We start from the raw sequence: 59,255 nt of genomic DNA, 5'->3' as shown, positions 1-59,255 counted from the left end.
ACCTCGCGTTACGCAAAACTCAAGATAGGCAGGTTTCCAGCCCAAATCCCAGGTGTTTATAAGCATGTTTGAGAGGTATTTTCGGTTAATTATTCTGAAATTTTAGTAATATATAAGATTAGAGGCGTAGTATTGAAATTTATATTTTAGTTACAGTCAATATCGACGCATACGAGATATTGTAACCAGATTAAAATTAGTATTGAAAATGATTCTAAAGTTTGTTTTGTGCATGAAGAAAATGCTAAAATGGTTTGATAGGAATATCCAAGGGTTTTTTTTCGGGTAGTTCATCTAAATTTTTTTGTAATTTATAAGATTAGATGTGTAGTATTGTAACTTATCTTTCAATTTAGGGTAATATTGGTACATACGAGACATTTTAAGCAGGGTAAAAATTACATTCAAAATACTTCTAAAGTTTGGTTTTCTACATGGAGAAGAAGCTAAAATGACTTGATATGCATGCTCAGTGGGGTATTTTTTAGTAGTTAATCTAAAAATTTTCGTAATTTGTAAGATTAGAAGCTAAAGTTTTCATAATATTGTGCAAGTTCGGTGGGGTATATTAAGGCTAGTATCGATACATACGAAACAGTCTAAGCGGTGTAAAAATCGCGTTCAAAATGGTAATATCGACACATACGATAACATACAATATAATACCAGAAATTAAAAAATAACATAAATTTCAATACCAAAAAATACAATTACATAATTATTGTACATAAATTACAAACAAAACAATGTTTTCCGTTATGCTTGATAGTACATAAATAGTCATACTGTAAATTGAGTTGGAGGGAAACCCTCTGTACTTTATGCACGACAAAAATATGCATAAAATGAGTGGATGTGTGTCATTTGTCATATCATTATCACAAGTGAGAAGAAAAGAATCACACCAAAAGACGAGTGGAAGTGTGTCATTTGTCATGTAGAAGGCAGGTTTGATGGCAGAAGAATCGGGAGTAAAAATAGTATTCTAAACCAAGCCCATGATTGTTATTTTTGTTTGCATTAACTACCATGATTAATGCCACCAGAAAATGATACATTTTTACAAACGATAAGTTTCTAGAGAAGGTCAGGTTACTCGTGTTAAAGAATGTTTATGAGAAAGACAGTTTTGATAGAACAATAAGTTTCTCGAGAATACCATGTTTGACGGAACAAATGTGAATAACAGTTTAGAATGCCACCATCAGACTAGGGGCAAGGGTCTCTTGCTCAGCAAAATGTGTTTTCTATCGAGATTTCTGACTTGGCAAGGACCTTGCGTTTTGTAGAACGCAAGGTCCACAGAGATTTCTGACGTGGCAGTATCATGCGTGGTTTTTTTTTGTTATGTTTATAAATTAGTATTAAAATAATTTTCATAAAATATGATGGTTCTTAAAGTATTTATACATCAAACCAAACTAATTATCATATTATTGAATAATAAATTTAAAAACCATATTTAAAACAAATTAATTGATACGAGGGTGTGATCGATTAGGACATTTGTTCATGTGTCCGGGATTCCTACAAATACTGCATAGCTTTGATTATTTGGTTTTTCCTTGATGTTCGACCAAATACTCGTCACAGTAAATCCTCATTGATCGTGGACGACCTTTTTTCGCGTTGTAATGAAAAATCTAATAGTATTGTAGGTTCATCATCAACTTTATTCGGATCCATTTCATTTCTAATGAGAGGAAACTCATATTGATAAACATTGAATATGGTTTCAAGTGAGTATAAGGGATTAACAAATTGCATATAGTTAATCCGTACAGAAGAACAAGCAACAATAACATGCCCACATGGGTATTTGAATGTTTGGAATATTCCGCAATCGCTGGTTTTTTCATGTTGATTAATGACATATGCGTTGTGTTGTATGTCTTCCAATGGCCTCGAATATTCTGAAATATGAAATTTATTTTGTTCGTGTGAGATTTATATCGTATTCATCATGTTTAAGTGATGCACAAAGGTTTGTAATTTTATGTGGAGGTATAGGTGGATTGCGTGGCCATCTGCAATCCAGTCAACTACTTGCTTTTCCAAGGTTGCAAATAGGGTCACAACTGATAATATGTCGCTTTGACAATGGATGCGATAGGTAAATGTCTCGCTTCCTTCAATGATGAATTGATCGCCTCAACTAAGTTCGTTTTCATGTGACCATATCATATACCCCATCAAATTATCGAAGTCATTTCTCCCTTGGGATTTTAGTAAGGTAATTATAGCCTTGTTCATTAATGTTTCTCAATTCTTTAAATAACTCATCAACCTCATGTACGGAATGTGAATAGCCCATCCATTAAAAATGCAACAGGTAATTAGAAATAATAAATGAAAAAAACATCTTAAACCTAAAAAAAATTAAAGATGTACCCATTCAAAGCACCATTACATGTTCATCTTCGTTCCTGAACCTTTGTAAATAATTCGTAGCAATATGACGTAAATAGTACCGGTGATAAATATAGGGAGGTTGCGAAGATAGTACCATAAGCTTGATTGCATATCTGATCCCTACGCTGCTTTCAAAAATAAGACATATCTCACCATCTCTATCACGCAAAACATATGATAAAATATGTTTGCACAAGTACTTAAAGAATAATTCTCAAGAGTCTATGTCTTCATTTTCGACTATTATGAATGTGATGAGAATAGTTTTCCTATTGCATTCTTATGCAACCGTTAACATTAGTATTTATGTGTATCAGTCGTACAACCAAGTGTCATCGATCTGAACCATCGATTTGTAGTGGCAGAATATATTAACACGCTGCGGATATGTCTAAAATAGCATGTGGAATTGGCACATACCTTGTACGACAAGATCATTTTTTGTAGGCCCGTACAATTTCAAGTTTTACAATCATTCTTGGTATGTGATTCTTCATCAATTTCATCTATTGATACAACTCTTTGAATGATTCTTCCCATTGGCCATATAGTTTTTGTTAAGCCTGATACCTAGCATACCATGTTTTATGGTAGTTAACTGTATAGTCGTATTGAGATGTAATTGTAGCAATACAACTAGCAACTGTTATATATGGATTTTCATTGACTAGTAGTATGAAGGAATCACAAAGCACGTGAGTATTTAAGATTTGATGATCCTAATCAAGCCTGGTGGCAATGCATGTATAAGATTGATCGTATTTTTCAGCTTCCATATGTTGTTCATCCTCTTCAAGCGTGATACACGAACCCTCCAATTACATACCTAATTCTTGTGGACACATTCAGCCATGTACTTGTCCGCGTCTATTTTTTTTTTACAGTCCACGTAACTGAGTGGCATATATTATAGTTCTTAATTGAAGCCACAACGAGTTCTTTTGATCTGAACGTCATTCCAATATAAAGCTCACCATTACCATGTTGGTTGTATTGATCAAGTTATGAGAGTTGCAAAAATTTTGGATAGTTAAAAGGTTCCATTTCAACCATTGTGAAGTTGGATGGTGTTTGGTAATAAGAAACATGAGGAGCAACATGTGGAATGTCATCATCATTCGTTCCCACCAACATGTTAAGTTCATATGATTCTTCATTGAAGGACCTACCTCGTCACCATCGAGGTCGATCTCCCTCACCGGTTCTTTGTAAAAATATTTTCATCAAATCAGAATAGATTTGCATTGTCAACTATGGAATAATAGGAGTAGAAGTTGTGAATCGATCACAAGACCGCTAAAGAGAATGCTCATAATTCGTACTACCAAGATCAAAGTCGACATCACCAGCATAAGAATGTCTCTCTATAAATACTAAGAAATCGTCAAATGGGTTAAACACTTCATGTTCTTGCAACCTCATGTCATGTTAAAAATATGACACAGCCACACCAATATTATATGGATTGTATTGAATGTTGTGTTGGTGGTAGATTCAAGTCAAAGTCGAAGCTAGCTACACAAGAATGCCTTGACATCGAAGACAATGATGTACCTAAGTCATTGTGTCTACTTTGTGTACTTAACAAGTTAAAGTCATTACGTAAATTAACTGTCGAACTAGGAATAATAGGATCAAAGTCAAAATATGTCTGTCTCCAATTTAGGACATTAATAGCATCATTATCATAAAAAAATTACATATAACTTAAGGGGTCCTTCTAATGAATATTACATGTGGTAATCAAGTATCATGTCCACATCACCTTCGTCCTCAATATTGTATATTGAGTAAGTTAGTGGTTTCAACGACGTATGTATTTGATACTTCAATGGTTAAAGTTTTTCCTACGACTATGTGGAACATTGTTCTTGACTTCTTTCATCAACTTCTTATACTTTAATTTCTTCGAAAAAGTTATCATCACAATATGTATAGGCTGAAAGAAGATGCTGAGAGATGCAGCACACATCATTTTGCCATCATAGTATATCAAAGTTGTAACACTTTCTCTTCTCGATATGTTTTGAAAATATGTACGATCATACAAAACATGGCATATCCATTAGAGAAATTGTAATGACTTCAAACTATGTAATAATCGAGAAGCGTCAAATAAACTTATGATTAAAAAAATTATTGATTACCTCCACTTGCTTAAATAAGGATTCGAATGAAAGTCATGTTTTTTCAAAAAAGAGATTATTAACGTGATATGGAAGGGACATGGGTCTGCAAAGATTCTTGAGGGGACGTGGCAAGCAACTCGTGTTTTTCAGAACATGAGTTATTCAGAGATTCATAACGTTCATTTCAGTTCTGTATGGTTTGCTTGTTTACCTTCACTTTTTTAAAATAAGTATTCGAATGAAAGTCTCATTTTTTTTAAAAAAAAAGAAAGAGATTCTTAACGTGATATGAAAGGGACATGGGCCTACAAAGATTCTTGAGGTGACGTGGCAAGCAACTTGCTTTTTGCATAACATGAGTTCTTCAGAGATTCCTAACGTTCATTTCAGTTTTGTATGGTTTGCTTGTTTACCTTCACTTGCTTGAAATAAGGATTCGAATGAAAGTCTCATTTTTTTTTTCAAAAAATAGATTTTTAACATGATATGGAAGAGATATGGGCCTGCAAAGATTCTTGAGGTGATGTGGCAAACTCGTGTTTTGCAGAACATGAGTTCTTTAGAGATTCTTTACGTGGCAACAACTGACTTGATGTGCCAGTTTGACATGAAATTAAAGTGACCTCACGTTTTGCAAGACGTGAGTTCACTACCACGTCATGTTTGCACGATCGAGGTTCTTGCCTATTAAATTTCTTTTGTTCCACCGAACCTAACCATCTTTGTAAAACCTTATTCTTCATTCATAAATGATTTATCCTTTCTAAAAACTTCTAGTTTAAAAAAGGCATCCTCTACTGGTGGCATTGTTTCTTTATCCGCGCTAAGATAGGCACCATAAGTACCTCTACAACAACGGATATAACCGATATTATTCTTCGTGGTCAAGATAAATCTGTACAACGTGAGGTTCTTGCTACTTCTCGAAAAACTTCTAATCTTGTTTTAGGTTTTCATATCACTTTGTATAAGGCATTCTCTTCTAGTGGCATCTAAATTTCCGTTTGGGCCTCTCGAGAAACTTTTTACTCCATCAATTAGGTCCAAGCAAACATCATTTGAGAAATGTTGTTGAGCTTTTTCCTTTGCTTTTTGTACCGACATGTTTCCTTTGGGTTTCTTTGGCGTGTTGGTATTTGTTTATCATAGAATGCATCCTCTTCTGGTGGGAACATCCACTTGTCCAGTGTCCTAAGATATGTAACATACATAAACAACTTAAGATCATTTTTGGAATTATTTACGCCACTACAAGTTATTTACAAAAATATGTTTATTAGTTTTCATTTTATTTTCATTTTAAAGCATTTTGAACTCGATTATTACCTCGCTTATAATTTCTTGTATGTGTTTATATCAATTTCAATTGAAAGATAAGTTGCAATACTACGCCTCTAAGCTCAAACATTACATATTTGTTTTTATTAACTTCCCGGAAATACTCAACGAACATGTCTATCAAGTCATTTTAGCTTGTTCTTCATGCACAAACCAAGCTTTGGTACCATTTTGAACGTAATTTTTTACCCTGCTTATAATGTCTCGTATGTGCTGATATTAGACTAAACTGAAAGACAAGTTTAAATACTACGCACTAATCTTATAAATTAATAAAATTTTATAATTTACGACCCGAGAGAATGCCTGAAACATGGATATGAAGAGAAGACATGTATGTTGGATTTTACAATTTATGACCTCGATTTTTGCGATCAGCGAGGTTATTTTTGACACGTTGGATTTTATTTGAATCAAAAGTCACAATTTTTCAATGTATCTCGCGTCTAGTGTAATGTGAGCTTCTTCCTAACATGTTGGATATTATTCGAATTAAAGGTCGTGCCTTTTCAACAGACCTCGTGTCCTACCAAATGCAAGGCCTATCAATTTCTCACTTTGGGTGGGTGCAAGGACTGTTATAAATAGAGGCCCGTTTGGAAGATTTCCTAAACATGTTTCAAAAAAATGGCAAAGAAAATATATATTAATATTGTGGAGTTATTCTCAAGAGAAATATTATAAAAAATTTGTGCATGTGGCGTCTAATTCTATAATTGATTTAGTCAACAAGCAATTGAGTTGCAAGACTTTTCATGAAGTTGCGGATCATAATTACATTTTTTCAAAATGTTTCAATGAAAATTTTCGACGTCATGTCGTGAAATCAAGCTGAGAAAACTTTTCACGAAAGATGTCTTGCTGGTAATAATCATGAAGCTTTATATAGAGACGTCATGTATAATTATTTTAGTGGAAGAATTTTGGAGTGCAGTCTGCATTGTTTGAAAAAAGGAGCTGATAAAGGTAATATCAACGTCATATATGTCTACGGCCTTATTATAATTTTTTGGAGTGAATTAAGAGACGTCGGACTTCGAATCGTGAAAGCTCTCGATCTCGTCAATTCTAAGAAAATAAATTTAGAAGTTATTCATTCAGATATGAATCTGATTTTAGGCTTAATGTCGTGGAGTCATCACAACATTGATTTCCCAGAACAAATCGAAGCCTGCAATTATCCTAACAATTGTCTGTGAAATTCATGCGAACAAGTTTGGCAATCAAGGAACAACTTATGTACTTGTTATGATTCTTGTTTCTAGAACCATGAAGCAATTTTGTTTTGTAACATTTTACATTTGATTTCAATTTTAATTTTAATAAGTAATTTCAATTTATTTACAATGATAGAGTTTTTTATTATTTATATAATAAAAGTAGAATGATTAAAATAAATTTGATAGACCTCGCGTTGTGCAAACCACAAGATCTTTTTAAAAGACGTGATAATTCAAATTCTTAGGAAGATTTCAGTATGTTGTGGACTTCAAATTAAGCATAACGAGATATCATTAATAATAATATTAAATTATATTTTCTGAAAAATATATCTACATTAGAGGCGACTTGAGCCTCATAGCATAGAGACCTTTACTCGCTTTTCATGAGACGCGAGGTGTATTGTTTGAGGATTTTTCTAAAATAATTGTATGAAGCACTCTTCCAAAAAAAAAAATTGATTTTTTTTGGATTATAAAACTAATATCGCCCGTTTATCCTCCAACTAACCTTAAATCATTAGCTGACAGTAATTTGACGTCAAATTCTTCGTTTTAGACCTCAGTACTACTGATGTCCCTGACATGATCATCTAACCATGATTTTAAATTTTTATTCATTTTCATTCTTTCTCAGAAGGGATAAATTTTGTCATTAAAAACTGCAGTTTCGCCCGACCCGAAATATACTATTTCCACAATTTTCATTTAAATTTAGAATAGAGTATATTTCTTTCATTTAAAATAAAATTGAAGATTAAATTATATTTTTTAAATGTAGTTTTTAAAACTTAAACCGCCGTATTTTTTAATAACTAGTTTAAAAGATTGACAAAATGGTGTATGAGTCCTATGTACTCCAAAAAAAAATGTTAATGTGATTCTCGAATTTTTTTGAATTTAATGTGACATTCGAACTTAGAAAAAGAATTTTATGTGATTCTTTTATCAAATTTTTTATCCTTGATCGTTACGATCTAATGTGACACTTTATGGTACTAATGTCATAGTCACGGTGCTGATCAATTTATGGTGATTGGTGACGTGACTGATGGGTTAAATTATTTTTTCAAGTCCAAAGGCCAAATAATATTTTTTTAAAAATTCAAGGGATTATTTGATTTTTAAAAAAATATATAAATATTTAATATTTAAAATAATACAAATATATGTTAAATATTTTAATCTTTTGATTTTTATTTTTCAGCAAAATTTGATTCTTTCACTTGCATTTTGTTTTCATTTACGTTGTATTACTGTCATTATTCTGGTACGCATAACAATGTTAGGAAGTATGATATAACGTAGATATTTTAATGTTAATTGCAAATTTTGGTATATGTAAAGAAATGGTATTGGCCTATTATGATATCAAAAAGATATTTATGAATTAATAAATTTGTGATTAAAATAATATAAATTTGATTGGATGAGAATTATTTGTAGTGCAATATAAATAATTATTAAGAACTCATTTTATTGGTATTAGTATGAAGATTTTACTCTTATTTTTAAATAATATATTATGTATTCTCGTATATTTGATTTAATTTTTTTCACTTTTTACCTATGTTAAGTTTATAGTAAATATTTATTAATTTTAATATTTATATTTTAATGTTTTATTTAATAAATAATACTAATAATTGATAAACTTTTTATATATAATTTTTTAATATTTTTATATTTTAAATTTAAAATAATTATATTTTAAATAATCAAATAAGCCATTAAACTTTTAAAAAATCATTTTGTTCCTCGAACTTGAAAAAATAATTTAGCTCATATGTCACGTCATTAGCCATATCACCGACCACAGTTAACTGCCACGTCAGCATATGAATGACCACGTCAGTATCATAACAATCAACGGTGAAAATTATTGGTCAAAGAGTCACGTTGATTTCTTTTTCTAAGTTCAAGGGCCACATTAAACGTAAGAATAATTCGATGAAGAAAATGATTTTTTTTGAAAATGTACATTACCCTTTGGTTATAATAAGTGTAAAAATTATTATTGATAGGTTTGTTCTTTTGAAGAAGGAAAAAATAACAGAGAATATTTGAGTTAAAAATGAAAGAAAATAATTTTTAAAAAAAAAGATTCTTCTCTCCATCATAGATGAAAAGTATTTGTAATGACTTTAGTTGGGGTAAGATATAAAATTATTATTCATTTTACATATTAACGAGCTAAAATAGATGTAATTATTAGATTTTTGAATTAATTTTGTTTTAATAAATCACGTGAATTTCGTAAAAATTAGTTTGTACATTATAAAAATTGACTTGAAGAATATAAATTCTTAGAAGATTTAGATAAATAAAGGAATGTATCTGAAAACTGAAATTCAATAATTGTTTCTACCGATGACTGCCCCAATTTCCGATGACTGCCCGCGGTCAGCTATTTTAACGGGCAACTTATAGAAGTAGTTGTTTCCGCCGTCGGTCTTTCTAATTTTTTAACTTTAATTTTTTTAAATTGGATAGAAGTGGGTGGTGTATTTTTTGAAAAATTATCGGTGATCGGTATATTTATCGATCTAACATCGGTCATATTATATTTCTAGATCTAACACCCGTAGCAGTAAAGTGTGTCCCCTGAACCGCGTTATATGTTGATTTGGCACCACTTGAGGTATAGCACGCCCCCTGTACCGCGTTATACCCTGACATGAGTTACACGTGTGTATAGCGCGCCCCCCTGATCCGTGCTATACGCCACGTAGGGGTATAGCGCGGATCAGGGGCCGCGCTATACGTCACGTAGGACTGAATTATATTTAACGCGGTCTCTGGTCCGCGCTATATCTTTTATCTGAATAATTACATATAGTGCGGTGCAGGTACCGCGTCTTATATGGTTATAAATACACTCATCCGCCGGTTAAATTTCTCACTTCTCGCATCTCTCCTCTCAACTTATAAATTAATACAACAATTCCGTCAACGAGTAATAATTCTGACAATCTTTTCATATTTGATTTAGAAGTTCGTGCGATTTTTCGTTATAAGATAATTTTGTTATAATTTTTTTAATTATACTTATTGTTTATTATCATTATTTGAAAAAATATTATACTAATTATTTTCAATTAATTTTTATGTTTGTAAAATTGAAAAGCGGGAGCATACGTCGAAATAGTTTTGCGGTGCAGGTAATAATATAAAATTATATTATTTAAATTATTTACGTTAATGTGTAAAAAATTTATTGTGTTATATTTTCGTTCATATATAATTTATTTAATCAGGTTTGTTTCAGTTATTATTTTTGCAGATATAATATTGCCGCACTTTTAAACTCAAAGAATGACGTGACTTTCATCTATTGTTTATTATGATGGTGAAATTCGAGAAGATGAAACCGGCGTTGTTTTCGTATCAAATGAGCGTGTAGAAACCCAGCTATTGTTCATTGCGATATAGATATTCGAGAAAGATCTAGACAAGACAGAAGATGTGGGCATTGTAGAAACCCAGGACACACTAGAAAAACATGTCCACTTCTGTTGTCATCAAGTAACAATTGATGAGGAAATGATGTATTTGTTTATCAAATAATAATTCTTGTATTTTAATTTGTATTTACTTTAAGTTAATGTCTTTCGATAATCGCTTATGATAATTAAAAAACGGACACAATCATTAAATTTTATCAAACTAATAATAATTTGGTATTTAAATACAACATACTTACAATAAGAATTAAATGGTAAATGATAACCAAATTACAATAAAGTAAGTATTAAATGAGAAATAATAAAAAATTACAATTAAACAAAATAAAGTAAATACAAATATAATAAAAAAAATCTATCGATGCATGCGTCGCGAATGTGTTCAGCAGGGCGGTGGCTGTCGGTCTCGAGGAGGATTTCTTCGTATCACTGGTTCTGACTCCTCGCTGTCATCATTGTCGTCGTCGTCGTCGTCATCCTGAGCAAGTACATTAGGTTGATGAGGAGCTGATGACGATGAAGCACCTCCATAGAATAAGGACATTGAAGGTGTATGACTGACTATCCCACCGGCCTACGAAACTGGGAAAACTGGGAAAATCCAGACATCGATGAGTGTGAAAACTGTACATGAGGTGTCTGTGCTGCGGCCATGGGTGATGAGGTTGAACCCGCCAAATATCCAGCATATGAACCCCAAGTCGGATCTACAAACATAGACCCATAATAGCCTCCAGGAGGGGTCATCTGTGACGGTGGCAGCGGCGGGGTCATAAAACCAGGTGAAGGCGACGACATCTGGTAATGGAAAGGCGATGGCGGCATCATAAATGGTTGCGGCATCATAAATGGCTGCGGTGGCTGCTGTGAAGGTCCTGCTGGTGCAGCTGAGGATGAATCGGAAGCACCTGCTCTCCGTCCACGAGTCGGGGGACGATGGTGTTGTGTCGGTGAATGTCTCTGTCGACGTTGTGGAAAGGTCTGCCCTCGTGCATCCTCGAGAAGTAGAAACGGTTTCCCGTTACTGTTGAACCACTCATAATAATCCTCAGCATACATCAAGAAGTCAGTAAAAATGGGCTCTCTACGTGGAAGGCGCCGATGTCGATCCTCCCATAACACGACCCACTCATGATGCCTCACCAACCAATCTGTATCTGTCTTGCCGCGTCTATCTAAGCTATGCAACTCGTCCATATTGCGAGGTGCTTCTGAAATTGGTTGAAAACAACCAAACTGTCAGAGCACGCGATCAGTGGAGTGACACTCGACGGTCGCATAACAGATCAGAGGGACCATCGCCATCCAAACATCTGATGGACCCCTCAACTCAGGTGGGATCACCGCCCTCACACATCATCAGTAGAATATGACACCCATTCAAACTAAAACAAATAATATATAATTTTTATCAAAATAATAATCTAATTATATAACTATAATCTAAAATCGATTTTTAAACATTAAAATTCATACCTGTGTGTCAGCCTTCTGATCGATTAACACCCTAATTTTTTCTAAATCATCAGGTAGCTCCTGATGATTTTTCCTATCAATAGACCACCTATTCAAAGAAAAAAATTTATTATACGCTGTATAAAATTATTAATATACAAAATCAATTTTATAATTACCTCAGAAGTAGTGTAAATATGAATGGGTTCTTCACAACGGGAAATAAAAATGGCAATCGATACCATGCCCAAGACTGCAGCAGTAGGAGACATTCGCCGATAGCATTACGCCTGTAGTCAGTGGCTCCACACATCTCTCTGTATAACAAAGCCAAAACTATCGAGCCCCACTTGAATGATCCAGCGAGACGAAAGTCGCTAAGATGTCGCAACCACATGCAGTGAACTAGGTTGCGCGATTTGTCCGGCATCAGCAACCCTCCTATCAACTGCAATATGCATGCCCGTGCATACATCTTAACCTCATCCTCAGAGGCGTCTACGCTCAACTCCCGAAAATTGGCATCTAACCAATTTAACGGTATCCTACCTCTGATAAAACTTTCCGGGACACGTCTTAGATTATCCCGACACAAAGTAGTCCAAGAACCGGAAGTTATCCCTGATATCACATCTCCATCCACCAGAAGCCCCAGGTGCATAGCAACATCCTCAAGCGTGATCGTGCACTCTCCGCACGGAAGATGGAATGTGTGGGTCTCCGGCCTCCACCGCTCTACTAAGGCAGAAATAAGGTCTGGTTCTATCTTACAATGACCCTGATATCTACCTATGTAACCAAATCCAGCCTCTACTAAATACGGCAAGACACGGCTAGGTATCACTAACTTAAGATTCCTAATAAAAGGATCTAATACACGGTCCTTCTTCTAAAAATAAATAAAATATAAAAATTAATTCTTAATCTAATAATCATGCATTAAATAAATCAACTAATTATTACTAATAATTTAAATTAAATTAAAACATTAAAATATTACCGTATCAGCAAATTGTTGAGATATATAATTTCCATCCAAGCGAAGTAGACTGCCTTCCATTATATATCTGCAAAAGAATTATATTAGTAAAATATTAAATAAAGTAAAATACTTAAATAAATTAAATACATAATATTAAAAATATTATAAAATATACCTTAAATAGAGAGATTATTTGAGAGAATTTGGTGTAATGAAAGTGATTGAGAATGAGAGTATTTATAGGGAGGATTGGGGTGTGAACGAGTGGGTATTTAAAGGTATAGCGTGTCCCCTGTACCGTGCTATATCTCACGTGTCAGATAATCAGGTATAGCGCGACCCTTGATCCGCGCTATATCCCTACGTGGCGTATAGCGCAGATCAGGGGCCGCGTTATACCCACGTGTAACCCATGTCAGCGTATAGCGTGGGGCAGAGGGTGCGCTATACCCCACGTGGCGCCAAATCAGCATATAGCGCGGGGCAAGGGGCGCGCTTTACTGCAACGAAAGTTAGATCGGGAAATATAATCTAACCGGTGTTAGAACGATAAAAATACCGATCACCGATGATTTTTCGAGAAAAACGCCGAAGTGGGTTTGCTTACGTCATTTCACGAGTTTCCTCGGGTTCCTTCTCTCTCTCTCTCTGATCGGTATAAACACAACATTCAACCTTCCCTCCCCCATTAATTATTTCCTCTTTTTTTTATTTGTTTATTTAAACTCTGATGTTCTTGATTCTTCCCTTTCATTTCCTTTCCATGACTTTCCTTCTCCTTTCCTACTGATTCCCTCCCCGCCGGGGAAAATAGAGAGCAAAAACTCCATCTTTATTCTTTCTTCTTTGATTCCTTCCAAAGGGATATGGGGGTTTCAGGGAAGCCTCAAGTGGTGGACGGAGGAGGAGGCTTGGAATCCGACGGCAAAAAATGGGTCATTGCCGGCATCTCATTACGAGCTCCGTTGAACCCTATTTACACAAATCCAGCGGACGATCACAAAGATAAAGAAGAAGACGAAGAATCGTGTTCGACCACTCCAACTGGACGGGAAGCGAGAATTCCGGCGCTCTTGACATGTCCGCCCGCTCCCATGAAGAAGAAGCCTTCCTTGAAGTGTAATTACGCAAGAGTTAGAGAGTTCTTTACTCCACCGGATTTGGAGACTGTCTTCATACGCCATGTTTAAAAAAGCTCTACCTCATCTATTGTAACATGTTCATCATTTATTGTTCTATTTTAGGGTATTTTAATGGTTGCTAACGATCACTAGCAGTTTACGTACAGATTAATTCTTAAATACATAACATGTTGAAATTTAACTCCTTTTCGATTTCCTTTTTTACCTTTGAAGTTTCCATATCTGTACTAGTAACTATTCTTTCTTGCTTGTGTCAAATCTATTTAGCACTCACTAAGTTTAATTTTTATTTCCAGTTTTTTAATCGTTTGCTGCTGCTGTTTTTGTTTTGAAACTATTCATGTTCATGGGGGGAGCCACATGCAAGTCAGAATCTACCAAGGATCATACAACTTACGCCAAAAGTTGGTAAAAAAGGTGTCCAATAGATTCAAAGCTTTAAAAATTTTCAAAATATTTGCAATCGTCATGAGTTTGTATTAATAAGAAAAATGGCAAGTCCCTTTTCAAAGGGTAAAGAAGATGCTGCACGGATGTTTCAATATACTAGCTGATTGACTGGGACAAATCGCTTAGCAAACAAGACCCACTTTGGGGAGTCGTCTCTGCCATTATCCCTTCTTTAGACTTTAAGCTTGGCTTTTCAGGGATCAAATCTTACCTACTCTTTATAATGCTGTGTATGAAGACCTGTGATAGTAGGTAATTATCATTTTTTTCAATATTCAAAATGAGTATAAATTGTATTCGATCTCAAATCTTTTAAAGAGAATAATTTACTTTTACTATTAAAATTAAAATTAAAATCCTTAAATATGTTGGATAATTATCATTTCTAAGAGTTATGATAGTGGGAAGATTCTTAATCTCCCACCCCCAAGAAAATGACAAAACACATGTGGTTAGACCTGTATTAGAATCTTATGCAACCTTGTTTAATCTCTTTCAACTCAAGTTCTGCAACGCCAATAATTGACAATGTCACTTGCATTTCTATTTCTCCAATACCAACTATCAATATTCTTTTGAATTAGGATAATCAAAGTGGAATGTTTATATAAAAAGAAGGGGTTAATCCATTTTTTAAAACATAACAATGGTGTACAGGAATAGTTTTAAAAGTGACGAGGGGGGACTTAACCTAATCTGGGGTTTTCATTTTATATAAACTTAAACAAAGCTTTATCGGGTTCAGAGCTTTGAGATTGAAGCAATAATGATTCAACACGTTTCAACAAAGACTGACATTCTCTTGTATCATTAAACAACCCTAATAGGTCAAATATTTGGAGGTATTATTGGAGACCCACATGGGATGTTCTAATCTGTCATTGTTAAAAAAATGCTTTTCTTTTTAAGTGATACATTCTTCTCGAGACTGTTTTCATTTGTACCATTGGTGGAGACAAGGGAACAATGGGATAAATCATGTAGTAAGAATATGCTGAGAATTAAGATGGTTAAATGATTTACTATATGATAAAAAAACAAATGAATCATTAATACAATTATTCTATATCTAATCCTTTCTGATAATCAATTTTTTATTAGTTTAAGGTAAATATAAAATAACATTTATTTGGAATATTTTCAATCATTTAATAATAATCTCTTATATATCTCTATAGATATTATACTCAAATCCAAGAGAGAATAATAATCCCTTACCTGCTTGTATCTTTAGGATTGTGCTTTTGATGACCATTTTTGAATATGGCACATGCCACCTAGTTAGAGCTATACGCAGCAGTAGGGCCACTGAAATCTTCAGTGTATACATCACGTGATATCCACCTAAGTTGCTGCAAATCATATCCGAATTCAATTCCTCTTTGGCACTTCAAATTGTTTACACAAGAAGCGGCCGTTTTCAAAGCCTCCATAAATACTGAAAAAAAAAGGGATTAAAAAAAACCTGCTATCTTTCAAATTGTTGTCAGAAGGGTTCTGGGGGTCTGAATTTGGTTACCACTCGATAGGGAAGAGATTGTAAGATTATAACTCTGTCGTTTTCCCAAGGCAAAACCAGTGTGGTCTGTTTAGGTTTGTGGGGGCATGCAACGTCGACGTCGTGGTGCCTCTATGTATTGGTATTAGTGTATAACTAAAAGCTGATTTTTCATTGTATGTTTTATGCTGGTTTTACATTTCTGTTTAAAATTTGTGACTGATTTTTTTATTAATTTAGGATTATAAGTAGTAGTTCTGGTTTCATTCCAAAACCATCTAGCATCAACCTTACCCCAGTCAGTAATCCCTGAAAACAAAGGCTGCACCTCATTCCTCATTTTCAAAATTTTCCTCAGACTCCAACTAAACCAAGGGTTGCCCTCCACCGGCCAGAAATCAACACCTTTGAAAGCATAAGTTTTAATCCAGGCTACTCACAGTGACCCTTCCACAACAAACAGGTTTTTCACTAAAATCATTACACCGACTCTATTCCAACACTTCAAATTCTTAATTCCCAACCCCCTCCCCCCTCAAAATTAGGAACACAAATACTCCCCCAGCTTACCTTAGCACCCTTAGCAGGGACATCACCCTCTTTCCAAAAGCATCTAACACAAAGTTGATCAACTCTCTTAATTACAACAGTAGGAAGAATCAAATGCCTACACCAATAACTTGCTATACTGAATAAGACATGCTTTACCAATTTCAATCTTCCAGCATGGCTCAAACACTTACTAGACCAAATCCCAACTTCCCCTTAATCTTCTCTGCCAAGCTAGCACAATCTTTCTTAGTCAATTTCCTAGAAACCAAAATAACCCCAAGATATCTAACAGGCAGCCTTCCCATCTTAAAACCAATGACCTCCTGCACTAAATTCACCTGCTCAACACTCACTCCAGCAATAAAAATTTTAGACTTCAAGGCATTAAGCCTTAACCAAAAAGAACATAGAATTTCTCCAAGACACAATTGACACTTAAAATTGAGTCCAAGGATCCCTTAAAAAATCAGTAAATCATCTGTAAAGCACAGATAAGTAAGTCTAACCTTTCTGCATTTAGGATGATATTGAAACATCTTCCCCTTAACAACATCATCCAACAGTTTTGACCAGCACAAAGAGGTAAGGGGAAAGTGGATCCACTTGCCTAATCCCTTTTCTGCCTTTAAAGAAACTTACCAAGCTTCTATTTAAAGAGATAGAAAATCTAGGTTGAGTAATACAAGCTTCTATCCACTCCCTAAACTTAACAAACAATCCTAACCACTCCAAAAAAGTCAACAAAAACCCCCAATTTATATAGTGAAAGTCTTTCTGAAGATCAGCCTTTAGAGCACATCTAGGAGAAATAACCCTCTTGCAAACAAAGTATTATCCTCAATTTTTCTTTCCTTCACAAAAGCTGTCTGGTTTGGGGAAACTATGCCAGGGAAGTAGTTTGCCAACCTTGCTGCCAAGATCTTAGTGATAGTTTTGTACACAACAGAACAGGCAATGTGCCTATAATCATTAGCCATACTGGAGTTTGGAAACTTAGAGACCAAAGTAATTGCAGTTGAATTGAAGGCAAGCATTTCAGATGTAGCAAAGACATGCTTCACAACAACACACAAATACCCCTAACAATGCCCCAGACAGACTGAAAAAATCAGAAGTAAAGCCATCAGGCCTAGGAGCCTTGTCCTTCCCCTGGCTAAAAATAGCAGCTCTAATTTCTTCCTTAGAGACCTCCCTAGTCAAATCTTCACTGCTTCAACAGACAAGGAGTACCCAAGCAAGCTCAACATCACACCCTCGTACATTCTCATTAACCTTACCAATTTGCTTTATGAAAAATCTCACCATCTCATTAGCCATATAATCAAAAGTCTCTAGCTTGCACCCCTCTTCACCTATCAAGACTCTTATGGTATTTCTTTTTTTCTTGACAACAACATGAGAGTGAAAAAAAATTGTACATTGATCTCCCTCCACCAACCAACTTTCTTTAGCCTTCTACCGATAAAACATCCCTCATCCTTCTCAAGCTCATCCAACTCTACCTGAAGGATTTTTTCAGCAACCAAACAATCCAAGCTAGGCCTGACCATATTATCCACTTGCTGATTTTCTAACTGACCTTTTTTTCCAGCCACTCTAACTGAAATGTTTGAATAATGCTTCCTATTCAAATCTCTTAGAAATGGCTTACGTCTCTTCAATTTACAGAATGTAACCTTCATAGGATCCCCATGTACAGGCTCCTCCCAAGAGCTCCTTACAACAACTATGAAATCAGGATGCCCAGCCCAGAAGTTGAAATACTTCAAGAGCTTAGGCCTAGAGGTAAGGCTTTCCTAAGAATGTCAGACAACAACTAGGCAGTAGTCTGAAACCCCAAGGGCCTGAAACTCCACATGAGACTCAGAAAAAGTGTCAACCATTGACTAACACTCTATCTAGTTTCCTGGCTAAGAACCCAACCTCATGCTTATTAGACCAGGTAAAAATAGGTCCAAAATAAGGATGATCCATCAACCCTTTGTCTCTCATACAACCTTTTAAATCCTCCATCTCAGCAGTAACTTGCAAGCCCTCTGAGTCAGAACTCTCACTACCAGCAGTGACATTAAAATCCCGTATGAGCCATGCAACACCCCCAATAAGAGAATCAACATTACTAAGCTGCTGCCATAAACCTCTCCTATTCACCCCACTATTGCTGCCATAGAGTATTAATTTTGATATATCTTAAGAATTAAGAACAAGAGACAACTTGAAACGCATGAACCAAATTATGCTCGCGCTTATCTCCTTTATTCCCAAACCTTGAAATATTTTCAAAGCCTCTTCCGTTAATTCCTTATTATCACTTTTTAGCAAAATGCTATCTTTAAATCTTCGCAATTATATACGAGGTTTTACAAAAATATTCACAAAAAATATAAAAAATAAAAGAGAACATGGAAGGGTGCCCCAATTAAAAAAAAAAAAAAAACTGTTCAATAGATTTCCTTATCAAACAATGTTAGACCGCTGCTGCTCTGTCAGGAAAGTCAATGTTCCAGTCAAGATTTATTAAATAAATGGATGACGTGTCAAGCTTAAAAGTAATTAACCCCCTTTGCTACTAAATAAGATGGTCAACAATCCACGATTCTCTGTCCTTTTACAACATCATCGGGTCAACCATTAAACTTCTTTCATTCCTTCGTTCCGATTACGATAATCATATTAAATTTTGAACAATAAATAATAATGTCAATTACATGTTTAGTCATCTATTTATTTTTATAGTTTCATTTCGATTACTCAATTATTTTTTTAAAAATTATACCTTTTATGTTTTTATTTTACTTTAGTCCCTCGCTATATTAAAAAATAAATATGATTGTTGACGTGATAATATTTAATTATGATGTGATATTATCTTATAATGATATATTAATGGTATATAACGACGAATGTAAGTGAATGACTAAATATAACGACGAATGTAAGTGAATGACTAAATACATAACTTTTCCTGAATAATAATGTTATGACTAGGGTTGTAAATGAGTCGAGACGAGCTCAAGTATTGCGGAGCTCGAATCGACTTAAAAACTTTAAAATAAAACTTGACTCTACTTAAGAGCTGGTGAGTTAAAAATTTTAAACTCGACTCGAACTTTAAATCATGTATTGAGGCTCGAAAAGGTTTGAAATAATAAAAAATTCTTAAACTTAACTCGGTTGAAGCTCAAATTCAAACTTGAACATGGACCTTAAATATATGAGAACCTTAAATATTTGAAAACTTTATACTACATCTTCTAAAAAATCAACATGTAAATGTTAATATTATTAATAATTTAATTTTTTAAATAAATTTTTTCAATATATATTGTTTTTTTCAAGTTACTCGCAAGTTTTTTAAGTTAAGTATCAATTAGTTCTTTTTGGTTCCTTAAGAATTCGAATTAAGTTTAAATTTGAGTCGAATTTATTCAATTCGAGTATTTATCAAACTTTAAATGAATCAAACTTAAATAATTCACAATCTACTTCGTATCATTTACCACCCTAATTACTATGGACAAGCAGATGATGGTTCCCTTGAAGGCTTCAAGCAACTGCTTTTCACCTTCTAATCTCTCAATTATGTCCAAGTCAACGGTTAGTTTAGAAGGAAAAGTAAAAAATTTGGTGATAAATTGACTCGTCGTCTCTTTACTTGTTTCATTTTAATTTGTTGTTGTTTTAAACATTTATTTATTTATTATCGTGAATTCATCATAAATTCCTCTTCACGCGCTGCGTCGAAAGTGGGATACCAGTACTAAAATATCGTAAAGCAGCACCATTACCTAGAAGGCTAGAGGACTTACTAAAGAAACGTCTGTTGCAGCTCAGTTCATTGATATGCCTACTTCTTGACTCGCGCGTCGCTCGCCATGGACTCACCAAGCTAACTTGTTATTGACTTCTTTTTTCTAATCTGGTTGAGTTGATAATGGGATCGGCGGAAGAGAAGAGAATCGAGGATGAGCTGTCATATCCGATTTTGCTAGCCGAACGGGTTCGCGCTGCGGCGGAGGAGGCCGAGTCGTTTAAAGTCGATTGTGCGGAGGTCGGGAAGCAAGTAGATCGACTTTCCCAAATGCTTCGATCCCTAGTCCGGTCCACCACCTCGGTTCAATCCCTCTACGAACGCCCGATTCGCCGGGTAGTCTCCGAGGTTTCGAAGAATCTTGAGCGAGCCCTCACGTTAGTCCGAAAGTGCAAGCGTCAGAGCATCTTGCGCCGGGTCGTGAGGATCACGAGCGCCACCGATTTCCGTAAAGTGTCGAACCTTCTAGACGCTTCAATCGGCGACATGAAGTGGCTCATGGGAGTCCTCGACACCGAGAACAACGGGACTGCCAGCGGAATCTTCCTTTCCCTCCCTCCAATCGCCAGCAACGACCCGATTATTTCATGGGTTTGGTCTTACATCGCCACCGTTCAAATGGGCCAATTGACCGATCGAATCGAAGCCGCTAATAACCTGTCTTCCCTCGCTCGAGACAACGACCGAAACAAAAAGATAACCGTCGAAGAAGGCGGCATCCCTCCTTTGTTAAAGCTTCTTAAAGAAAGCTCCTCACCCGAAGCCCAAATCGCAGCGGCTAATGCGCTTTTTGTTTTAGGGAACGAGCAGGAGAGAGTTAGGAGTATTGTTGATGCAATGGGGGTTCCAATTGTGGTTCAAGTGTTAGGAGGTTCTCCGATGAAGGTTCAAATTCCGGTAGCAAAACTGGTGGCAACAATGGCGGAGCATGATCCGCTGGCTCAGGAGGATTTCGCCAGAGAAAATGTAATTAGGCCGTTGGTGACTCTGTTGTCGTTCGAGACGTTTGTGGAAGATTCCAAGTCACAGTTGGGTAAGCAAAGCATTCATTCTATAGTTATAAATAAAGAATTGGATAAATTTTCTTCAACTGGATCGAATTCAAGGAATTTTAGTTATAGACTGTATGCAAATTCTTACTCGAATTTACACTTGGAAGGAAGTAGTAGGGGAGGAAATCATAGGAAAGAAAGGGAAAATGAGAAGCCTGAAGTTAAAATTCAGTTGAAAATTAACTGTGCTGAAGCTTTATGGTTGCTTGCTAAAGGGAGTGTTTCGAATAGTAGGAGGATAACCGAGACGAAAGGATTGCTTTGCTTGGCTAAGTTGGTGGAGACAGAAGAAGGTGAATTGCAATATAATTGTTTGATGGCAATAATGGAGATTACAGCTGCTGCTGAATCTAATTCTGATCTTAGGCGTGCAGCTTTCAAGACTAATTCACCAGCTGCTAAGGCTGTTATCGATCAGCTTTTGAGGGTGATCAAGGAATTAGATAGCCCTACATTGCAAGTTCCTGCTATTCGATCAGTTGGTTCATTGGCAAGGACTTTCCCAGCTAGGGAGACTCGAGTGATCGGTCCTTTGGTGAAACAGCTTGATAATAAGTATCAAGAAGTGGCAGTGGAAGCTGCCATTGCATTGCAGAAGTTTGCAAGTCCAGATAATTTTCTCTGCATGGATCATTCAAAGTCGATAATCGAGTTCAATGGTGTTCCATTTTTTATGAGATTGCTTAGGTGCGGTGACAGGGCACAGCTGCACGGGGTAGTACTGCTCTGCTACCTCGCAATACACGCGGGTGATAATGAGGCTTTGGAACAAGCTAGGGTTTTAACCGCCCTCGAGGGTGCAGACCGAATGGTGGTTGCGCATCATCCTGATTTGAAAGAATTGGTGTCAAGGGCCATATATCAGCTCAACCTTTATCACACCGGAGCCCATCCGCAGCGGCAATTGTATGCACCTTGAATGTGCACCAAAATTCTAGTGATCTGCATTTCAGGTTGGAATGAAGGCAACCTGAAAGGGAAAAACACAAATATACAACATTTGGGTCAGTTAGAAAAAAGGAACAGTTTCATCAAAGTTGACAGGTTCCTGCTCAACTAATTATACACTGTTAAAAAAATACTTCGATGCTTCATTGCTTTTTTAGTGAACATAAACTTGCTTGTGAATATTTCCATTTTTGTTATATGGACATTGAATATTTCCTGTAGATGATCTAGAGAATATGGCACTGGCTTTTTGCTGACAACATTTGTGGTGGATATGGAGAAACTCCTGTCCTTAAGCTTCTCCTTAACTCATATTGTTCGTATCCTTTCTTTTCCCCTTCTTCGGTAAATGTATCCGATAAAGCTGAAACATTGCTTTTTTCTGTTTTGTTAAAATACAATAATTTTATGTATTATTATATGTTAATATATTTAATATAATTACAAGTATTTATATAGACAAGAGAATTAATCGATTGGTGAAGAGGATTCTGGATTTTCTAAAAATGAGTCCAGCTCAATCCATTTGGGCGACTGGTAAAAATTTGGGCTCCTTTTAAGTACTTTCTTTATGCTATGAAATTATTTGTTTACTATCAGTTAAATTGGCTGCCCCTTGTTTTCATATGTAATAGGGTAAGAGGGAGGTAAGATAGTAGGCTGCACCTAATACCAGGTTAAGAGCAGCTTCCGTAGAAGACCTCCAAATTATAAAATGCATTCCGTGGGACTCGATCCCACGACCTCAAAGTTAAAAATCTTATGCTCTACCAACTAAGCTAATGTTTACTATCAGTTAGGGAATGTCAATTGAAAATTGATTTTTCACTTCATAATCAATATTAAAAATTAAAAAATTGATTTAAAATTAAGTTGAAAAAATAATTTTAAGCTAATTCAAAATCTTGAATTTTTAATTTTTATCACGAAAAATCACTTTTGGAGTAAAATTATTTTTATCCTCAAATATTTAATTTAAATTGATTTTTAAATTAATACATATACGTGTATAATTATATATTAATATTCAAATTGATTGTTAGATATGAAATGATAGAATTATAAAGATTATTTATGTATAATCATCTAAGTATTTTTCGTTGAATGTAAAACTATATTTTTACAGTATTTCAAATATTATATTTTTAATTTATAATATTAATATAATATCTAAAATAGACATTTTTATATTTTTTAATAATAATCTAAAACTGTTAAATTTTAAATTGTATTTCTTAAAATTGAATCATTTTCCAAAAATAATACCAAACTAGTTTATTTTTTGGTTCACGTCAACTATTTTCCCTTTCCATAAAAAAGTGAAGTACTAAATAGGAAATGGAAGAGATTTATTTTTATTTGTTCTTTTATAAAATACTTACTCATAAAAAATTAGCTGACCCTATTCCCATATGTAATGGGATAAGGGGGAAGTAGGGTAGTAGGCTGCCCCCAACGTCAGGTTGAGAGCAGTTTCCGTGGAAAACCTTCGTTATAAATTACCCTCAGTGGGACTCGATCCCACGACCACAAAGTTAAGAGCCTTGTGCTCTACCAACTGAACTAGACGGGCAAGACATAAAATACTTACTCATAACTAAATGATTAAAATTAAAATGTAATATGATATGAGAAAACATTTACCCACTCTTAAGCAATAAAAATAGCAGTTCAATCTTGAATAAAATATATAATATTAAATAATTTTAATATATATTGATGTGAAAATATTTAATATTTATTGTATTATCACGTAAACCATTGAAAATAAACCCAAAAAAAATGTTTGGACACTTTTTCTTTCATCATTGAACATTGTTAGTCATTGCATTCAAATAAAAAAGGTTTACCAATTTCCACTGAAAATTTTAATTTGGTGTTCTTATGTCATTTTCAGCTAGGCCTTTCAATTAAATTAAACTTAATTGATATAACATAAATGTATATATATTTAAAATTTTGATATTTTATAGTCAATTATTAATGTTATTAATATAATAAACAAAAATATAAAATTAAATATATATTTTAAGGAATCATCTAATTTTATTAAAATAAAAAAATTATCCAAATTAAAATGAAAGTTTACAATAGCAAACCGTAAACTAAACACATAATAAGGACATTTTCCTAAACACAAGAAAACTAGTCACTTAAGATTACAGAAGGACCATACAAGGAAAAAGTTATAAAACCTAACCAATTAAACTCGAACAAGAAGTAGATAAGAACATATATTGTCGTAAACGAACCACAAAAAGGGATATCGATAAATCACAATTCAGAATTGAACTACGTGAAAAATACTATTCACAAACGCAAATTGCGTACCCAAATCCAATTCGATGGTCCAAAGCAGGGAAGATCAGTATGATAACAAATAAGTTATATCTTGATCAGTCGTGGTGATGTCAAATCAAATCCCGAAAAAAAAAGATAAACAAAAACAACATCCAAATAATAAAAATCGTGTCATAAAGACAGAGAAAATGTGTCATAAATCAGAAAAAAGACTTTCCATAAAGGCTAGGGGTGAGCATTTGAACGAGTCGACTATAGTCGAGTCAAAAAAATTTAAGTTGACAAGTCATATTTTACAACTCAAACTTAACTTGAAATTTTTTTAGTCGAGTTTAAGAAAGAGTCTAGTTATTCGAGTATCTATGCTAATTTTATTATAATTATTTATAGTATTATAGTAAGGATTGGTTCCAATTTTTTTGACTTTCTCTAACCATATAATATATATATATATATTTCATATTTTTTTCACATTACAATTTTATTTAATATATCAAATACTATCTAAAATTATAAAATATATTCAAAATATTATATTTTTCTTTATTTTGAGGGTAAAATATAAAAGAGTCAATGAATTGATAGGAAGAAAGAATTTGCAAACAATTGCAGTCAAAATACTAAATTGAGTAAAATGTAATGTTAAGGGTCTAAATAAAAAAGGGTACATTTTTAGTAAAACAAAATAAATAATTGAATTTACATAGGTATTCTATAGTGGTATATGAACATATGATTCAAATTTGATAAAAAACAAATTTAAAATAAAGGATGAATTGAAGAAATAAGAAAATTATGAAAAATTGAAGGACTAAATTAAAAAATAAAAAAATTGTTATCAAAAAGATGAATTGAAAGTACATATGTATTCTACGATGGTTTAGAAACCTAACCTTAGGGATATCATACTGCTGCCGCCACCTGCCATTACTGACGTCGCCGCTTTCATCTACAGTGATCGGTCGCCTGCCACAAATCACTCAAGCAAATCAAAGAAAACTCAAAATAAAAAAATATCAAAGAGAAGACAAATCACTCAAGCAAATCAAAGAAAACCCAAAATAAAAAAATATCAAAGAGAAGACAAATCACAGAAGAAAAGGAGATAAAAGAAAGAGGCTAGAGAGAGACTCGGGGAAGGAAAACCTCAGAGCAAGAAAGAAAAATCGAGAGAAAAGGGAAGGGAAAGATTCAAGGTTTTGATAGGAAAAAGAGATAAAATACAAAGGAGATTTGGGGTAACCATATTAAAAGAAAAAAATCAAAAAGAAAAAGAAAAAGAAAGGAAAAGAGCGGGAAATAAAAAGGTTTACCTTTTCTCCTCTAGATCTGCTCCGATCTAACCTCCATCTCGAAAATCCGCCCTTGGATCATTGTTGAGAAGGAATAAATGCTTCGAATAGTGCCTTTGTCGCTCTTCTCCTCCATTGGTAGACGGTGGTCGGTGCCGATCAGTGGCGACCGACACGGTGATGGCTCGTCGCCGATGAAAGCTCCAGAGAGCTTTCTCTCTTTCTCTCTCTTAAAAAAATGAGGAATGAAAGAAATGAGAAAGGTGGGTCGGTTTGGACCTATTTTTTAGCTTATATATATAGTTCGGAACGGCGTCGTTTCATGGAGGACCCAGAAAGCAATTTAGTGCATGGGTTATTTGCAATATAGGTCCTCTACTGTTTGTAACCTTTTTATTCTTATCATCAATGAAACTTTTAATATTTTATGTTTTGGTCACCAATGTTGTCTATATTGTATCTTCGTCCCTATTTACATTTAAGTGTTTTGTGATTTTATTTAAGCATGGGCCATCGCTCCTTATTTTATTTATAATTAAGTTGTATGTTTTCATGTTAGATCGTTTTAGTCCTTATTTGGTTGACTATTGCACTTTTATTAATGTTCGACTTTGGCTATGGTATTTATAATATTTATGTTTTAGCCACTGATTCCATGTATTGTATAATCTTTGTTGTTATTCGAATTTGGCCACCACATTTGTAAAAATTTTATTTTAGTCGTTGTGCCCTTTATGTTTCTGTTTATTACTTTTTTGTCCTTAATATTATTTATGAGTTATTTTCATTTCAAGTATCTGTACTGCTTAATATTTGTAATTTTGGCTCTGATTTATTTGTAATTACTGTTTAGCTCTTCAAATTTTTTTTTTCTATTTAAGTCCTTTAACTTTCTATTTTAGTTTTTTAGTCCTTTAACTTTCTATTTTTTCAATTTAGACCTTTAAGTTTATGTCATTTTTATTTTTGGTCCTTTAAGTTTTTGAATATGTTTATTTGGCTATTTACATTTTGATGTGCAAATATTATTATTATTTTTTAGTCCCTTTTGAATTTATACATTTCGCATATCATGTATTTATTTGTATATCATTAAGCAAATGTAATTTTTTTATTTGTTATGATTATTTTATTTTTATGTTTACGATTGTATTTATTTCCATATTATTTCCTTATTTAGTGATACAATATTTGAGAAATTTCAAGAACACGTATTTGTAGAACTAGCGTGGAAAGTATCATTTGATTGAAGTGGTACAATCCAATACGACGTTCGAACGAAATGAGACTTGAAATAAATCTATTTTATTTTATTAATTAAATATTTTTATGTGAATGATTCAATGCATTATGATTAATTTATTTTATTTCATGCAAATGTCAATATACATTTTTTTATTATTATTCAATTTGCGTTGTTATATATTCTAAGATAGAATCTTCTTTTACGAATAAGTAGTCGAAATAGCTTTCCTGACGGAGGATTGCGAATTTTTGAGATTTCTTATCAAGTCAAAGAATTTTCTTTAAATTATTAATTTGAAGTAAATTAACAACAACAACTTTAATAAAGGGTTCACACTTTAATTATCGATGCGAATTCAAAATTTTCACCATTTACAACAACGTGTACGCGATTCAGTACCAATTTTTGGGCGCCATGGGGGTGTTTATCCTTCCCCACGCATAACCGACTCCTAAACCCGTTTTAATTGAATCAAAGTAAAATAAATTGGAAAAGAAAGGTCCATTGACCAAATTCAGTACCACTAAATTCAACAAATCAGAATAAAAATAGTGACTAAATTAAAATAAAATAAAACATAATGATAAAAGTACAATAAATTGAAAAGAAAGGTCCAGTGACCAAAATGCAACAAATAATAAAACAACAGCTAAATTATAACTAATGAAATTGCAAAAATAATGACCAAATCAAAGTTAATAAAATCAATATGCATATTCGAAACAAATAATAAAGTAAATGATCAGAGTGCAAAAGAAACTAAAATATGAGGAGCTTAAAGGTAATTTTACCTTGATAGTGACCAAAGCGTAATGCATGCTGGAACTGTGAGGACCTTAACTATGATTTGACCTTAAAACTAGATGAACAAAACAACAAACTCCTAGAAATTGGGGACCTGATACGTGATTTACCCATTTTTCATACAACCAACATATTCCCACCATTTACGTAACTCTGCCAGGAAATCAACAAAGCTTCAAACGAGTTCTCGCAGGCCACAAGCCGGCCACCAAGCCTGTGACTGACCTATACCCACCGACGACCTCAACCACGACAGAGGAGGACCGACAAACCCCTGAACGGCCATAAAAAAAACCTTCCCGTCATCTTCCTCTCTCACTCTTTCTCCTCACTTTCACCTCCCTATTCGGCGGCCGAGAGGGCTCACAAAACGAGCCCCAACGTCGGCCACCACCCTTGGACACTCAACAGCGAACAACAAAACTCCGACCGACACCCAAACCGACTAAAGAAAGCCACGTCTAAGTGACCCCAAGCTATTCTCCTCTCTTCTTCCTTTCGACTACGGCTCCACCTAGGACCCCCACGAGCTCACCTCCGGCCACCTACAACTGGCGCTGATAGGCCACAAACCGGCCTCTCTCATACGTCGGCCACCGCTCAACGGTGGCTAACCCTTATGCAACCCGTGAACTCCAAAACGAGAGTTTTAAAAAACGGTCCGCGACCGCGATTTCGATTGCGATATAGCGGTTTCGTCGTCATCCCAGTTACCTGCGACGGCCGCAATAGCGCCCGCGACGGACGTAATGACGGTAAATTCTAAATAACCGAAAACGCGACCTACCAAAACAGCCAAGAAAAAAAAAAAAGAAACTAAAGAGCTAAAAAGTAGTGAAAAAGAAGGTCAAAGAAAAAACCTCTTTTCATTCCCTCTATTCGGGGAACAAATTGCTGAGTGATTTTACAAGAGTGGTTGGGGAATTAATAACCCCAACTGCTACAAGGTAATATTAATTAATTAACTTTTTTTTACAAATATAATAAAATAATGATAAAAAAAATGGTGTTTACATTAGTAAAATCTTAACTTGCGCAATACAATTCAAATTTTATTACCTAATATATGACTATTTCTTTTATCAAGAATGTATAACTAATTTTGGAGCATTGTCCATTCACATATCATACAATCTTCACACAACGCCGCCTTCTATTAAAACATATCGTCTGTATATTTAAAGGTCTGCTGCCTTAAAAATCGTAATCGATTTGTTCTTGTCGTTCACTATGGATGACGCTAAGCAATCTCTTCTTTCACCTCGACTAGACGGCGAGGACAGCCGCCATCAGGAGCGGTTACTTTCTAAACCCTCCTTCTCGTCGGCCACCTTCAACCCTGATACCGATGACATCCTACCGATCAACGGCGTCCGCGACTTCTTCAGAGAGTACATGGTTGAATCTAAGAAGCTCTGGTTCCTTGCTGGCCCCGCCATCTTCACCACCATTTGTCAATTATCACTCGGAGCCATCACTCAAGTCTTTTCCGGACAAGTTGGCACCCTGGCTCTAGCCGCCGTCTCCGTCGAGAGTTCCGTCATCGTCGGTTTCTCCTTCGGTGTCATGGTAAATCTGTAAATTGATTAATTTTCCATCGTTAAAGTTTTCTTTTAGTTACAAATAACACTTAAAATACTTGATTAAACTTGAATAGCTTGCCATGGGAAGTGCACTGGAAACTCTATGCGGTCAAGCATTTGGAGCAGGGCAGATTGACATGCTAGGTGTATACATGCAAAGATCATGGGTCATCCTCAACTCAACCGCTTTGCTCTTAAGCTTGTTGTACGTATTCGCGGCTCCGATTTTGAGGCTAATAGGCCAAACGGAGAGCATATCGAAGGCCACCGGTGTATTCTCGATATGGATGATACCGCAACTGTTTGCTTACGCGTTTAACTTCCCGATGGCCAAGTTCTTACAGGCGCAGAGCAAGATGATGGTGATGGCATTGATAGCCGGTTTGGCCTTGGTTCTGCACGTTGTATTGAGCTGGCTCTTGATGTTGAAGCTGGGATGGGGTCTAGTCGGTGCTGCCATTGTTTTGAATACGTCGTGGATTTTCACAGACATGGCCCAGTTTTTGTACATTATTAGCGGCACTTTTGGTCGGGCTTGGACCGGGTTCTCCTGGAAGGCATTTCACCATTTATGGGGATTTATTAGATTGTCTATAGCTTCAGCAATAATGCTATGGCACGTCAAGTATAACAATTTGTCATCAACTTCTTTTGAAATGAGTTTTAAATTACATATAAAGTTTTATTTAATATCTATTCTTTGAAAACATTTACATTTTTGTACAGTTTGGAGGTATGGTATTTCACGGCATTGATATTGTTTGCTGGATACCTGAAGGACGCCGAGATATCAGTGGATGCTTTGTCAATCTGGTGAGTGATCTTTTTAACCACAGCTTGTTGATTATCGTGTTTGTTGTTTTTTTCCAGTAAAGCAAGTGAGTCATGGCTACTTGAAGAAAGTTTTCAATTCAATCCTCATAATTTGCCATATGTAAACTTCATAAAAACTTTAACCAATTTACACAAGTGATTAGAGGAATTATTGTATGAATTAATAATTACAATAGATGATTGAACATTCTTAAATAATACTTTTTAATATTCTTAAATAATTAAAAACATTTAAAATAAATAATACTTTTTAATAATCTTAATTTAATAAAAAAACTCTCTAAAAATTGTTTTTAAAGACGTTTTGTCAGAGTTAGATTTGGCGATTTTCCTCAAAAATACCTTTTCGTTATATATTTACCTGTCAGACACCCTTTCAGATATATTTCTCGATCTAACACCCATTGCGGCCCATACACCGAGCCTTACGCCACGTGTCGAAAGACACGATTCATGCACCGCGATTTATGCTACGTGTAAAGATCGGGTGCTAGTTTCGTAATTTTTATTAAAATGAGTCTAATATGTAATTAATTTGTGTTAAGATGATTTGTGTGTAAAAAGGTCAATTATTTATTTATTTTTTTTGTGTGTGCAAAAAAACTTTCTACATTAAAATATTTAAATATTATTTGAAAATTATTTTATAACTCAAAAAATTTAGATTTTTACATGAAATTACTCAATACGTATAGGAGAACTTTGAGGGTAAATAATTTAAAATATAAATAATTTTATAAAAGTTTTATAACTAGTATTTCTTTTACAAAATGATGATGATGCTGATGATAATAAGAAATATTTTATAATTTAAAAAATTATAAATTTCATATATTTTTGAAAATTTTATTGACTTTTAAAATTAATTGTTTAAAATATAAAAAAATATTAAAATAAACTTTTAATTACAATTGGGGATCAAATGAATTATTATTTATTAATTATTACTTTTTAGTAACAGTTAATAATGTTTCTTCATTTTTAATAAAATTAGAATTTAATATTTTTTTAAAAATTAATATTAGAAAAAATATTTTAAATATATAGGTGATATTTTTTATCTTTACATTCTTTTTTTTATTGAATTTTGTTACAAGTTTAGAGAGTAACACAAAAGAAAGAAAAATATTTAGATTTTCATGTATGTATTTATACTTTTCTTTTAGAAACATTTTACCATAATTTTTCTTAATTAATTTGAATAATAACATAATAAATGATTAATTTGAATTATATCTCATATATTTTAAATTTAATAAAAATATAATAAAAAAGAATTAAAAGTGAATAAAATTCAATAACAAAAGAAGGTAAAACTAAAAAATATTACCTATATATTTAAAATATTTTTCTAATATTAATTTTAAAAAATATTAAATAAATATTAAATTCTAATTTTATTAAAAATGAATAAACATTATTAATTGTTGCTAAAAATAATAATTAATGAATAATAATTTATTTGATCCCTCAATTGTAATTAAAATTTTATTTTAATATTTTTTATATTTTTAGACAATTAATTTTAAAATTCAATAATTTTTTCAAAAATATATAAAATTTATAATTTTTTAAATTATAAAACATTTCTAATCATCATCATCATTTTGTAAAAGAAATATTAGTTATAAAAATTTTATAAAATTATTCGTATTTTAAATTACTTACCCTCAAAGTTTTTCTATTTTAGATTATATGTATTGTGTAATTTCATGAAAAAATAAAAAATTATCGAGTTATAAATCATTTGCAAAAGAATATTTAAAAATTTTAATGTGGAAAGTTTTGTTTGCACACAAAAATAAATAAAAAAAAGTTGACGTTTATATAGAAAAATCATCTTAATAAAAATTAATTACATATTAAGTATCATTTTAAAGAAACTACGAAACTAGCAACCGGCCACATCAGCTTAATGAGGTAAATAGAGCACAATGACAGATACACATGCACCGACATGCATGCCACGTGAGATTCTTCTAAACTTTTTCGTAAACTCCCTCAAAATTAAAAACAAGTTATTTTCAATCATCCATCAAACTTTGTTTTCCAAATTAATACAATTAATAACTCTGGAATGCTGAATTTTGCAGTATGAACATACATGGATGGACAGTCATGGTATCTATCGGGATGAATGCAGCTATAAGGTAATATCGACATCCTAAGCATATTAATCTCAATTTACCAATAATTACGGTAGACATTAACTTTAATGAATGAAAATGTGGCAGTGTTAGGGTTTCAAATGAATTAGGAGCAGGGCATCCAAGAACAGCCAAATTTTCATTGGTGGTGGCAGTGACATCTTCGTTTATGATAGGTGTCATGGTCTCCCTTATTCTCATCATCTTTAGGAATGATTATCCCTACCTGTTTTCAAATGACTCACGAGTTCAACAACTCGTTATACAACTCACTCCACTCTTAGCCATTTGCATTATCATCAACAATGTTCAACCCATCCTTTCAGGTTTGAATTAGAATTTGAATTTTAACACTTATAATTCATTTTTATTCATCATAGCGTAAACAGAAATTTAAATGCATGGTTTAATTATTATTATTATTATCATTATATAGGAATGGCCATTGGTGCTGGATGGCAAACTGTCGTTGCGTACGTGAACATTGCATGTTACTATCTCTTTGGGGTTCCTTTGGGTCTCATATTAGGGTTTCTACTTCAAATGGGTGTCCAGGTATATATTCTCATGTCGAAGTTCGCTAGCGTTATGAATTTAAACAATATAATTTCATAAGTAAAAGAGAAATTAAAGTTGAAATGCTTCTTTTAATTTTATTTAACCTTTTGCTTGCAGGGAATTTGGTGTGGGATGCTATTAGGAACAGTCGTACAAACTTGTGTACTATTTGGAATGGTTTACAAAACCAACTGGAATACAGAGGTACAGAAAAAAAAATTAAAAACCACCATTCTCTACTCATATATATGTATATATATACAAGTACCAATTAAATTGTAAAAGCTGTATCAAACATTGAATCATACATAAAAATATGCATATATGTTATTTCAGGCTTCAATTGCAGAGGAGAGGATAAAGAAATGGGGAGGTGATGTTGACAATCAAGAGGAGAATCTGTTTTCCCTCAATCTTGCTGGAGGATGATATCAATGTTTCAAAGTGCTTTTGTTTGTTTGTTTGTCTTTTGAAATGAAAGATAGGCTAAAAGAAACAATTAGGTATGTCTCAATCGGACATAAGGAGCCGTTGTGGTGTCGAACACTATCCGGTTAGGATTGCCGAAACTTTCGATCTTTTCTAGGTAGTCAGCAACTATATTCGTCTCTCTATGGATGACCTTGAAATCGACAAACCAAACTCGGTTAAGGAGCATCGTAATCTCTATGACTAAAGAGTAGGGGCTGTCAGGAGAAGCATTTTTATGAGTTGAAAAGCGTCTGAGCTTGAACTTTCTCAAAATCGTACTACCAAGAAGGGGCGTGGTTGAGTCGGCGCAAACTGCGCGACGGCCCAGGCCCCAAAAATATATATCTATAGTGGTATTTTTCAATAAACGCACTATAGATGGACTTATTGCGGTATTTTTTTTTAAAAAACATCACTATTATTGCAGTTTGATTGAAAAAACGCCACTAGAGATGGACCTATTACGGCGTTTGTCAAAACCGCCACTATTATTACCCCAAAATCGAATATATCTAGAAAATAGAGGTCCCTTTATAAGAATTTATACAGGGCCTCCAAAAACCTAGCCACGACCCTACTACCAAGCGAGCTTAAGGCCCTCATAGATCCCCTAAAATTCGACAGAGATAATCATGACTGAGTCAAGATTCTCGAAAAAAAAATCAAACAGTAATAAAGAATAAGAAAATAAAAGGGTAAACTACGCCGATGATTAATTAAATATGATGAACAATCATTTTGACCACCGCTATTTCAATTTAACCAATCAGACCACCTAACTAACTAAATGCTTCAATCAAGGCATTAGCCGTTGACTTTGAATGGAAGATGTGACATAACAGTTAAAAAATATGTATGATTACAAATTTGATCATTAATATTTATACATTATATCAATTTAGTCATAATTTAATTCAATTAAAATAAATTTAATATCTAATTAGATGGTGAAATGTGTCATTATTAGATTGGATTATATTTTCTTAATTTTTTGTTTATTTAATATTTTTATTTTTCCTCCAATATGATAGTGACATGTGTCACCACATTGGTAAGAGAGAAAATGAAATGGTGAAATATGTAGAAAGTAGGATACAAACATAGGTAAATCACAATATGTGCACATAGCTGAACCACCCAGCTAAGGTCCACAATTGGTTCTATAATACAACATATTTTATTTATCTATTCCAGTTAATGGTAGAAAAAATTATATATTTTATTTTTTATTCAATTTATTAAATATATTTTTTATTTTAACTTAAAAATAGATTTTATTATTAACTTATATTCCAATAATATATTTTATTCTTTTATTAACTTAAGGTAATAATAAAATAATTTTTTTAAGTTAATAAAAGAATAAAATATATTTGAAGTTAAGATAAAATTAAAATATATTTAAAAATATAAATAAAATCAAAATATACTTAATCAGTTGGATAGAAATAAAAAATATATTTTTAAAATTATATAAAATTAAATTAATATATATAAAATGTTATAACTTTTAATTAAATTTTAAAAATTTGTATAAAAATATATACCATATGTTGTAATGTATAAACTATCTAGTACCTTTGTCTTAGTGGTTGATCATTTGCTTGGTAGCTTAACAACCCTAGTTCAATTCCCTTAAATGCCAATTTTCTTTAATTTATTTTTTTATAATCTAAGGGGTGACACGTGCCACCCTCTTATTGGAGAAAAATAAATTTAATCTCCAATTAAAGGCTTAGATGTATCGCAATTTGATTAGAGGATTAAGTTGAATTTAATTAAAATTAAGATCAAATTGACATTTTATGTAAGTAATAAGAATCAATTATATGATTATACCAAAAATATTATCTGAGACGTCATTTTATCATTTAAATTTTAATTGCTACGTCACTTCTTCTATTAAAAACTAATGGTCAGTGACTAGATTGAAATATTTATATAGTTAGGTGATCTGATTGATTAAATCAAAATATCAGTGATCAAAATGATTTTTAACCATAGTTGAGTGGTCAGTCATGTAGTTTACCCAAAAATAAAATGGGTTCTAATTTTCTGTGAGAGTAAAAGGCTATGGTGTAGAAACGTTCAAGGTGAGGGTGGCTTCACGAGGTAGTGACGAGATGATTGTTATACCGACGACCTTGCTTCGTCGATCCGTGTTGAGTGAAGAAGAATGGGAGAAGCGGCACTGCAGGGAAGCAAAAAGGAAAAGAGGAGAAAGAGAAAGAAAAGAAGGAACAGGCGATTGAGTTGTGAAATAGAGCCATTTTAACGTAAAAATCATTGGGAAAATTACACTAAAAATCCCTGTACTCTTAGGTTTTCTGAAAATAGCCAAAATCTTTTCATCCTTTGCATACTTATCACTAATATTATTGTCATTTCAATTTCATCCTTAAATCAATTTAGTGATTTGAATGGAAATTCCTAAATTCTAGGATTTTTAATTTGGGGTGTTACATGCAAAACGAGGCATTAACACTGATCGAAAAAATATATAATGAAATATATAAACAAAGAACTGATTAATCGTGTCGTGGTATTAATCACCGACTTACAAGTGAATTCGTCCTAATGTGTGTAATCACTACAATAAACAAATGAACCTCCGAGGTTAGCACGACTCTCCAAATTTTGATACACCCTAAAAATATAATGGATTCTTGTGGTACTGTTCTTTCTCTCCACTCAAAACAACACTAAAAAAAAATAAAAAGAGTGTTTCAAAAGCAAACAATTACTTAGGGATATAAAACTGAATGAAATTACTCGCTATTTATACGCTAATTAGTAAATGTAAAATCATTATTTTTAAAGCACATTTTAACTCTGTTCAAAAGAGAATTAAAAAGTATATAGAAATAAGTTACAATTTGAGTATTAAGAACATGTTAAGTTTCGTGCTACAAATGGGTGTCAAGATATCTATTTTCCCGTTTCGTCTCCTTACCATTGAAGTTTGTAATTAAATTTAGGGTAAATTACACGGGAAACTACCAAACTATGGTCAATAATCGATTTTGCTACCGAACTATTTTTTATCTCAATTCGACCACCAAACTTTTTAATTGATTCAATCATACCACTCTTTGTTTAAAAAAACGAAGAGTCCTACGTGGCTGTTAATAAATTGGCATAATTATATAATTGATCCTTAATATTTATATATTCTATCAATTTAGTCACTATTTTAATTTAATTAAATAAATTTAACTATCAAATTAGAACATGACATGTGTCAATACATGATTGAAAGATTTTATTTATGAATTTTAAATTATCATGTCATCACCTGATTGAAATGGAAAATTGAACAATAGAGTTGCACCCAAGGAGTTTCGAACGTGCGTCCAAGAGGGAGAAGAGTCCCAAGCCCCAAAACCGTTGGGCCAAAGCTCCCCAATGGTTCTAACTTACAACAATTTCTATTTGACTTGTACCGTTAAATAAATTATTTGGTTAAATAAATTTCAGTTCGATTAATGGTTATAGAAAAAATTTGGTTAATTCAATTCGGTTAATAATTTTCAAATAAATTTCGGTTCGATAAACGGTTAAGGAAAAAATAATTTATTTGAAAATTATTAACCGAACGAAATTAACCAAAATTTTTTAACATTAATCGAACCGAAATTATTTGACCGTTAATTGAACCGAAATTTATTTGAAAATTATTAACCGAACCAAATTAACCGAAATTTTTTTCTTTAACATTAATCGAACCGAAATTATTTGACCGTTAATCGAACCAAAATTTATTTGAAAATCATTAACCGATTTTTTCTTTAACCATTGATCGAACCGAAATTATTTGACTGTTAATCGCACCCAAAATTATTAACAGAATAAAATAAATTTTTTTTTCTTTAACCGTTAATCGAACGGTCAAATCGATTCAAAATTTATTTTAAAATTATTAACCGAATAAAATATATTATTTTTTCCTTAACCGTTAATCGAACCGAAATTTATTTGAAAATTATTAACCGAATCGAATTAACCGAATTTTTTCTGTAATCATTAATCGAACTGAAATTTATTTAACCAAATAATTTATTTAACGGTACAAGTCAAATAGAAATTATTGTAAGTTAGAACCATTGGAGAGCTTTGGCCCAATGGTTTTGGCGCTTGGGACTCTTCTCCACCTTGGACACGGGTTTGAAACTCCTTGGGCGCAACTCTGTTGTTTAATTTTCCATTTCAATCAGGTGGTGACATGTGTCACCACCTGATTGGTTAAAAAATTAATTAATTAAATAATTTAAAATTCATAAATAAAACATTCCAATCATATATTGACACGTGTCATGTTCTAATTGGATAGTTAAATTTATTTAATTAAATTAAAATAGTGACTAAATTGATAGTATATGTAAATATTAAGGACCAATTATATAATTATGCCAATTTATTAACGGACACGTCACCAAATTAACGGCCACGTCAGACTCTCTGTTTTTTTTAACGGAGAATGATCTGATTGAGTCAATTAAAAAGTTTGGTGGTCGAATTGAGACAAAAAGTAGTTCGGTGACAAGATCGATTCATGACCATAGTTTGGTGGTCACCCGTGTAGTTCACCCTTAAATTTAGTTATATAAATTTAAATAATATCGATTTAATAAATAAAAATTTTAATTTAAAGAAGAGGTAATTGTTTTTAACCTAATTTTTGTTGGGAAGTTTGGTGTGGCATGCTATAATTATTTTCTAAGTTTTAACTTTTAATAAATTTATAATATATATTTTAATGTATATTTAATATCTCAACATTCAACAACTATCCCTTAACAATCTATTAACAATTTTTGTATTACATCAAAAATCTATTTTAATTATTTACTGTTTAAAAAGATATTCTAATTTTAATAAGTTTTAGAAAATAAATATTTTAATTTAAAATGTTATTTTTTCTTAATGAAGCAAAAGCTAGAGAAGTGATATCAATAGTCTTAAAAATGGAGGACCATGAAGGTCTCTTCGAAGTATTGGTTCCAGGCCATCCGGGGGGAGATGGTAGAGAGACAATGAGGCATCGTTTCTTGGAGCAAGTTTTTCCAGGAAATCTACTGCGCCATTTGCTGCACCCTTGATTAGCCTGAAGTCAACATGTCAAGCCCTACAAAGGAGGTCTGCAATCATGATGATTTGTGAGAAAGGACTGTCCGACGAGGCATGCAGAAGAAGGTGGAATGCTTCGCTACCGTCAGTTTGAACCAGAACTCGTTCAAATCCTTGGGTACAGGCTAAATGAAGTCCGTGATAGATACCCCAAAGTTCCACCGAGAGAATAGAACAGGAGCCTAAGTCCTTGTTGTAAGCCAAAATAAAATGACCCGGGTGATCCCGAAAAACACCACCTGTTGCCGCTTTCCTAGTGATCCTCGAGACTGCACCATCAGTGTTTATGCAAGTTGTCCTCATATCGGGCGGCTGCCATTAAATCGAGTCATTTGATCATCGTGAGCATACTGGTGGATTAGCTTGGGATAGACTGAAGTATTTTGCCCAAGCCAAACTAGTTCGAAGTAAATTATTCGCCTCGGCTAGAATATCTTGGAAAATAGCCAAGTTTCTTCCTTTCCAAAGATGCCAAACCATGACAAAAAAAAAATAAAAAATTCCAATGGCAGTGGGCAATAGCATAGCTGGTAGAGGAATGAAGATTTTCTACAGCCAATCTTGAAGGGAAAGACTAGAATGAAGATAACTGTGGACTCGGAATTAGCTTCTACAAAAGATCGCGAGCAACCTTACAGTATCGGAGAATGTGCAGCAAGATTTCATCAGGGGCATGGCATGTTCCACTCGAGGCGTCATGGGTGAGACTACGAGTGCACCGAATATGATTTGTAAGGAGTCTGTCACGATAAGCCAGCCATAAGAAGCACCTTATTTTCTCTGGAACCTTGAGTTTCATAAGCTGTTCTCCTTTGTAAATCTTGACACATGTTCTTCAATATATCAATCTAATTTTCATCTTTTATACTCGGAGACTCTTTTTTAAAAACATTTAATAGGATATTTTGGGAGGACATCACAATGTTGATTCATTGAATAGTTCCCAGAGTCTGAATGTACGGTGCCCTGTATGCGGAGTGGTGGAACGGCGAGTTGTTTCGACCGTTGGAGACGTATTATTTTATCTGATTATTTGAGGATTTGGGATAGCAGTCCTCAATCTTTACGTTTATATCTTTTGCACACATTGTTGCCTTCTCTCGGTGGAGTCTTCTTTGATTGTCACTTGAAGCTATTGTTTGCAGCTCCTCTTGGAGGAGTGCCCCGTGGGACCGTTGACTCTGGTGTTTTCCAAACTTTCGTGTGGCCCAATATATGGAAGCTGAGAAGGCTTTTGGCGAAGCTAACAACCTTACGGCTGAAGCCGTGGAATCCTTTTGGTTAGCAGAGGAAGAGCTTGGCTCTAACTTTGCAAGAACCTTTTCGAGGGGTAGTAAAAAGTAATTGCAGCTAAGGAGGCTGAACTGCAGGCAATCAATGCTATGAATCGGGCATCGAGAGTGGAGTTAGTGTAAGTTCTTCGTTTGGGTAATTTTAGGTTGTTTCTAAGTTTGTATATAGGGTTTGTTTTTTAAGTAAGCGCACGCGTATTCTCATTGTTTGGGGTATGAATGTCTATATCTAACTAAATCAAAGAAATGCAGGAGATCAAAACACGTGAAAACAAGCAGCATATATTAGTTGAAGCGAAATTAAGAACCCTGATGTAAAATCTCATTTAAAAAATAAGTCCAAGATCATAATATTGCAGAAATATCATTTAGATCCATAAGCAAAAGCAAAAAATCCAAACCTAGGCGGTAAGAACAACAGCACCACCAGCCTCCTTAATCTTCTTCTCAGCAGTCTTGGATACCAACTTAGCCTTAACTATGATCGGTTTATTATCGGGCAACACACCTTTTCCCAGGACCTTAAAGTAACCGAACTGGGTTACGTCGACCATTGGCGCCGAATCCTTGTTGGCCTTTGCCTTGGCGTCTTGTGGGACGAGAGACCAGAGCTTGTCGATGTTGACGATGGGGCAGTAGAACTTGTTGCGGAGCTTGTGGAAATATCTCATACCCACTTTCCCGAAGTACCCAGGGTGATACTTGTCGAAGAGGATCCTGTGGTGGTGCATACCTCCGGCGTTACCTCTCCCACCTGGATGCTTGCGGTGCTTGCCGATACGGCCGTGGCCTGCGCTCACGTGGCCGCGCTTCTTGCGGTTTTTCTTGAAGCGGATTGTCATTGTACGATACTAGGATTGGTTCCGATTCGGGGACGGGGAGGAGTAAAGAGCGGCTGACAGATGAAAGTAAGAGCAGGGGTTTGTGAAATTTTATTGTGGTGGCCGGTGGGAAATGGTTGGAACTTCTTGGTTTCCAGGTTTGCCCTCTAGGGTTTTGTTATATTACATATCTAGTACTTTATTTTAATATTTAGTACTTAAATAAAGGGTTCGGGTCGTACTTAAATAAAGGGCTTAAAGGAATAGAACTCAATTAGGCTTAGGGATGTGATATTTTGATGAGATTGGATTGGGCCTTACGTAAGCAGGAGTGTACTTAATTAAAGGGCTTAAAGGAATACAACTCAATTATGCTTAGGGTTGTGACATTTTGATGAGATCGGATTGGGCCTGTTGTTAGTTTATTATATATATATATATATATATTTATTTATTTTATGGTCTATGTTCGGAGTTCCTAATTTTTTATTAATGTTTTTTTAAGATTTAAATATGAATTTTATAATATATTTTATCATTATGTTTAACCGTTACTTATAGGTTTTTTCCCAAATACTACAAGTGGGTAAATTATTTGATCCAATAGGCCAACAGAAATTTTAATTTACAATCTACGATATTTGTTACAATAAAAGGTTAATTCGTCACGTCGACGAGTTCGCTTGAAAATATTTTTTATTGGTCTAGTTATGTCGACTCCACGTTGACCAATTTTTAATATTTTCAATAGGGACTCATCACGTTGAAAGACGAGTCTATTGAGAATTTAAACTTTTTATATTCATTAAATAATTTTAAAATTCAAAAAATTTGCAAATCTAAAAGGTGACGAGCTTGGTTTTAAATTGCGGGATGCGCTCGCATCACAAACCCGATGAGTTAATTTTCACAAAAAAAAATACTTTTGAACTAATTTTATACCTTGTAAATACTTATATATAAAAAATACTTCAATTAATACCAAAAGTAGTTTAATAGTACTTCATAAATGTTGAATAACATAATAGACAAGTACGCATAGGAAAATCAAAACAACCAAAAGACAAATCAACAATAGCCCCCACTTCCCCCCCCCCCCCCAAAGTTCTCCAAACTTTCTATAGTCACAAACTAAATGTCTCCAAGATCCCCATCATCAAAACCGAGCATGTCTACATCTCCCTCATCATCATCAGTCACTCCAATGTCTTTCTCCATCTCATCTTTGTCAACAAGAGCGAGTCTTTTCCCTTTATCATTTCTTGATGGGCCGACCCCATCATCACCTCCTCTTCTTGATCCTCTAGTGAAATGACTTGGCTCATTAGCCCCAGAAGCTCTACCCACCGCATCCCATCTAAGATCATCTCAAGAAACACCAAATCTTCTTCAACTTCATCATTTTCCATTCTACCCATCAACCATTCATTACTTTCATCAATATCATCCAAAGCAATAGGATCAGGGGTTCCCTTTCGGCGTTGCAATGAATGATTGAATTTAACATAAACCATATCATTCAATCTTTCTTGTGCCAACCTATTGCGCTTCTTGGTGTGAAGCTATCAAAAATTAAATTGTATGTTAATTGATAATATATTTTAATTAAAATACGAAATTGGGATATATATACACTATTACACTTACGTGTTGAAAAACGCCCCAATTTCTTTCACAACTTGTGACACTACAAGTAAGACTAAGAACTCATATGGCAAACTTTTGCAAGTTAGGAGACGAAGCTCCATATGTTTCCCACCATTCCGCTACAAGGAGCAAAAAATTAGAAGAGTAAAATTAGTATGCATAAGAGTAATAACATATTTTTTTAATTTAATACATTTATAGAATTATTCTTACCCGGTGCCATTTGCTTCCTTTGCCTAATAGCCGAACTTTTACCAAACATCCCTTCGGCTTTCTTATACTTGTTTAATTCTCTTATGGTTTGGTCTTCCACTTGAGCATTCAGGGACAACCGTTCAATACAAGATTGTAAACCATCCATTATTTCTTCACAACTTTTAATCCGCTTCACATCATCATAGAAAATGGATGGGTTTAAGTAATGGCTCGTGGCATGCAAAGGTCGGTGGAGTTGATGTTCCCACCTATGGTCAACTTGAGTGTATATGCAATGTTCCTCCAAAAGGTCTCTTGTAAAAAGTAAGAATGCAACAATTTGCCTTTATGTTCCTTAGACCACTTGCTCTCCATCCATTCTTGAGAAGCAACCATCTTCCTCAAGTTATTTTTTTTCTTGTGAAATTGAAGGAGAGTGATAAAGGATGTTGCAAATCGAGTAATCGCGAGCCTATGCAAGTTCCTTTGATTTGTGAACTTCCTCATCAAGTTTACTAGACTAACATAACTGTATATATACCCGTTTGCCGAAATTGCCTTTTTCAAACAATTTTTCACCTGTAGAATTTGCTTCCTAATATCTTCTAACATGAGATATATGCAATGTGCCGCACATGGAGTCCAGTAAAGATATTTTCTAGTAGCTTCTAACATCTTTCCTACAAAGTTTAAAATAAACAATTAGGTGACATTATATATATATATATGAAAGAGAAATACTAAATTAGTAAATGTTAGTAAGTAGTAATTTAGTAGTATGTTACCCACTTTGACATAGGTGGATGCATTATCGGCGATCACTTGCACCACATTCTCTTCGCCAACTTCATCTACCATTTTGTCAAGAATCCTAAACAACAAGTTGGCATCCTTGGAGACATTCGAAACATCCATCGATTTAACAAATATGGAACCCTTTGGAGAGTTCACCATGAAGTTAACGATGTCTTTTTGGACAACCGAATCTCTCAATCCATCCGATAGAATTGAGCAACCTTTATCGGCCCATTCTTTCTTGTGTTCGTTGACTTGCTCTTCCACCTCTTTTACTTCTTGCTTGAGTAATGGAACTCTAAGCTCATACATACTTGGTGGTTTCATTCCCGTACCAAATTATCCTATAGCTTCAATCATAACCTTAAAGCTATCGTAATTTGCGGCATGAAAAGGAATGCCCGCATCATAGAACCACCGTGCTATATATTTACAAACTTTTTCCCTCAACTCTTTTTGAACCGCGACATTGATAGTTTGTTGCTTCCCTCTTTTTCCAACTTTTCCTCCTTTGACAACATCTTCGGGATTAGGAGCGAAGAACTTATCTATAGGACCTTTTTGTCTTGGTTTTTTTCTTTGAGACATCTTGCTACTACCCCCTTGCACTTCAACACAATCATCATCTTCATCAAGATCATAGTCACTATATTCGAATCTTCTTGAGTAAGTTGAGTTCATCTTTTTTTCTATGGTTTCCATTTCTTTTTTTTGCATGAAAGACCTCACCTCTTCCTTTACATGCTCTGGACAGTTTGGGCAACTAGTAACATTCGACAAACCACCAATGAAATACCATTTCATTCGATACACACCACCCTTCACTACTTTAGGACAAAAATGGCAACGAAAATTGTTTCTGTTGCTAGGCTCTTGCGTAGAATATTTCCTAGCTGGATCAGTTGATTTGTTGGTTGTGTTTGTAGTTGAACCCGTTGAGGTAGCACTAGGAGTTGGTTCCATACTAAAAATCACAAAAAATAACTTACTAAAACACATAAAAGCTTAAACAAGTAGCAAGTAGCAAAACAATCAAACACCCCAGCAACAAAAAATTGAAATATGAACAGATTAACAACATTTAAACAAAATTTTTGATTATTGAACAAATGAATATGGGACGTAATTTTTAGCTTAAACCTTCAGAATTAGCTAAATACATGCATTAAAGCTTGCATGTGCATCTAAAATGTCGTATCTAAAATGTCGTCTGTGTGTGCATGTAATAGTATTACAATCACCATGTGACAAGTGCACATCCAGGTTAATAAAAGAAAAAATTGGGTTTTGTTTCCTTTATCTCTATTCAAACGCTTAAGCAATAATTTTTAGTTCTAAAAGGAAAATGTTTTATCAACGTTATTGAGTTTTGCAGGTTTAGGTCTTCCTGCTTCTCGGGACTAAATCATGATTTTAATTGTAGTTTCTCATGGAATTTGTGGTACAGGTTTTGTCCTGGGAGAAACTTGGTTTAAAAGGTTATATCAGGTTTTAACTTAGGGATGAAAAAAAGTAGCAGCAACCTCTTGTCAAGTCTATTGCGAGTGGCAGGGATGAAAAGAAACAGTAAAATCGATGATAAATGTAAAAATAAAAAACAATTTTCGAGACTTACCTTCAAGTTTCTTCTTCAATGGCAGATCTTCAATAGCAGGTGAGAAAGCTCGATGGAGGGAAAGCAACAACCAGGTGACATTTTATTAGAGATTTAGGTCAATTGAATATGGGTTTTTTAAGCTCATTCCAGCAATTAAGTTAGAAACATAAACTAGTCCAACTAAAAGCCCAAAAAAATTTTACTAAACGCATCGGCTCGCATCAGACCGCATTGGATCGCATCGGCTGTCAAATACGCTTTGACCATCGCAACGGCCGCATCACGCATCAGGCGCACCTGATGCGTGCTTTTTTAAACCAAGGTGACGAGTTTGCCTTGAATTAAAAAAAGTATTTGTTGTGCAACAAACAACTTTTGAAATTAAAAAAAAAAAAGTAACCGTTGAAACTCGTCACATGACCAGTTTCAATAGGATATAATTTTAAAAATATTAATTAAAAAATTAAATTAATATAATATAATTTATTACAAACTAATACATTGCATAATAAAATTTATTTATATTTTCGTAATTCTTGACGATGCCGAGGAGTGATCGAATGATAATGATGCGGGGCTCGTCGAGTACGTCGGGGTTGTCCGCCTTGATCGTCTTCGTCTTCATCTTCGTTTGCTTCTTGAAGAGAAGGTGTATCGAACATCACTCCACTTTGAGATGCATCTTCGAAATACAGTGAAATGCTTATGGTATTTGAAGCCATCATTACTGTCATTGACTCAATTTGGCTATTAAAATGATCATCGATTATAAGATGTTGCTCTGTTGAGTCCATCGACTACCAAAAGTTACAAAATGATCATCGATTATAGGATAATGTTTTATTGAGTTATTGACTATTAAAATTTATAAAATGATAATTGATAGTGTTGCTCTATTGAGTCCATCGACCACTAAAAGTTACAAAATGATCACCTAGTTATTCATATGTTTTAAACTCGTCATTTTCTATTAAAAATTTGATGACAAATTGAGCTAAACATTAACCTACTGACTGAGATATAATAAAATTGATCCCAAAATCTCAAACGATTATTATATCCTATTTAGTAGGTTACGTCACAATTTGATCACAATTTCATTAGATTCTTCTGCTGTCTTTGGATAGGTTTCTTGGGGTTCCTTTCTTTCATTCCATGGTGGTAAAGTCAAGGGCATTTAAATCTAACATATATATTTTCATGGATACTGAATCTGTTCTCCCGCCTGACTTTGTTTCGGCGTTGAATTATGCTCATAAACTTGATAATGATTGGCTCCTTTTTGCTTCTCCAAGAAATGTTTCAAATTTCCCATTCTATCTAGACAATGATGAGAAACATTGGCTAAAAGATGGAAAAAGCATAAGAATTCAGGAGGTATGTATAGAAAATCCACACCGAGATCGGAGATCTAGTCAAGGAAACTTCATTTGACATCGTTCTCCGTTTCATCAGTTGCAGGATACACCAGGCTCAAGTTTGCAGTGGAACTGCGGCGACAGTAGAATGGTGATAGCATGGAACAATGGGGATATGCCCTTACAACCACTGGCTAATCAATGAGGCGTTGTCTAGTGGATTAAGGTTCGTGTTTGATGCCAGCTGGACTGTCTCGAACATTGCCCTGGACGATTCACGACGTTGGTCTAACTGTTCAGTTAAGAGCTCCGATCTTTCAGATATTGGAAAGGGAAGTTGGGATATGATGGCAATTCCCATCTTGCAGCAGTATATGGATCATCGTCTCTTCACAGAGTTAACTATTCCGTTGTGATGAAACTTTTGAATTTGATGATCAATACCTTGTTATTAATACTACAGAAGATTTCCTTCATTCTTGTACCTATGAAAGGAAGAGCTTATGGAGAGGAAGCATCCCAAACTGCTGGAGATCGAAGAAAACTTTGGCTTGCATTGCTGGCTCTATAAAGTCGCAGAATGGAACTTTAGGTCGCTCTTTGAGAGATCATATAGTGCCCACAAAGACATTAAAGCTTCCCCTTTCCTTAGAATCACTACTTGCCATCGTTGCAGACAAGAATCGGACAGTTGTGCTCACAGTCGCAGGATACAGTTATAAGGACATGCTAATGAGTTGGGTCTGCAGATTGAGGCACCTCAGAATCACAAACTTTTTGGTTTCTGCACTTGATTACGAGACCTATCAGTTCTCCATAATGCAGGTGTTTCCTCTTATTCTTATTTAGTTTCACAGTTCTTGTTTCAGCTGAGCTGACCCTTCTTCCAGCTTGTATCTGAATGAAGGATTCTGTTTTGTGCCTAGGGCCTTCCTGTCATCAACGATCCATCAGCTCCGAGTAATATTAGCTTTAACGATTGCCACTTTGGAACAGAATGCTTTCAGAGAGTAACCAAGGTGAAATCCAGATTGGTTTTACAGATTCTGAAGCTAGGATACAATGTACTTTTGAGTCATGTGCATGTATATTGGTTTAGAAATCCTTTTCCAACGCTTTCTTTTTTCGGTCCTTCCATTCTTGCGGCTCAGTCTGATGAATACAATCAAACAGGTGATTCTTACCATTGCACATGGCACTATTACTAGACTAAATGAAAAACTAATCATTTCCATAGTTCTGAAAAATGAACTTGTTCCCTTGCAGGTCCTGTAAACTTACCCAGACGCTTGAACTCCGGCTTTTACTTTTCCCTTGCTGATGCCTCCACTATTGCTGCTATGGAAAAGGTAGTGAGGCATGCTGCAACTTCTGGCCTATCCGAGCAGCCGAGTTTCTACGACACGTCATGCGGTGAAGGGGGTTCCTCTCGTGAGGGTGATAATAGATGTGTGGAACCTGAGACAAATTTGACTGTTCATTTCTTGGACAGAAACCTTTTCCCAAATGTTACATACCTGGGGATATGGGAGAGAGAAGACTTAAAATCAGCCTGCGAGAATCAGGGTTGTCTTGTTCCTCATAACAATTGGATTAGTGGAAGAACGAAGAAGCAGGAGCGACAGGTAGTATTGGGTTTATGGGACTATGATATTGCTACAAGGATGTGCTCTAAGAAGTAATTGACTAGAAGCTTTGCAATCTAGGTTGATAACTTTGAGAATTCTTGTGGAATATGACAAAAGAAAATGTCATTGTTGCTTGTTTAATGCCTTGGTTTCATCCATATTTCAGTGGGAGAATATTATACTAAAGAAGCCGGCCATAAAAATACAAGACGTCATCCAAATCGGTTAGGCAGAAGAATACACAACCTTAAAACAAAGAATGGTCCGTCGTATCCCATGCAACAGAATATAATACAACATCTTGAGCAGGTGGCTTTTAATCCACAGCTATGTTGAAGATGTGTGTTGCATTGTTCAGGTTCGGTAAGCATAAGAACCAGGATTCTGGTTGCAAGCAAGATGTGCGAGGAGCTCCCGTGTCATTTGACTTCTCGCAATCAAGGGATATATATGTGAGGATAGTTCATGCAGGGGGGAAAGAGGAACTGTATCGAAATGCTGTTCCTGTATCCCATCTGATGAAAAAACATCCAAGGATGTGTATTTCACGCGAAGTTTTTACGAATCCTGGTGAGTCGCTTTTATGGCCTGGAGATCGCCTGTTTCCTGGCCAAAAGTATTACTTTATCCCATCCTCTACAGTCCAAAAACTGAAGCGTGGACACCGGAAGAAGATTCAGGTCAAACAAGCAGCTGAACGCAGAGAAGAATTACCAGATGCAAGCATCACTCGGGATATACCTGGAGAAAACTTGAAGGAATCTGTTTATTCTGCGAAAGACTTCTATATTGCCAAGCCTTCCAAGGCATCTAAAGTTCCAAAGGAGAGGTGGTCGAAACATTCAGGGCGGAAAGGTAGAGGGGTAAAGAAGCCTTTCGTACCACCACTCCCAAGGACATCGATGTTGCACGAATCAGGTTGGGAACCCAGTTTAACTTCCATACAAGAACTTTCTTCATGAATCTTTTCTACCTGAAGGTTCTGTTCCCCCCTCCTGTTCGGGTAACGTGCTTGTTATTTTCTTCAGATGCTTGTAAGGGAAGTATATTAACTTGAATAAATCGAAAATATGCATTCTGGATTAGTGTGGTGGTTCTTCTGGCAGATTGAATGCTTTTTTGTCATCCTTAAATTCGATCATCAGTTGCCATTTGCATTATCATACTCAATTTCTTTCACACCAAGTAATCGTGCCTTCGTTTACCATTGATCTTGTGTTTACCATTTGACATCGAAAAATACAAATATGGTCTGCATGCAGTTATTGTCCTCTGCAAATCCAAAATATTTAGTGATTTCCAGTTGAAGAAATCACATAAACTCAACAATGGCATAACAATTTCACAAAAATACTTTGAAAAAAAGGGGGAGTGATTATAATTGATCACATACATCAAGGTGTTTAGATTTCCTCGAATACATTGTCATAAAATGAATGACAAAAGTTTGGTTAAGATCAATGTGTAGACGACCGCCAGAGAAGCACCAACTGGAATTGTGACAGCCCAGGATGCCAAAATCTCTCGATCAGTCTCGGCTCGAAAACTATTTAATCCTCTTGCAAAGCCAACCCCCATGACTGCTCCGACCATAGTATGGGTTGCCGATATTGGCAATGCCAGTTTTGACTCAAAGAGGACGACTGAAGCCGCTGCAAACTCAGCTGCAAACCCTCTTGTTGGTGTGAGTTCAGTTATCTTCTTCCCGATCGTTGCTATCACTCTCTACCCCCACATCATAAGCCCTGCTACAATTCCAAATCCTCCCCAAGCAAGAACATCGTTTGAAATAATGATCTCGGTGCTGCTGGCACAGCCTTGAAGAATCGATAATGCAGCAGCTAGAGGCCCCATCGCGTTTGAAACATCGTTTCCTCCATGGGCGAGTGACATGAAGCAAGCTGACAATACCTGCATGTACCCGAAACCCCATAAACTATTTCCAGTTGGGTGCCTTTAGGCCCTGCAACATCCGAGAGAAGACCGAGATTTTTAGTCTGAGTAGTGCTCTCTTCCGGCTCCGAGTGTGATGAAGAAGTGGCTTTGGCAAGGAGATGACCGAGCTGATTTCTGATAATATTGTAAACTATGAATGCCCCAACTGCTCCACAACCCAAAGCTTGTCCAAGAGCTATCGGAAAGCTCTTACTTAACGGAAAGCCTGCAAAAGAAATCCCGGTTACGCCCAGAAAAACTGCAATTGGTGCCGCTGCAGCCGCTGCTAGTCCCGGATTACGAGCACTGTAAAAAACTAAGTAAACAAGAAAACATGTTGTAAACACAACTGAACAAGCCGGGTCATATGGTTAACCAGAAGTCTCAATGTAAGATTCCAGAGAGAGAGATCATACTCTGCGGATGCATTTGTAGACTAGGAAAGACACCAAGGCTCCTATTACAGGTGAGATAACCCACGATGAAATAACCCTTGCAAGAGACATCCAGAAAACAGCGCCAGGTCCCCCATAAACCAGGCCGAATCCAACCATAGATCCTACTATACAGTGCGTGGTCGAAACCGGCCACCCATAATACGATGCAACCTGGATAAAGACATCATGAATTACATACAAATGTGTAGACGAACAACTGGTTTCATATGGTTAAAAAGTTGCCTGTAAGAACATCTACAACACTTTAATTCATAAGCCCTCCATTACTGATTTCTTAACTACTTCACTGATCGATCTATATATGCAATTGATAGGGTATAAGCCCTCCATTACTTTATGTCAAAGCAGATACAAGTTTATCAGGGATAGTTGAGAAAAGCACCTGCAACCAAGTACCAGCAGAAGCGAGAGAAGAGAGCAATCCAGCAAATAGGAGAGTACTATTCCCCTGAAACACATTAGCAACAAGGATCCCTTTCTGCATTGTATTCGTCACATGAGTTCCCATCAATAACGCTCCCGAGAACTCCAAAATGGCCGCCGTCAAAACAGCCTGACGAAGGGTCAATGCACCCGATCCCACAGAAGTTCCCATGGCATTAGCCACGTCATTGGCTCCGATGTTCCAAGCCATGTAGAACCCGAACAAAAGCGTCGCGTATGACAAAAACTTGGTCTTCAAACCCACTCCTTGACCTAGAGACTTCATGAAGAACGGGAGACTCAGAGCTGCAAACGCTATGAATATAGCAATAGCAGAAGCAGTAGTGGAAGATATATTAAGAGCTTGAGCCATTCCAGGCAAGTCTTCTTCACTCGCTTTCGCTTCACCTTCTTGCTCTTTCTCGCCTTCGGCGTCAGCAAAAGAAGATAAGTTGGCAAAAGGGTGCGTAAGTCTAGAGTTTCTGAAACTCAAGAACGGAAGACAATACCTGGCTGGAACTTGGAGAGGCCTAAACACAAGATTATCTTTCTTGGGCAGTTTAGTTTCATGGTAATGGTGTTTGGGAACATGTAAATGAGGATTCCTGAGAAGAAACGCTTGAGGGGAATTGGTGTTCCTTGCAGGATGTAAACAAGAGAAACGAGTCATGATTCGGAACTTGTAAGGAGCGGGATAAACGAAAGAGAATTTAGTCAGACAAATTATTGGGAAGCATGGAATTTGGAAGAGGAAAGGTAGTAGGTGGTGCAGGAACAAGACTGGAGGAGGGCGGATCATTCAGTTTTTTGGTTTAGTTTTTTGGAAATGGATAATTTGGGAGATTGCTTTGGTTCATCTCGGTTCTAAAGAATGGTGGGAATGGCTTCTTGGACGAGTGTCATTCTACTTCATCCATACACTTGCTAATACTTCTCACATATTTCAGAAAAATTAAGGGAAAAATTTTCTATTTATCCAAATTTCAAAATGAAGATTACTACATCATCCATAGGACCAGGTATGAGTCATTGTATAAGATTTACATGTAATTATTCTCTCTCATAACAACATCACATAAGATTTACCCTAGTAAAATTGACATAACCCAAAATTATATTTCCCCCCAGTGGAATTGACATACCCTGGAATGGCATTTCCTCTAATTGGATTAACATAACCTGGAATTGCTTTTTCTCTAGTCGAGTTAACAAAATGTTCTCTCTAATTGGGAATTGCATTTCACCTATTTGGGTCAAGCCCCTCCTAATTTGGGCCAACCGTCATCAACCTTCCAATCGGGTCATCAGCCTAAACAAATGATGCTCCGACCAAGTCACGGGTCTGGTCAGCATTTCTCCTAATCATAGGAGCCCTAGAGAAGCCTTGATTGGTACATCAATCTTTTAACCTTTTGGGTCCAAATAAAACCCAAGTACCCAGTAGGTTGGTACATCGGTATATTTCTTTCATTAAAAATATTTTTCGAAAAATATTTTCAATAAAATAATTATATCTTTTGAAAAATATTTTAAGTATTTAAAAGATGTTGTGTAAACTATTTTTTACTAGTTAGTAAATCTTTTAGAAATTATTTATTACAAATGTCAAATACAATAAATAATATTATTTATTATAATAATTTATTATTATTATTTTTCAAATATTATAGTAATTTGTTTAATATTATTTATGTCAATAAGACTATTAAAATATTATTTCTACAAGTTTTTAAATAAAAGTATTAAGACTAGTATATTTTTTGGTATATAACAAAAGTATGAAAGAAGGCTACAACCTTAAAATAAGACTAATATATACTATTGAAATAAAAATATTATAAATAATATTAATTATTTATTAAAATAAAAATATTGTATAATATTATATTTTAAAAACTATTAATGAATTTATTTTAAATATTTTATAAAAATATTATTAAATTATCATATTAAATACATAAATAATATTATTCAGTATTAATAATTCAATAATATTATTTTTAAGAAATTAACAAATAAAATAAATTTTATTAATATTTTTTTAACTAAAAAAGGCTGGTGAAATTTTATTGAAAGAAACGACAGCGAGAACCAATAACGCCAACTGAAAGCCAAAACAATAACAAGTGTAATAAACGCGGAAAACCAACTAAAAAAAATCTACCCTAAAGAAAATGAAAAGACAATAGAACAAAAACAAAAGAATCAATCGACCTCACTTTCCCTGCACAAGGATGAGAAGCGATAACCAGAGAAAGCTGAAAAAGAAAGTAAATAGATCCTAGAGATAGAATCCTTCATCTCAGGTTATTCCATCTACGGGGGATCAATACATCTTCTATCCTCTGCTACTTGAACTAGTACTCGACGAGAGGCTTGTTTCACCCAAAACTGATCTTCATCACCAATTGAGGAGTCTGTCGTCACGAGGTGAGTAGCGGTGTTTCCGGATTGTGGGATATATTAGAAAGACGATGCATGCAAGGTGTTTACCAAGCATTTCCCCTCCCAAATTAGCGTTCCAACTTCTTAGTGATCTGATCCACCATTAGCTAGCTTCTGAATTGTCGTTCTCGAGTCTCCCTAAAATATCACTCGGTCCAAATCCTTAGAGAATTGGATCACATGGATGGAAGCAGTGGCTTCAGCAGCAAACACGAAGGTAACTTGATAACCTTTTCTCCTTAAAGCTCCAAGAACAAAGCCTTCGGCGTCTCTAATTATAACCTCTGTCCAGACCAACTTTTCTGAGAGCACAAAACTAGAATCAAAATCGGCCTTTACCATCGGAGCAATCGGGGGCTTCCAGTGAACCTGTAGCGATGGTGAAATAGACTGAGCAAAAGCATGAACAACCATGTATTCCTTGCAGAAAGCTTGGATAAAGGTAGTTAATTCTCCACATGATAGTAGCTTTCCTTCGTGATAGTATTTATTTCTGGCAAACCACAATGCCCAAACGGTTGTAAGCACATCTCCATGTTTGTTGCTTGTAGTGTGATAAAAAATCCAACTGAGTGATTCTTTAATCGTCCACTAAGAATCTTTATGGGGCCAGTGGACACCCAATGCACTCTAGACATTGCTTGTCAAATAACAATCACAAATTATATGTTCGATCGAATCAACTAAATTCAGGCATTTAGGGTAGAACAAGGTAGTAGTGACACATTTCTGAAATAAATTTCACATTGTAAGCACTAGGTTATTAACAAAACGCAACCCTTGAATTTTAATCTTACTTTGACATTCGTTTGCCCACAAGTTTTTAAAAAAATGATTAATTGTAGCTAGTGGGGAAATCAAGGGAATAACAATGTAAGCAACTCCACTCGACAGTAGAATATGAATGACCCCCCAGATTTTAACAAAATTTTCCGTGGCAAAACTCTAACTACGAGACATCATCTTTGTTAAATACCAACTCATTGAAAGCTTCTTTACAACATTTCATGACAACTACTAAGGACTTTATGGCTTCGACAAAGACCTTGTTACAAGATCATTCTACAACCATTAAGAACCAAGTTTGACAAATTGATGCATCATTACGTGTTTTCCAGCAAGGTAGTTTGCCCAGTGATACTGAGGTCACAAAACCACATGGTAAGTATCAGTGCAAGGCAATCATGCTAAGAAGTGACATCTAAATTAATCAAGATGCTAAGTTTGGGGGACATCAGACGGATGATTCAACCCCCAAGATCATGCTAGATGATCTTGATGTACAAGAGGTGGAACTTTCAGAGCGGGATGACTATGAAGGTTCAACAAGTGGCCCTATAGTGGGACATAAAAGTTTATCTACAGTAAAAGTTAAACTTCCACCAGCAGTAGAGGAAGTTAGACCTCTATCACCCTTCCTACAAAGGTTGAAGAAGCAAAACGAAGACCTTCAATTCAAAAATTTTGTTGGTATCCTTGACCAACTCTACATCAATGTCCCACTCTTAGAGGTCATTGATCAGATTCCTACGTTTGCAAAATCTTCAAGGATATCATTACTAAAAAAAGGAAGGTCGAGAGGGTTGAAATAATTGCTATGGTGAAAGAATATTTTTCTGTGTTGAGCAAACTTCTACCAAAGCAAAAAGATCCAGGAAGCTTTATCATTCCTTGTTATATTGTGACAACTATGTGGGAAGAGCCTTGTACGACCTTGGATCGAGTGAAAACTTGACGCCCAAGTCAGTTTTCCTTGGGATGGGAAATGCACGACCAACCACCGTTATCCTTCAACTAGCCGACCGATCCCATATTCAACCCGAAGGGCGAATTGAGAATGTTGTGATGAAGGTTGATAAGTTTGTAATTCCAGCTGATTTCCTTATCCTCGATTGTGAGGCTCATGACAATACGCCTATAATTTTGGGGTGACCATTTTTAGAAAAAGTTAAATTTTGATCCATTGTGAGAAAGGTAAATTCACCACTAGGATGGCCAATCAGGATGTAACCATCAATGTGTTCAACACCTTTAAGTATGTGGATGATTCTGAGGAGTGCCAGTGCATTTTAGAAATGGACTCGCTGGTAGAAGAAGTAGCTACAAACTTTTATTGCAATAATTTTTTATAGATCTCGGACTATGCACATCTCAAAGAAGATAAGACCGAGGAGCTTAGGAATTTCCACTGAAGGTGCACCAGTTTAGCTTGATCACAATTAGACCAGGTACGCAATTTGAACCTTAGAATTTTGAGTAATTCATTCCTTCAAAATCCTCTCTATAGTATGCACCTAACTTAGAGCTAAAACATTTGCCATCGCATCTTCAATACGCTTACTTGGGTAGTAATGAAACATTGTCGGTTATTATCTTTTCTACTCTTACGCCTGACCAAGAACGTAGTTTGCTAAATGTTTTTTCACAACTTACGAAAGCTCTAGGTTGGACTATAGTAGACCTAAATGGAATTAGCTCGAAGATATGCATGCACAAGATCTTACTGGATGAATGCCACAACAATTCTATTGAACCATAAAGACGGCTTAACCCTGATATGAATAAGGTGGTACTAAAAGAAATAATTAAGTGCCTTAACGTTGGGGTGATCTACCCCATATCCAATAGCTCGTGGGTTAGCTCGGTGTAATACGTCCCCCAAAAAAGGAGGCACGACTGTGGTGAGCAATGAAGACAATGAGCTCCTACCCACACGAATCGTGACCAGATGAAGGATATGTATAGATTACTGCAAGCTAAACAAAGCCACCAAGAAGGATCATTTCCTCTTCCATTCATTAATCAAATGCTAGACCGATTGGCAGGCCAGGCATACTATTGATTCCTTAATGAATATTCTGGGTAAATCCAGATTGCCATAACGTCATAGGATCAAGAGAATACCACCTTCACGTGCTCTTATGGTACTTACAACTTCATGGGAATGCCCTTTGGATTATGTAATTCTCCAACAACTTTTCAGAGGTGCATGTTGGCCATTTTCTCGGACTTGGTTGAGGAGTTCTTAGATATCTTTATGGATAACTTCTCCATATCCAGAGATGACTTCGAAAAATGCCTTGGCAATTTAGCAAAGATACTGAAGAGATGTGAAGAGGCAGACCTAGTGCTCAACTGGGAAAATGTCACTTCATGGTGATTGAAGGCATTGTGTTAGGCCACAAAATCTCATACAAGGGTATCGAGGTAGACAAGGACAAAGTTAGGGTGTTTGAGAAACTACCTCCACCTACCACCGTGAAGATCATTTGAAGCTTCTTAGGATATGCAGGCTTTTATAAGAGGCTCATAAAAGACTTCTCTAAGATCTCAAAACCCTGTGTACTATGCTGCAGCAAAATATACACTTTGTGTTTGATAAAAATGGTACATCGCTTTTAAAGAGTTTAAGCATGGATTGATCACATCGACTATAGTGGTAACCCCAGACTGGATAGCCTCATTCGATTTAATGTACGATGCAAGTGATTATGTTGTAGGAGTTGTGCTAGGACAAAGGTGAGGTAAAATTTTTCATGTCATTTATTATATTGTCGCACCTTGAATGAATAACAAGTAAACTACAAAACCACCGAAAAATAATTACTTCCCATAGTGTTTGCTTTTGATAAGTTTAGTTCATACTTAATTAGCATTAAGGTTATTATGTACACCGATCACTTAGCCATGAAGTTTTTGGCATCGTTGTCAGGGAATAAAAAGGATGCAAAACCTGGACTTATTAGATGCATACTCTTGCTTCAAGAATTTGTATTAGAGGTTAGGGATATGAAGGGTATTGAGAATCAAGTAGCAAATCACCTATATAGGTTAGAAAACAAGGTTACAACGATAATAGCTTAGAAATCAAGAAGGAGTTCCTTGACATAGTTAATTTTCTTGTTAGTGGTGTTTTACCTCCTAATTTAAACAGTAAGGGCAAAAAAAAGTTCAGACATGACATACGATTTTATTACTGGGATGAGCCTTATTTATTTAAGCAATGTGCTGACCAAATGATCCGAAGGTGCGTCTCTAAAGAAGAGCAAAAAGAAGTTCTATTATATTGCCACACTGCCCCTTGTGGAGGCCATTTTAGTGGAGTTAGGACTACTACAAAGGTCCTTCAATCAGGTTTTTACTGGCCCAACCTTTTCAATGATGCGTATGACTATTACAAGACATGCGATCGCTGCCAAGGCACTGAGAACATATCGAAGAGAAATGAAATGCCATGGCAAAACATTTTAGAAATGAACCATAAATTACTATATCCAGTAACCTTAAGTTCATAGTCCAATAAAACACATAAAAAATCCTTCATCTATCTTCCATTTCGTTGTAGTCCACCCCGTTTCTAAAAAGTAAGTAAGATCTCATTGAAAACCCCAATAACATGACACAAGATTTCCGGTATATCATCCAATTGTCGTAATAGATTCCATGAATCGTACATTCAATTTTCCTCTGATGCTATATAAAAACCTGTACATCTCTACACATAACCTTTAATAGCCTCCAAAATTAACAAATCAATATGCATATGAAAAGCATCAAAATTTTCAAATAAATAAATACTCTAATATCAAATAAATAATAAAAGTAGTATAGAGAAGTAAAGGTCAATCCACAAGGACTAAGAAAGTCTGATAAATTTGCTTGCTTTGATTCATTAGTTTAACTGTAAAAGTAAAAATGATGATTTATAAATAATGAAAATAAATAAATAATAAAAATAAATAATGAATAAAATTGATGAGAAAGTAAATAAAGTAAATAAGGTAGAAGAATTCAATTAAGATAATATTGCCTTTAGCTTTGCTTAGCCTTAATTTCAATCAAACATAGAAATATAATTTTCCCTTAGTGATGTACATCAGTTACATCCAACAAGGCCCAACCTCTACAACTAACTCTTCTCTCCGGTTAACCAAAATTTCCAAGTTTATCTCTAAAATCCAGTCCTTATTGGTCTAACTACGTCTATCATCGTTGAATCCAAAATAAATTTAATTTCTAGAAAAGTCTGACTCGAGTTATAACATCTCACTGAGAATTAAACTTGATCTTGATTTCCTTTAGCAGACCGTCTCTAAGTTTGTTCACAAGAAGTCAAATTACGACCAATCGATCCAACTTTTAAACTTCCAGCAAAAAAATCTTCAAATTAACTTGCGTTTTTTGAGTTTAATATGTAGTAACATTTAAGGGAACAATCAATTTCCACTCCTAGTTTCCAAAGAATCAAAGAATACAATATGAATGTATAAAGAACAAGACTCAATTCTCACAATTAAAATTGAGTTTCGCAAGTCTTTGGCTAAGTGGAAGTTTAGTTAGGCATGGATTGGATCATGCTTAGCATTGTGGAAAGAAAATAATGAAAAAAAAATGAAGATAAAAGAAAACAGAACTTCAATAGTTAACCAATATTAAATAAATTCTAATTCGTCTTTCAACTATTGCAACTAAAGGGTATTTATAACTCGAGGTTCTAAGTAAATAAAATAAATAATTCTTAAATAAAATATAATAATCAAATAATCAAATTAAAAGGTTTATAAAAAAAGATGAAAATAATCAAATTAATAAAATAAGGTGTATCTTAAAGTGTTTAGGGTGTAATCAACTCTCAAAGTTAGAACATAACACAATATTACCATAGGCTTACAAGTTAATCAAATCTCCACCACTGTATATGTATATGATGCAATAATCAAAGGGTCTTTTAAAGGTTGTAATGGGGCTTAGGTAAGGGTATGGAAAAAGGAAAAAAATGTAAAGGTTCACAATAGTCAAGACAAGATATACACATAAGAAAAAATCCACAAAATAATATCGAACA

The 59,255-nt window shown here is 34.7% G+C and overlaps 5 protein-coding genes and 2 pseudogenes across 5 annotated transcripts; 5 read left to right on the top strand and 2 right to left on the bottom strand.

Annotated features, from left to right (window-relative positions):
- The first annotated feature begins 13,740 nt into the window (after positions 1–13,740).
- Positions 13,741–14,262, top strand: LOC120210895 (cyclin-dependent protein kinase inhibitor SMR6-like). The gene has a single exon (XM_039209544.1). The coding sequence runs from the start codon at positions 13,867–13,869 to the stop codon at positions 14,188–14,190; it is 324 nt and encodes a 107-aa protein (XP_039065475.1). The 5' UTR covers positions 13,741–13,866; the 3' UTR covers positions 14,191–14,262.
- A 6,231-nt stretch (positions 14,263–20,493) lies between these two features.
- Positions 20,494–22,523, top strand: LOC120210892 (ARM REPEAT PROTEIN INTERACTING WITH ABF2-like). The gene has a single exon (XM_039209542.1). It carries the CDS (start codon positions 20,577–20,579, stop codon positions 22,422–22,424), a length of 1,848 nt encoding a protein of 615 aa, XP_039065473.1. The 5' UTR covers positions 20,494–20,576; the 3' UTR covers positions 22,425–22,523.
- Positions 22,524–29,283: 6,760 nt separating this feature from the next.
- On the top strand, positions 29,284–29,677 carry LOC120210867 (protein DETOXIFICATION 31-like). Its single transcript, XM_039209525.1, has one exon. The coding sequence runs from the start codon at positions 29,327–29,329 to the stop codon at positions 29,675–29,677; it is 351 nt and encodes a 116-aa protein (XP_039065456.1). The 5' UTR covers positions 29,284–29,326.
- A 53-nt stretch (positions 29,678–29,730) lies between these two features.
- On the top strand, positions 29,731–33,647 carry LOC120210866 (protein DETOXIFICATION 29-like). The gene is made up of 7 exons (XM_039209524.1): positions 29,731–30,295; positions 30,406–30,492; positions 32,607–32,663; positions 32,748–32,986; positions 33,097–33,215; positions 33,336–33,422; positions 33,555–33,647. Exons 1-7 carry the CDS (start codon positions 29,760–29,762, stop codon positions 33,645–33,647), a joined length of 1,218 nt encoding a protein of 405 aa, XP_039065455.1. The 5' UTR covers positions 29,731–29,759.
- A 6,753-nt stretch (positions 33,648–40,400) lies between these two features.
- Positions 40,401–41,031, bottom strand: LOC120210894 (60S ribosomal protein L27a-3-like). The gene has a single exon (XM_039209543.1). The coding sequence runs from the start codon at positions 40,948–40,950 to the stop codon at positions 40,510–40,512; it is 441 nt and encodes a 146-aa protein (XP_039065474.1). The 5' UTR covers positions 40,951–41,031; the 3' UTR covers positions 40,401–40,509.
- A 5,254-nt stretch (positions 41,032–46,285) lies between these two features.
- LOC120210857 lies at positions 46,286–48,445 on the top strand (annotated as a pseudogene).
- A 979-nt stretch (positions 48,446–49,424) lies between these two features.
- Positions 49,425–51,641, bottom strand: LOC120210891 (annotated as a pseudogene).
- Positions 51,642–59,255: the final 7,614 nt, after the last annotated feature.

The sequence above is a fragment of the Hibiscus syriacus genome, unplaced genomic scaffold (genome assembly GCF_006381635.1).
Source record: "Hibiscus syriacus cultivar Baekdansim isolate YM2019G1 unplaced genomic scaffold, ASM638163v2 tig00109937_pilon, whole genome shotgun sequence".
NCBI classification, from domain to species: Eukaryota; Viridiplantae; Streptophyta; class Magnoliopsida; order Malvales; family Malvaceae; genus Hibiscus; species Hibiscus syriacus.
Note: the sequence above shows the minus strand (reverse complement) of the source record. Positions and strands in the feature narration are given on the sequence as shown.

Bases quoted from the DNA above. Each gene is read 5' to 3' on its own strand.
- LOC120210866 (XM_039209524.1), top strand. From the start codon at position 29,760: ATGGGAAGTGCACTGGAAACTCTATGCGGTCAAGCATTTGGAGCAGGG. The intron at 32,987-33,096 runs GTTTGAATTAGA...ATCATTATATAG, and splicing joins TGTTCAACCCATCCTTTCAG to GAATGGCCATTGGTGCTGGA. The intron at 33,216-33,335 runs GTATATATTCTC...TTTTGCTTGCAG, and splicing joins TACTTCAAATGGGTGTCCAG to GGAATTTGGTGTGGGATGCT.
- LOC120210895 (XM_039209544.1), top strand. From the start codon at position 13,867: ATGGGGGTTTCAGGGAAGCCTCAAGTGGTGGACGGAGGAGGAGGCTTG.
- LOC120210867 (XM_039209525.1), top strand. From the start codon at position 29,327: ATGGATGACGCTAAGCAATCTCTTCTTTCACCTCGACTAGACGGCGAG.
- LOC120210894 (XM_039209543.1), bottom strand. From the start codon at position 40,950: ATGACAATCCGCTTCAAGAAAAACCGCAAGAAGCGCGGCCACGTGAGC.
- LOC120210892 (XM_039209542.1), top strand. From the start codon at position 20,577: ATGGGATCGGCGGAAGAGAAGAGAATCGAGGATGAGCTGTCATATCCG.